Source organism: Thamnophis sirtalis, unplaced genomic scaffold, assembly GCF_051295495.1.
Source record: "Thamnophis sirtalis isolate CommonGarterSnake01/CBP01778 unplaced genomic scaffold, rThaSir2_p1.2 scaffold_3, whole genome shotgun sequence".
Taxonomy (NCBI): Eukaryota; Metazoa; Chordata; class Lepidosauria; order Squamata; family Natricidae; genus Thamnophis; species Thamnophis sirtalis.
The window spans coordinates 161217537-161289625 of NW_028261383.1; the positions used below are offsets into that span (position 1 = coordinate 161217537).

General features: G+C 40.4%; 2 protein-coding genes across 2 annotated transcripts; both read right to left on the reverse strand.

Moving 5' to 3' along the window:
• Positions 1 to 3345: 3345 nt before the first annotated feature.
• On the reverse strand, positions 3346 to 38119 carry EIF4B (eukaryotic translation initiation factor 4B). Its single transcript, XM_014070803.2, has 15 exons — positions 38056 to 38119; positions 27791 to 27949; positions 26026 to 26234; positions 24492 to 24614; positions 23012 to 23066; positions 22162 to 22302; positions 19120 to 19236; positions 17868 to 18053; positions 16772 to 17009; positions 15952 to 16061; positions 11087 to 11303; positions 7416 to 7474; positions 7130 to 7244; positions 6284 to 6356; positions 3346 to 5479 (listed from the first exon to the last, which is right to left on the reverse strand). The coding sequence occupies exons 1-15, from the start codon at positions 38066 to 38068 to the stop codon at positions 5399 to 5401; spliced, it is 1896 nt and encodes a 631-aa protein (XP_013926278.1). The 5' UTR covers positions 38069 to 38119; the 3' UTR covers positions 3346 to 5398.
• A 19608-nt stretch (positions 38120 to 57727) lies between these two features.
• Positions 57728 to 66153, reverse strand: KRT18 (keratin 18). The gene is made up of 7 exons (XM_087710629.1): positions 65653 to 66153; positions 61721 to 61803; positions 60941 to 61097; positions 60583 to 60747; positions 60316 to 60441; positions 59380 to 59603; positions 57728 to 57969 (listed from the first exon to the last, which is right to left on the reverse strand). The coding sequence occupies exons 1-7, from the start codon at positions 66091 to 66093 to the stop codon at positions 57858 to 57860; spliced, it is 1308 nt and encodes a 435-aa protein (XP_087566755.1). The 5' UTR covers positions 66094 to 66153; the 3' UTR covers positions 57728 to 57857.
• Between the last annotated feature and the right edge of the window lie 5936 nt (positions 66154 to 72089).

Genomic DNA, 72089 nt, shown 5'->3' on the forward strand with positions numbered 1-72089 from the left:
CAAGCCAGAAAAGTTGGGGACCGCTGCTAAGAAATTAAGGGGGAAACAATTCATTTCAAGAGAGCCATTTTTTTGCCTCTTGATTTAGGTTCCAGGAATTTTTTTTAGCTGACACGGTTCTGAAAAAAATGGAAAACCGCGACTCAGTCAACAGCCAACAAATATTACTCTGTGATAGTGAAGAAAAGATTAGCAGATCCTGTGTCTCAAGAGAATGTATGCAACAAAGGGGCAGAATTGCCACCAAAATCTCCAAGGTTTGGAAGGTGCTGATAATTCACTCAGGGCAGACAGAGCCTCTTTCTGCAAATCAGACCAATTTGTGAGATGGAAGCTCCTTTCTTACTCTGTATGCAAATAAATACAGGCACAAATGCAAGATTTAGCTGTAGGACTTTAAAACATAAGAAATCAGCACTGACAGGGAACTAGCTCAACCTGATTCTTGCATACTCCTATGCGCTCACCTGAAGCAAACCCTCAGGTGCCACTGAAAAGCAAGGAAGAAACTCTCACGTCTACAATAATGCCCAATTCAGTAGTAAGTGTCACATATTCCTAGCTCATTTGTATTCTGAAATGGAAGATATTATAAAATGTGTGCATGTATGGTTTTAATCAACGGTCACTGAATAACATTGTCATTCCAACATTGAACTTCAGGTCTGCATAGATCTGTATTATTTTCCTTTATAGTGCCAGTCAAGAACAGAACTGTTCCTTCTTCCTTACCATTCTCTCCTTCCTGGCCTGATGTCAGAGGCTGGCTTTGTCAAGAATGCACATAAACCATTTGAGAAATAGGATAGATCAGGCCAATATTCATGGCTTAATCCAGTGACCTATCAGATGCAACTGGGAAGTTCCATTTTTTTAAAGAGTTGTAAGTTTTCATCTAAGTACCCTGTTTCCCCAAAAATAAGACATCCCTGGATAATAAACCCAATTGGGCTTTTGAGCACCTGCGCTAAAATAAATCCTCCCCCCAAAATATTGCAACACAGCAGCAACCATGAGGTGACTATGCTTGCCGCCTCCTGCACCTCAAAAATAATAAGATCTCCCCAAAAATGACAAGTGCTTTTTTTGAAGGGGGGGGGGTGTCAAAAGAAAATAAGACCCTTATTTTCAGGGAAACACGGTATCAATAGAAAAAGGATTATCAATTAATTTTGGAAGGAGAATTTTTATATAATTTTAATTTGCATAGTTTATTCTTGATGGAATGCACCCAACAGTGCAGAATATAAAGAGCTATCAGTTGTACCTCACTTGAGGTCACCACTACTGTTAAAGCAAACAATTCAGACTAGAGCAGAAGCGGACAACCTGTATCAATCCCACATTTTGCTAAACTATTCGAAAAGGCTAAATAGATTTCACCTGATTAAGAAGGGAGAGCCTTAAAGCCCAGGCTGTAGCTGGACTTCAGTTGCCAGAATTTGAGCTTGATTTAAGAAATGTTTTCACATCTATTCATCGTGCAAAGGGCTTGAAACTTTTGAATAATTCAATACCACCTAAAATGCTAATCTCATATTCTTTGGAGCTACAGAAAACGACTTCTCAGGAAAGAATAACATGCCAGATGCCAGCTCTTCAGCTCTCTCTTGTGGAATAAAAATAACTCAGTAGTATAAATTGAATAGGAAAGCAAAATTCCACAGCTGGGTAATTTTTCAAGGATATATACCTTAGTTATTCTGAAGCTTTGCTAAATTAGATTTAGGGCATTTTTTTTTAGTATGGAGTTGTCCATTGCAAATTTTAAATAAGTCAGAGAGTATCCTGGGCTTCCAAAGCAGTAAATTTAGCTCAGAAGATATGATTCTTTATAATTATATAATTTGTAATTCTTTATGAGTAGCACATATATAGTCCTTGATTTACAACAGTTCCATTTAGTGACAGTTCAAAGTTACGGCACTGAAAAAGTGACTTTCACACTTAGGCAATATTCCCATGTTCATGTGATCAAAATCCAGACACTTGGCAACTGATTCATATTTATGACCATTACGGTTTTCCAGGGTCATGTGATCTCCTTTTGCAACCTTCTGGCAAGCAAAGTCAATGTGGAAGCCAGATTCACTTAATAGCGGTTTTACTAGCTTAACAACTGCAGTGATTCAAGAAAAGATTGCAAAATAAGGCGGAACTCACTTAGCAACTGTCTTGCTTAGCAACAGAAATTTTGGGCTCAATTTGTGGTGGTTAAGTCAAGGATTACCTGTACCAAAGTATGTCAAAAACCCGCTTTCCTATAAAGAATCACCCAATTAAAGTAAAGCTTCCAGCAAATCACAAAATAATTCTAAGAGTTTTTAATGTTGGTAAAAATTATATCTTCTTTTCCCCTTGGCTCCACCTTTTGGTATGACCAAAAGAACTTCACACCTAAGACTTATTGCAACCCAGTTCACAAAAAGCCACATGCCATAGTAAAGGTGCATGCGCCAAGTCTGTGGTATCTCCCGTCTCCATATTCCAAGATGATTTATGAATTAACTGTAAATGGCCAAGGAATATTAAAATGGTAGCTTTTCACAGCTTTTCTGCCTCACCCATTATCTGTTTTGGACTTAAATCCAAAACTAAAGGGAGATGAGAGAGAAAATAAATTTTGGAGATGTCCTGATTTTGAGGCAAGTATACAAGCGTTATAAAACTTCACAAAAGCCGAATGAACTCAAGTCTTCGACAATAAACTTGTTAAATGAACAAAAACTGCTTTACCTTTCCTTCCTAAATCTGAGGAAATGCTGATCTTTTATAGTTTAAACAGAATGTCCAGGGAGCACCAGACACTTCAGAAAGCCTTTTTAAAACCCAAAGCTATGAATGTCACCTATATTAATTTCAAGTTAAAGGGAACCAGCATAACTATATTGGCACTGCTCACGCATCAGTATCAATCCAGTAAGACTCCCTTCTGCAAATAATCCTTAGGGAGGAAGGAAAAGATGGTGGGGGTAGGTCCGAGACCAGGAAGCCAGCCTAAGATTTGTTACTAGGAGGAAAACAAACCTTTGCAAACCGAGGGAAGAAAGTTTGCAGAAGGTTTCAAGGAAAAAGTTCCTGGTCAGGTATGCCATGTTCTGAATCAAAAGGTGCAATCTGGAATACCCTTGGTACAATCCTACAACAGGCAGCAAACTATTATTCAAGTAAAGCTTCTCCACTGCTCAGAGAAATCCTAATGTAGTTTAAAAAGACTCTAATTTAGAGATTCCCCTTTGTGGATCTGCAGAGGAATCCTGCTTGTTCACCTATCTGAGAGCAGCTTTCTCTGATCTACTGTGATAGAAGCAGCATCTTCTCAAAAGGACCTTTTTAGCTCTGAAGTCTTATTTTAAAGATTAGTTTTATTTGGAGAAAAACAAAACAAACAAAAAACCAAGAAGGGGTGGGGAGGGGAATTTTACATAATAAAAGACATCTCCCAGGAAGTCCATGCAGATTACAAATCATTTTCATAGAAGATATTTTGTACAAATTTTACATGTTTTTCAGAATGTGTAAAACGCACCTCAATCCACTCATGAACCTGTCCGGATAGTAGAGACAGAATATTCAAGATTGCTGGAAGAAAGAGAATGCTTCTGGGATTTGCAAATTAGCAGTTTCTCTCCAATACAGCTCCTCACTGTTAAAAGACTCAAAGCAATCATGCATTTCAAGCCCATCTACTGCCTTCACCAGGTCTCATCCCACTTGTCAGCTCCCATCATTGAGAAATGACAATACTCTTTTTCCATTTCTAAAAGCTGACTTAACGGTAGCTTAAAAGTTATGAAAATAAGACCCCAACTGTACCAATTTTACAATAGCCTGGATCCTCAATTTAATATAACTTGAGATTGTTTCAAGAGTAAAAATCACATCGTTCTTCTCCCCAAATTATGTAAAATAGCCCCCGCTGAATGCATACGCATCTGATAAAATCCAGCCAAGTTCTAGGCAAATACTTCCTATGTATTTATGCATCTGTAAACTTGCTATAAACAATTGTGCTGCTTCAGTTCCCCGTGCTGCAATTTGTTCTTCCCCTATGCATTTGCTCGGAAAAATGAAAGAATGCTAAAACAACAAGTGGCAGAAATTCCTATTCCCAAGTTTACCTTCTGATAGCCTATTATTCTTTTGAAGAAAATTAAAAGGAAAGTCAAAACTTTGCTATCCAAGTTGCCGAACCACACCTAGAGAAGGGAAAGGAACCATCACGTGATGCAGTGAAGATGGCTCCACAGGTCTTTTGACGGCCCCCGCTCTCTTTAAACAGTGCTCCAAATTTGAAAAAGGTGCTCTTACTTTGTGACAGTATAGTGATTGCCCTTCAATGATTAAAAGCAGACAGAAAACACTTCAATGAAAGTTTATAATCTTCTAAAATTAAATTGCTCCCTAGCATTCTTTCATATAGCACAGTACCTTTAGGAAGGTTACTGGAAGTTTAGAATGATGGAGCTTCAAACATATAAAGTTATTTTATGCATGGTCTATTGGTATACTCTCGGTGCCGACATTGCAGTGACTATTGACATGGAGGCGGATGTCATAGGAATTGAATGAAATGTGGTTTCTGTACTGAAGGAATTTGTCAGTAGTGCCAATTTCTGGAGTGGGTGGGATACAGCCCTGAAAACTTCCAGGAAGAGAATCCTGAGAGAAAAGGCCTTGTGTTCAGCCTCGGTAACACTTTGTGAAGGCAGATGATTGGGGGGGGGGGGGGGGAGAGGGGGGAGGAAGCCAGCCATCATACCAAAAGGGCAAGGCATGCACCTAAACTCCGGAGATACCTGTTGGGCAGATTGTAATCTTCTAATTTGAAAGCTAACTTGTCCCTTCTTTCAACTAATTTAAGGTAATACTGCTTTCCCTCCCCAGTGCATTAAGTGCTTTGAGATTATATTATAGAAGCCACCCAAGCTACCAAAAGAGGGAAAGAGACAGGGTTTGGCTGTCCATATTACTGATGCGCTCAATCACACACTAGCCTACTAAAGCACTAACCTTAGCTCTTAATGGAAAGGAACTGAGGCTCTGAATGTGATTAGAAGCAGCGTGAAGTAACATTCAAACACACACTGGGCCTATTTCTTTCTTTCCTTTTTAAAAAGACACCTGCCATTTTTTCCCCTCTTGCTATACTTTTTTTTTTTTGCAGGGATTTCTCCAGTTATGTTCAATACTTTAAAGGCTGCAGCAGCATGCAAGAGAAATTCTATATCATTTTTTTCTTATTTTTTAAAGAAAGGTTTAAGAAAGGTCTCTCCCAGGAGATGTTGACTTGTAGGCTTTTATTTTTCTGTCTTGTCTGAATAAAGGTTTGGTTTTGCTCTCCAAAAGTTCCTGGATGGCAACCGGTTAGGAGACAACATGGAGGGGGATGGAGAATTTAGTCAGCATATTCTTCTCCTTCAGCTTCGTCATCACCATCCACTGACAAAGCAGCATACTTGCTAGCACAGCTAAATTTCTGCAAGAAAATGGGGAGTGGGGGGGGGGGGGGAGAAGATTAGCAGGTTATCAGAACATCCATGACTCTCAGTATTAAGTTTTTAGTGATTTGTACATTGTATTTCAGACCTTCTATAAAGAATACAATGGTATAAATGGTATTCTGTATTCTAGGCAGATAAAATGCTACATGTAACAAGCAAAATGGTGATCATATGAATTCATTCAAAGTGAATTCATTCTTCGTTTTTCACTTTAAGTCAACTTCCATTGCACTAAAAAACTGATACTTGGCTCCCCAAAGACAGTGGGCTATCTATCATCTATCTATCTATCATCTATCTATCTATCTATCTATCTATCTATCTATCTATCTATCTATCTATCTATCTATCTATCTATCTATCATCTATCTATCTATCTATCTATCTATCTATCTATCTATCTATCATCTATTGACTATCCCTTTTAAAAGCAGTCTTTAATTTTTTTTTAACCTCTATCACTTTATTGTATCAAACTAATTCCTTCTTTCGTCTCAGGAAGCTTGCCTTCTACTTCAAAGGATCTGGGATAAAAAAGGCAGCTATTCTAAACTTTATTAGGACACAAATGTCTCAGTGGAAGAAGGACAACCCTAGCAGTGAAACCACAATGCATACAGTACAACTTCTCATTAATGTCATTTCTATTTAGATACTGGTAACTGCTGAAAGACAAGTGAATCCCAGTATGTACCAACCCATTTAGTCAGTAAAATTGCCTAATCCTCTTTGTATTTGACAGCAATTCCCTAAAAAAATATAGTAGGTTCAGTATTTACGGGGACAGGGTTCTCTTCAAATGTCTTTGGCTCAGATGCAGATCTCGAGTCATGCTCCTCGTTGCTTTCTTTCCTAAAACGAACAATGCTATCATGTTAATTTAGCAAGCAAATTTAGAGAAAAATGTTATTCTTTGATCATTAACTCTACCTCCAAGCCCCAATTCAGGAGAATATAAAGAGTATAGAGCATTGTATAATTCACAAACAAAATTCCAAGTGTGGTAGTAGTACAAACTACTGTATTTTTCCAAGTCTAAGATGCACTCACCCCCCCAAGTGGGTGGAAAAGTCTGTGCACCGAATATTGCAGCTGGAGGGGGGGGGCACGAGTTAGTGCGGCGACTATCAACTGTTCTAGAATGGGCTGCGGTGGCTAAGAATATTGGATGGATCTGGGAGGCAGTGGCAGATTTTTTCTTCTTCTTTTCCTCCCCAAAAGCTAGGTGCATCTTATAGTCCCAAAAATATGGCAGATAGGCAGTTTGAGCTGCTCCATAATTGCCCTGCTAATGGTTCTCCATAAGGGCCATTTTCCAGGTATAAAACAACTGAGTGTATTCATAAAGGTGTGCAAGATAAATAGCGCCATTTGTTATGATCACTGCCTCTCTTCCGTAAGAAATATGAACTGGAATGGTGTGTTCCGTAATTTCTCAACCGTGGCCGCTTGAAGATGTGTGGATTTCAACTCCCAGAATTCCCCAGCCATTAAGGTTAGCTGGGGAATTCTGGGAGTTGAAGTCCACGCATCTTAAAGCTTTCAAAGTTGAGAAACACTGCTGTACTCCATTCAGTTAAACAGTGGCGCATGACAAAATATATATATACATATATATATATTACCGTTCCAGATCTTGCCAATGGTCTCTGCTGCCTCCGTCCCCAGGACCACGGCCAGTGCTCCCTCTTCGGCCCCTTGGAACACTCTCCTTTCCCCCATCAGGTCTGTTTTCATCTCCTGAAACAAAGCAGAAAATGCTTCCATCATCCTATTCCTGATACGTCAAATGGCAAGACTTGTTTGGCTTCCCATTGGTTTCTAAGGAAATACTGGTGAGATAGGAGTTTTGCTCAAAATACTTCACCTCCCTGCAAGCCTCCCATGAGGTTGCACATATTCCAGCCTTACCTTTTCGTGTGGCATTTTTGGAGGATACTCCATCTTCAGATGGCACAGCTTGACTGCCACTGCAACACAGAGGTTAAAACATGAACTAATTTGTGCACACATATGGCATCAGGTCAGTTTTCTCTCTTCAGTACAATTAATATAATCCTTTCAACTTACATCTAGAGGCAAACTACTGAAAAGTGTACCATACAATTTTCTGACTAAATAATGAAAACTTAAAGACAAGTAATTTGATACTTGTCAATAATAGATACCAGTATCTAGAAATGCTTTATCTAAATAATGGCTCATTATATTTCATTCATGCCTCACATACTACTGCAAAATAATAACAGATCTTGTACTTGTTACATAATAGCTTGGCCTTGTAAATAGTTTTAATTAACATAAAACTATGTTATATAATTTTTAACCAGAAAGACAACTATAGAGAGTCTTTGACTTACAATCCAGTCACTTAACAAACACTCAATATTACTTCCGACCCATCTTTGAAGCTACGATTGTTTTACCATCCACACAGTTGTATGATTGCATTTTGGGGCTTAACAACCAGTTTATATGTATAGCTATTGCCAGCATCCTGTGGTCACTTGATTATGTCTTGCAATTTTTGCCATTTTCCCTAAAAAAAACACCAAAAATACCACAGGATAAAATGTATTACACTTTAATGACCGAGTTGAATCATTTAATGATCATCATAAAAATGGTCATAAAATCAAATCTGGTCATGTGGTGCCCACTTACCACCACAGCAATTTATAACCAAAATTCCAACCCCAGTTATAGTTTAAGTTGAGGATTACTTGTAGAGTGTCTTCTAATATTTTTGAAGATAGTTTAAATTAGAAGCAACTCGGCAGATGGTTTCAGTCTATGTCCCAGACTTAATGAGAAGTGGTAGAAATTTTGACTTGGGAGCACTGAGGATCTGATTGGTGAGCATCAAACAGTCTCAAATCAGCCATGAGTGCCTATTGTTTTAGAAACCAACTAATTCTAAGACTAAACTAATCTCAGATACTGATGGGCTTATTCTCTGCCAGAAAGAACTGCTAGTTAAGCTATTGCTGGAGCAGCTGGCTAAAGCTATGCCAAGGAATGTCTTTGCCCATTTGTGCCTGATACACTAATTGTCGCCATTTCTGGCAATGGTCACTCATTCTCTCATCACTTCATGATTATTGTAATAGGATCTATGTAGGTTGTCAGTGAAGATCACCCAAAAACTGCAACTTGTACAAAATGCAGCAGTTCCCATATTAATCCCTGGCTAGATATGATGCAATCAATACTTGGTTCAGTTCAGCAGATAGAAATAACTTAATAGGATTTCTAAGAGAGAGCTGATGTCGCGACGGCATGATGTGCGATCTTGGTGCTCCGAGATCGCAGTCGAATTTCTGCCGCTGGCGGTCCATTTGGACCTAAACCGTCCCACAGAGACGGTGATTGAGAAGGGCACCTCCTGCTGATCTCAGGGACACTGCAAAGTCCCTGAAAGATCCAGGAATATCCTTTTTTCCTGGCAACAGAAACGCAGCTAATGAAGCTGCTGAAGTTGGGACAGCTCTGGAACGGGAAGAAAGTGGAAAGAGAAAGTGTGTCAAATTGGTGAGGAAATTTTATTAGAGGAAGAGACTACCCAAGAAAAAAAATTAAGTTAAATTAAGATTGAAGATAAAAGACTATAGGCGGCGAGATTGATCTGCATTAAACTTAGTGTGTTATCCAGTTTCTAATTTCTTCCCCCCCCCCCTCAAGGATTTCTAGTAGTCTAAGTACAGAACATTCCTCCCAAAGTTTCTTCCTATTCCTCATGACTAACACAAGGCAGGTATGTAAATTAAGTCAAGAGCTTACAGACAGACTAAATGAATTACAGGAAATGGGAGTGTTTTATCAAAACAAACTGAAAAACTGATGACAGCTTAATTTTCAAAGTAAGTGAGCATTTGGCAGGGGAACGGGGAACATCTTAAATCAGATAAAATACTTATGGTAATGAAACTCCTGTCAGAACGGAGACTAGAATAACAAATAAAATCTAGGGAATTTTGATAGAGTTAACATTTAAATTCTTCAAATATTATCAGCCGCATTTCTTGCAATGGCATGTGCAATTATTTCTTTCTATGAACATATTCATTGAAAGAAAAACATTTTTCATAGATGAGGAAGTTTTTGTGTTACTTTTATTTCTCTGAAAATTCACCAACACTATTATGCAGAAAATGTATGTCGAAAAGGCTTTTTACTTTGATAAGGACTTGCATAAAAGTTTGCATTTTTTTAAAAATAAAGTCCAAGTATAAATGTGAACTTCTGGTTGCCCTTGGTCAGACCTTTTTTACACTTTGCTTATTTAAGCTAGTTTATTAAAAACCAGCACTAGTGATCACCATACACCATCTTACAGAGATCTATCATTTCAGTCACTAAGCAGTTATTTTCTGATACAGGTTAATTCATCCACCCACTCATTGCTGGCTTTATATCTAATCTTTTGTTCAGTTCAAGCAATGTATTTATAATTATATTGAGTCACAATTCTAAAACATAAATTTGTTCTCTTCCCATCTTTTCCCAAACAATACCCCCTCCTTTTGAGATAGGTTAGGCAGAGAGTGAGTGACTGATGACTGACCAATCACCTTGTGAGCTTTTATGGCTATGAGTTTTCTTGCTTCATATGTCAACCATCCCACCACAGCAGTCCCCAAATATTTAACACTTCAACTTAATGATGCTTTTCCTATTTGTGAGAAGGTGACAAGTGCATCTGAATAATTAGAACTGTTTAAAGTGGCAAAATATTGCTTTCATACATTGTACTCATTCATCATGCTAGCAACTCTTTTTTTCCTTTAAGTTAAAGAAGGTCAGGGTGTTCTGCTCAAGAGGACAGGCAGGCAACTTGTCTAAATTTGAGAACTATTTCCTGAATGATGAACAATAAGGCAGCAAATCCAGTTTTATTTATTCACATAGAACATGGCTTCACAGCAGGGAATGGAAACCCCACCTGCTCTGCCATTCCCCCCCCCCCCATCTTCTGAAATTGTGCTAGAAATTTTTTATTTCAGAAAAGTCTCAATGAAGCCACAACAGTGGTGGGTTCCTACCGGTTTGGACTGTTCCAGTGAACCGGTAGTAACTTGGTGGCCTGGGTCGCTGGAACCGGAAGCGACCCAGGCTTGCCATGCCCCTGAATCAGTTCTCCTGGCAACGCCCTAGGTGCCACCCTTTTGTTTTTTGCTTCTGCGCATGCGCATAATAAATGTAGTTGTACTGCACATGAACACACAACGCGTATCAAGCACACGCACACACACAGGGAGCATCTCTGAGCAAACCGGCAGTGGTCTCTGCCAGAACCCACCCTTGAGCCACAACATTGGCAAATCACAAAGCCCTTGCCACATTTTCAAATCCATGTTGCTGTAATGTCAGTTCTTGCTTTAAAAGAAGAAAAGGAATATTGACAAAAAACCCCAGCAACCTAGCATACTCCGTTCTCTAAACCAGGTTTCCAACCTTGGCAACTTTGAGACTTGTGGACTTCAACTCCCAGATTTCCTCAGCTTTCTGGCTGAGGAATTCTGGGAGTTGAAGACCACAAGTCTTATAGTTGCCACGGCTGGAGACCCCTGCTCTAAACTCACCTTGTTGGGGAATGCTGATCGGAGTCAGAGCTCTGTGAGCGTGCTGGGTGCGAGTTGCTTCGTTTCACCCAGGCATTTTCTTTAGGAGGAGGAGCTGGCATTACTTTCAAAGGAAGCTTCTCTTCTCTAGGGGTCTTGGAGGTTGGAGAAAGACTTTCATCCTCTTTGCCGATGTTTTCATTTTCCAATGACTTCTCACTCTCCCTCCTTCGTGAAGCTACAACAGTAGAATAGGAGGCAGAAACTGAGTTTCTTTCCACAGCAACATATGACTGGTGTAGCTGAATGTTTCAAGATTAGTCAGCATGTCTCACCAAAAAGTACCATTAAGTTGCCAAAAACTGTTTGTGAGTTCAGTGCGTATTTGCAGAAAAAAGTTCCATTTGCATTTTATATTCAATCCACAAGGCGTAACAATAGATTTATTTATAAAACCAAAAACCCCATGGGTCCCAAATTGTGTGTTTGTAACACCTTGGCATGGCATGGGCCGTTATGGCTTATGTAAAAATTTCAAGGTAAACATAGAAATACTTGACATCTGTCAGTCAGAGTGTGGTGTGAAGAAAAAAATGCTGGAATATTAACATTAGTGTGAATCAGGAAGGTTTAGGAACTGGACTGTAAGTTCTTGAACATATTCAAATCTTCCAAGTTCTAGTGTGACTTACATCCGATCCTCATATTTATGACCATTGTAGCATCCTTATAGTCATGTGATCAAATTTCAGGCGCTTGGCAATCAGCATGTATTTAAAGACAGGTGTAGCATCCCAGGGTCAAGTTATCTCTATCTGCAACTTTCTCAGTTGGCCATCAACAAGCAAAGTCAAGGGGGGGGGGAGCCAGATTCACTTAAAGACCATATGATTCACTTAACAATTGCCTTATTTATCAATGGAAATTCCAATCCCAATTGTGGCTGTTAAATGAAGAATCACCTGTATAGCAGTGGTGGGTTGCAGGTGGTACACCCCAGTACGGGTGTACCGGTGCCTGCTGAGAGCACTGGGTACCGTTCTGCTACGGTGCTCCAGAGGGCCCACCTTCCTTACCTATATTTGAGCTCTTCGGCACTTCCGCACTGAGTGTACAGCGCCTGTGCAATGCTCCGCTGAGCAGCTGGAGAGTTGCAGGAGGTGAGGCGCATGCGCACACTGTGCACATGTGTGCGCATGGTGAATGCTGGGCCCTGTTGCACAGTACCGGCAGCAACGGGATTCGGAACCCACCACTGCTTATAGATACATGTATGAATGTAGTGCAAGACTTAATCTAGTTTAAAAAGTTCCACCAGGCCTTCCTCCTGCAAAAAGCTAGCACTCAATTGGATGCAGAACCCCAAATGGCTCAGGACCAGATTATCTGAGGGACCATCTCTCTCCCATTTGCTTCTGTCCATGCTGTAAGATGAGAATGAATCAACATGCTCTGAATTAAACCATTCCATTTGATGATGCATAGGAAGTATGATCTCTCTATTACAGTGCCTGCCTTCTGAAACATCATTCCCCCCAAACATGAACAGCTTTCACCCTGCTGAACTTTAAATAAGCCTTAAAGAACTGGAAAGAAAGGCTCTTTCCACAAGCTGGAGGAGCATGAGTAATTCATACATCTGTTCCACTGGGATCAACATCTTTCTTTTCTGATGATTACTATTTCCTTAGTTTTCAATCTATATGCCACCCAGAGTCATCGAGAAACGGGGCAGCTTTATAAATGTGATTATAAATAAACAAAACAGAAACTTTAAATCTAACAAAGCTGCATGTAAAAGTATCTGTCACAATCTAAATCGGGAATATCCAACCTGTAGCCCACAACCCACATGTGGCCCTGGACAGCAAGCAATGTGGCACCCACAAGATTGCAATGCACATATTTTTTAAAAAGGAAGATTATTATTTATATACATTAACTAAATCATGTGTTTTATATGCAGCCCAAGACCATTCATCTTGACTCAATATGGCCTAGGCAAGCGAAAAAGGTTGGACAGTCCTGACATAAATAGAATATAGTAATCAGGTTAGGGAAGAATCACCTGCTGTTAATTACCCTTATCACATTAAAATAGTCTGATGTGATAATGATACCTCACAGTAAGAGGTGTCATAACAAATCCCATTGTGAAGGGAGAAAAGAAAATTCAATAAAAACATTATGAGAAAGGAGGAAATGTGCTGTTCTCTTCCCAGAAGTTCGGGCTTTCCAAATTTCCCAAACATTTTCAGGCTACAGATATATCTGGTCTACGAACCTTAAAAAATTGCCTTCATTTATTATTGTGATGGCCCTAGTGATTTCTACCAGTGTTATTATGCCTTAAGGATATACACCTTTGGAAAATGATTTGGAAGAAATGTTTTGGATCCTGTTGAGTACAGCACCAACACCTCTCCAATCTACAGTGAGGTACCATTACTTTTTCAGATGTGTGTGGCAGGTCGGAAAGAAAAAAGATGCCGCAACTTTCAGGAATCAGCTAATTAAACGTAATTAGTGTAATTAATGTAATTCCTACACCTATGTGGTGTCATGTTTAGGAATATAAACCCAAACTGCTTTTTAAAATTTTGAATATGTCTTGATCCAGCCTCCACTCCCTAGATCAAAGCTGTTTCTCCATTGATCAAAATGATAGTGATCATGCTCAAATAACCTGATAACATTGTTTGGCACTCTTTAATAAAGCGAATTACGAATTAGGGAAGAAAAGACCGTAGGTCTTGCTGACTATTTAATGCTCTTATTAGCTTCTGCTAAGGGTCATAGCTGTGTTTGATCTAGATTTCTTGTCCTGGCAACATGCTCTTCACCCACCCACCCACCAAAAGATATATTTTTGGATGAAGTGTGTATGAGGTGGCTTTTTGGATTAAGAAATTCAATTGCCATGCAAAAGAAGGAAAGATGTCTGGATGAAGGGTTTTTCCTGATTAGAATTTCTATTTAAAATCAGAAATGGGTCACAAATAAATTAACTTGATCTCAATCCCAGAAAGAATTTATAATTGCTGCAACTGTCTGGAAATAAAAGTGCTTTGCAGAAGATCTGAGTTCTAGGGCCTTATATTAAGGAATGATTTTGTCTGTTTTATTGGGTCCTGGAAACTGAGGACATCATGAATTTGCCTCTTGAACCTGAAAGTAATTCAACATGGCATTTCCTTAGTTTGCTTCCCTTTAAGCCCATTGGTGTGATGAAGGATTCTCAGACATTCTAGACTTGTGCAGACTTCCTCAAGGAAGGAACAGAGTTGCTAAAATTGCTGATAGTTGACTCTGAGGATCTAGGCGATTTTTTTACTTTAGGAAGAATTGGAAACTAAACTATATCTAGTAAACATTTATTCAACGTTCTGGGGATAAATATCTCAAAGGTACTTTTTCAAGAGACAACTGGACCTTCCGGTTTTTCTTTGAAGATGTTTCACTTCTCATCCAAGAAGCTTCTTCAGCTCTGAGTGGATAGTTTATACTCCTTGCAGACAGCTGGACATTTGCATTTTTAGTGAGTCGTTAAAACAGATCACAGGTCAATATTTACATTTTGATTCTCACCACCCACTGGAGCACAAAATGGGAGTCATCAGAACCCTACACCACTGAGCTACCAGCACATATGGGAAAGAAAAAGAACTAAAGTACATCAAAGAAACTCTCAGAATGTGTGGCTATCCCAAGTCAGTCTGTATAAAATTTCAAAAAAGACCCTTACAGGAGCTCCTCCATAACAGACAATAAAGAACACAATAATGAAGCAACATTGTCATGCCATACATTTCAGGAATATTGGAAAAGCTCAAGAGAATCTTCAGCTAACACAACATAGGTGCACACTTCAAACCCAAGAATACACTAAGGCAGAAGCTTGTCCGCCCCAAGGATAAAACACCCAGACACAAACTGAGCAATGTGGTATATGCAGATACCTTGTGCAGATCTGCACATCGGGGGCACAAAACAACCACTTTATAAACGCATGGCACAACATAGGGAGAACAGACCCATCAAGACCAGATTCAGCAGTCCACTTGCATTTAAAAGACAAATGCCACTCCTTTGAAGACAGTAAAGTCTATATTTTGGAGAGAGAGGACTGCTCTGTCTGGTTTGAAAGAGGGGTCAGAGGCCATCTATGTCAAAATTGAACAGCCCCCACTCAACAGGGGAGGAGAGATACGACATCATCTGTCTCCATTTTACAACACGGTCCTTTTAACAGTTCCAAGAAGGTTCCATGTGCATTTGTACCACTCTGATGAGCCTGATGACACAGATTGTGTTGATGACTCTCTAAAAGAATGCATGCAAATGACCAGCTGTCTGCAAGGAGTATAAATCCTTCCATTCTCCACCATCCAGTCAGAGCTGAAGAAGCTTCTTGGATGAGAAGTGAAATGTCTTCAAAGAAAAACAAGTACAGTTGCCTCTTGAAAAAGCCCCTTTGAGACATTTATAACTCTGAAGAAATGTATAATATGGTAGATATAGCTTAGTTTCCAATTCTGAGCTTTAGGGGAAGAGTGTAAGAAAAAACAAGAAGCTTCTAAGAAGTCCTTCAGGAGATACTTCTATGGCAGAAGCACCCAATACACACAGCGGTATCCTGAACAAAAAATAGTAATAATAGAGCTAAGAGAAAAGATTTACATCACGCAAACCCTTTCAATGGACTTACCCCATTCAAATAATCCATCAGTTTCCAAATCTGGATGTACATATTTATAATATCATTCAACTGAATCTCAACGTCAGATATACCCACGGCAGGACTGGCTAAAGTTGGAACAATTTAATAGGGTTTTCCAGCAAGAAACAGGTTTACTTCAGGACCCGCTAATATCTTGATGACTTACTTCTTCCTGTTGGGCCAGTTCCCACAGAAGGGGTTGTGCTGCCAGTCTGTGAAGATTCACTTCCTGTCCTTGACCGCTCTTGATTTTCTTCACTACGCCAGCTGGGGTGCCTAAAAGTACATACAGAGAAATAGAATCACCAACTAAGTGAAGGTGCACTTTTAGGACAAAGTTACAAAACTGGGGGGGGCCTTAAGCAGCTAAGATAATGATGCCTATGACATGGCAAATAATTTTTCAAGGCAAGTTAAAGACATGGGGCTGTTCAGGATACAGATGTATTTGGCAGTGTTTCACCAAGTGCAGATGAATACAGGTAGTCCTTGACTTACAACAGTTTGTTTAGTGACCATTCGAAGTTACGACATCATTAAAAAAATTACTTATGACTGTTTTCCCCATTTATGGCTGTTACAGAATGCTCACGGTCAAATGATCAAAATTCAGACTCTTGGCAACGGGTTCGTATTTATGACAGTTGCAGTGTCTGGAGATCCCATGATCCCATTTTGTGAACTTCTGAAAAGCAAAGTCAATGGGGAAGCCAGATTCACTTAACAACTGTGTTATACAAACTCAACGACTGCAGTGACTTACTGAACAAATGTGGCAAGAAAGGTCATAAATGGGGCAAAATTCACTTAACAATTGCCTCGCTTAGGAACGAAAGTTTTGGGCTCAACTATATGGTCATAAGTCGAAGACTACCTATATATGTAGTACTATTTGTTAAGATTGTCATCCTAAGTTTGAATTGCGGAGGCTTCCTTTCTGAAAACTACCATTTTGTCTGCAGAGAAGATAGCCTTCCGCTGCTCACCGTTCCCGGGGCCGCCTGTCTAGCCTGGGCTTATCGTCTTCCAGTTGGCGCTGCAACTTCTCTTGCTCCTTCTGGAGCCTTTCTTCCACTTCACGCTCTCTTGCAGCCGTGTCCACAGGCTTGGCTCCTCCAAAGATAGACGCCGCACGGCTAGACTGACTCGCAGGGGCTACAGACGTATCTTCTTCCTTGGGAGCACTCCGGGGCTTCAAATTCAGCTTTGGCCTCTGAGTAGAACCTAAGAGGGAGGGGGAGGAAGTAAAATAAAAGTTGGAGAAATTAATGGTACGCGCACACACACACACACACACACACATGTGCATGCACACAAACAAACAAACAAAAAAGACACAATAAATCCTGAGAGCTAGCTTCAGGTTGAGGAAAATCCAACAGCACAAGATCCATGAAACCTCATATGGCTTGCTTATCTAAACTATTAGTTGAAACTGAGAACTACCAAGAATCGAAAGACAAACTTTCTGCAAAGGAGTATTTCCCCCCACATAACAGCAATCTACTTGACATTTCTCCCACTAAACTTTTGTGTTTTGAGTCAGCGTACTAGAACATAGGGAGGATATGGGTAGGAGAGAAAAAAAGGACTGCTTGGGTGGAAACTTAATTCCAGATACCCCAAAGGTGCTTTTTCAAGAGGCAACTGGACTTTCTTGTTTTTCTTTAAAGACATTTCGCTTCTCATCCAAGAAGCTTCTTGAGCTCTTGGATAAGAAGCGAAATGTCCTCAGAGAGAAACCAGAAAGTTGCCTATTGAAGAGGCACCGCTGGGACAGCCATGATCTGGATGACTGAAAATCTCCACAGACATTAATTCCAGATGGGTTCCTCTGTTGGCTAAGTGAGATCAAAGGTATGGGACAACAAAATCGATTACAGCGGTGTTGTCAAAATCGTGGCCCACAGGCCAACTCTCTCACGCGCTGGCCACGCCCTCGCCCGGTTTAGCAAAGGGGGAAAAAGTTGCGATATGTTACGAGAGGACACCATGATGACACGAGTTTCATACTCCTGGATTACAGCAACAACAAAGGCTCAGCTCTCCTTTCTTGATACTATAAAAAAGTGTCAGGCCTACCTCTCTCTTCCCGCCGGCTGTCATCCCTGCCATAGTCATCCCGCGAGCTGCTGCTCCACCTATCCATTCGATCATCCCGCCTCTCGTAACGGTCCTCATAGCGGTCACCGCCACCCCTGAAATCATCGTCCCGGCGGTACCCACTGCCAAAGGCTCTTCTGCCACTGCCTGACCTCGAGTCGAAACCTGCACAGGAGCAAAGTTATCCCAGCAGTTCTTTCCAGAACAATACGAAATGTGTTATAGCGGACGACAAAAAGCTTAAGAAATAACATTCATTTAAAGTTTTCACGAGATACTTCATGGAATTTGCTGCACCAATATTAGCATAGTGATTCCTTTGTAAAATCCCTTGAGGAAAAGCATAACATGGTCATCTCAGGAAACCTAGATCAAGAAAATAATTCCTGTTAAAAGCACATGCTTCTAAAGATCTGATGAAGCTGCACATAGTCAGACCTGGATAGTAATGCTAGATTAAGGTTTAAAGAGGATTTTACACACAATTTGCAACACACTCAAAGATCCATGTCAGGAAAGCAGTGCAAAGCTAAGAGAAAAACAATGGAAAAAGGCTAGATATTAGCTATCAACATCTGAAGGGTTAGCTAGCTAGAACTTGCATATCAGTTTCCCCACATTTACCAGATTCTTACAATCATGCTAAGCCATAATAGAGGTTATTTGATTTGATGTAAATCCAGTCAGCTGTGCTTCTTCAATCAACAATTAAACAGACCCATAGAGCTGTATTTAATGCCAAATACTGAATCGCTCAACCGTGAGACAAATCAACGGTCCTACCATAACCAGAAGCTAGAAAAGAATCAGGACCTAAAAGTAATAATCTCTTATTTACTTTTAAATCTTATATCTCCCTAACCAACAGAACAACAAATGAGAGTGTACCAAGATGCCATTGTGCAGGAACAAGCAAGACTCATCATGTACAGTAGGTAGTATTTTCAAACTAGGTATGGCTCTATTCAACTCCAGAGCAATTAAGGATTGCTTCTGAGATCATATTTTCTCCTTAACACTTCTCTGCATCTCACATCCAAACTCCAATTATGCTCACTTTCAACGGAGAAATGCCTTTGAAGTCCCATTTGTTAAATTAGGATAAATATGAATGATTTTGTTCCAGAGTAATGAAGGGGGATACAGGAATGCAAAAGCAACAAAGATACAATTGTATGAAAATCAACATCTAAGTGTCAACCCCTAGAATGAAATCAGCTAGCTATAGTACCTCCTCTGTCATATTCTCTACGGTCATCATAACGGTCTCGGCCTCCATAGCGATCCGTATCTCTTCGGGGACCATCACGGTACCGGTCTGAATCATAGCGATCACGGTCCCGAAACCCTAAGACAGAAAAGAAAACATATTTAATTTTTACACAAAAGAAATGCTGAGCAATTACTTTCACAAAAGCATCCAACATAATGAGTAGTAAGGCGGCAGGTTTCAGACTCCATCAAGGATTGCTTCTTTATGCCTTCAATTTTATATCCCAGCTTTGTGTTTATACAATATACTCAAGGCAACTTGTAGCAATTAAAATAAAACTCCCTTGTTACGACCCTGTAGTCCATTAATTTAGGGTAGAGTTCAGGTGACTGGATGGAGCTGAGCAAAATATAAAATATAGAGCATAACAAAAGTACAGTTAAAATGCATAATTAAAATCAGCATGATTAAAAATTAATGCAAAAAGAGGGATTTTGCCATTTCAAAGATTGGAAGCTCAACAGCTGATTTTTATAATCTGAGTGTACAGCACTTTCATGAGAAGCAACACTGTTTTCATTTTGTCTGGTGAGAAAAGCACTTGCATTTGAAAGCATTGCATATACCAAAGGTATATGGTGAAAACAGAATTTGGATTGTTTCCATAAAATGATTAAATTTTATTATATACTCTGGAAAAAAGAATTCAAATTAGGAGTAGTCTCTCACCATGCTTTTAATTGCAGTCGTGATCAGGCCCATTAAATTGTTTTATTTAGCTTTTCTACATTGCTTTCACATGGGTATTTATTTTATCCACATATATTATTTTTGCAAGTAACACTTATTCAACAAACCTTCCTCCTTCTATTTTCTCACAACAATCCTATGAGGTGGGTTGAGCTAACTGGCTGGTTTTCGTGGCTAAGGTAGGACTTGAACTCACAGTCCAATTTTTTAACCTGGTGCCTTAATCACTAGACTAAATTAGACTGATCAAAATCCAGATACGTGGCAGTCTCCCTACATTTTCAAACGCAGGAGTGTTTCAATCCCCCCCCCCCCCACACACACATATCTCTGCCTTGTTGGCCCTCTGAATTCAAAAGCCCTTTTCCTGCTGCCCTCCACCCCCATCCCAGCTGCCCTTCCCCGTCTTCTTGCTGGGCATGCTCTAATCAAGTACACTCAGTCTGGCCTTTCAGGAGACGGCTGCTGGTTGCACGAGGCTTCCCTCCTGAGATCGCATGCAGTGGTTTCCTCAAGAGACCTTGGGAAGAAAGAATCACGTGGCCAGCAGCTGCCTTACTAAACTGCTGGGCTGGGGCAGCTAGGTCTTCCTGGGAGGGCTGTGGCTTTTTGCACTGCTTGGTTGGGCAGCTGCTGGTTTGCACTGTGGGGCTGAGCTGGCTGAATGCTATAGCTCAGGGGCTTCTTACAGCTCAAGTTATGGCATGCCAAGAAGCCCCCAAGCCATGGTTGTGGGGTTGTTTACTGACCCACAAGGCAGGGTGAAGGAGGGTGGGGAGAGATGAAAGATAGGCAATCCTTTACTGTGGAAGAGAAACTTGGGGCTAGGAGGGACCAAGCTAGGAGTGGCCTGGATCCAGGTGGGTCATTGTCTAGCAACTGATGGGACATGATTAATGATGGCAACAAGGGGTGTCAGGATTTACGTTGTTAAGTGATACAATCATACGTTTTATGACCACATTGCTTTATGCTGGACATTTCAGTCCTAACTGCTGTCGTAACTCAAGGGGCGACTTGTATTATGTTGTATATCAGATTTCCTAAAGTTGTTGTGCAACTAGACGTATTTGGAAATCTAAGTATATGTTATGGGTACTCTTGCAAAGTGGCTACATTGAAGGGCATGATAAAACAGTCTCCAGAAAATAAACTGCTGCCCATCATATCCAATATAAGAGCCATGGTGGCGCAGTGGTTAAAATGCAGTATTGCAGGCTAACTGCTCACACTGCCAGGAGTTCGATTCCTTCGATCCTGACCAGCTCAAGATTCACTCAGCCTTCCATCTTTCTGAGGTTGGTAAAATGAGGACTCAGATTGTTGGGGCAATATGCTGACTCTGTAAACCAGTGATCCCCAACCCCCGGTCCGCGGACCGGTGCCGGGCCGTGGAGTACCTGGCACCGGGCCGCGCAGCGGCCGGGGGCCATGATCACTGCAGCGGCCGGGGGCCATAGTTTCTTTCTGTATGCAAATTAGGGCTAACTGGCACAAGGGGTGTTACTGGACCGCTGGTGGCACTCTGACGTCACCAGCGGCCCACCGCCCCCCTGTGTCCAGCGCCGCCCTTCTCATTCCTTTTCAGCGCTTCAGCGCTGGCCGATTCCTGAAAAAAACCTAAGAGCGCCTGCGCAGCTACGTAGGGCTAGCGTAGACAGCGCTAGTAGCGTAGCCTTGCGTAGGCGCAGTTTGTGCTACGCTATCTACGCTAGCTATACTGAACTGCGCCTGTGCAAGGCTACGCTACTAGCGCTGGTCATCGACGCGCTCAGCGGGCCACGGTAAAATTATCAAAGGCTGACTGGTCCGCGGCGATAAAAAGGTTGGGGACCACTGCTGTAAACCACTTAGGGAGGGCTGTAAAGCGGTATATAAGTCTAAGTGCTATTGCTAAAATGTCACAATTCAGAGCCAGAATAACTTGGTTTTAACTAACTTCTAAAAAGCTATTAATTTGGATGCAGTCTCACTTCCCAATTCAATTTTAATTTTAACTTGAACCTTTTGCTGTATGCTATAATTGTAGTGAATTGTCAAAAGTTGCAGTAAGTGGTAGAATATGCATTAAATATTACTAAAGGTGTGATTGCCACTGAAGGCCATCTGATAGGGAATAGTTGGCTTCCTTGTGCAGTTGTTTGGCCACTGTAAAAACAGACTGAACTAGATGGGCCAGGGGACCATTCCAGCAGGGCACTCTTACAAAAAACATGCAATAGTCTGTAGCCTAGTAACGTATCTGCCAACAGCTCAGGGTAACAATATTTCAGAGTCTTGCAGGAAATTAGGAGGAAATCTAGAACTCACTGTCTCCAAAGCTATCCTCGCTTCTGCGAGGAGGATAATCATCAAAACTATCTGTAGTAGGACGTGCCCTCCAGTCAGTCTCGAATCTTTCTGAATCCCGGTTGCGATCACGGTCTCTGCCAAAAGAACGATCATCCCTATCTGCAGGAAGAAGGTGAAATGACCCACAATGTTTAAAGAGGCATATCTAATTCATCCAGTTTCATATTTCATAGAGGAAATTGTAAGTCCTCTTAACCAGAGCAGATGCATAAATGCCATTCGAACTGAAGCATGCCGTACAAATACTGTTGCAACAAAAATTATTTTGGACAAATGTTTGTAGGTCTTCTTCCAGCCATTGTAAAAGGAGGAATAATGGAAGGAGAGTTTAATAATCCCAGTGCTAAAACAATAAACAGTCCGGCATGGCATGGCATGACAAAACAACCTAATGTGAACAATAATAGGCAAAAAACCTGCTGAGTTGTTTATTGGTAGCTCTAAAAAACAGGGCTTCTCTCATCACTGACATGATGGGCATTTCTAATAGATATTCACTGCATTCTTGTACATGGGTATTTCGAAGCAAAACCTGTAACTTGTCGGTTTTATTCTACAATGCCGAGAATCAGTTTGTGTGAGATGGGAAGCCATATAAATTAAGAAAGATGGACAGACAGAGGCAAAGGAGGGGCTGAGCTTTGGAATCAAGGGGGTGAACAGAAAAACTGGCTTACTGTAAGAGATAAGCAAAATCTGTCCAATTTCTATAATACATTTCCATACCAGCTAAATATATCTGAATGTATGCAAGTCTTTCATGTAGTATAAGAATGCCTCAACTTACTGAATGCCAATGCTTACTTACCTTTATCCTGAGCTTGATCAGCAACATCCACTCGTATTCTCCTGTTCCCTAGACACTAGACATGAAACAAAGTAGTAATTGTTATATTCAAAAATGAAATCAGATTTAGCTTGCACAGATGGAATTACTTAGTGACTGGGCTCATACACTAAGCTAAGCCACATTTGGTTTTAGCTATGGTTTAGTCAACCATTTGGTTCAGATATCATGCTAACTTATCTGACATGAATTGCAAATTATAATGCCTTGGATCACATATCATGCTATGTTGTAATTGTATGCATCATGACTACCAATAGTTCTAAATGCTGATGAAATGATGCTAGTAGAGACCCCTGTAAATACCATATCCGTGAATGCTGTTAATGCTCACTTGACTTAAATTATGTAGCACCTTAAGAGCAAATACTTAATTATTTTTAATCCACAATATTCAAGGTGTCCCATGCCATTTTATTATTTTTCTGCAGTAAATAGCATGTCTATCCTCCTGAATACTGAAATATGTCCCATGTTCTCTACTATAATTATAAACTTTCACTTATCTAGCTATATTCAGAATCACCACAGAAATAGGAAATAGTGTACATCAAATTAAAATTAGCACATATTCTCTCTTGGAATCTGGGGTTCCCAAAACGTTAAATTATCAAGTTACTTTAAACTCAAAGTGAATTTGATGGTCTCCTTTTGAAAAAGGTAAATTATATAGAATGTAAACAAACAGATAGAAATGACATGTTACGTCAAAGCTCTATGTGATATCCTGGACAGTGGAAACCTAGTTATTTTATGGCCTTGAGATATTCTCACAAAATGTATCTAACTTTATTTTTTCTTCGATTCCATACAAACACAACTTATATGTATTTGGTGGCTAAACAGACTCACTATCAAGCAATAACTGCATATAACAAAGTAGACAGAATATTGAGTTAGCTGACTATTCTTGGGTTCAATAAAAGATGCTTCGTACTACTAAATAATATAAGCAGATATATATCCTGCCTCAAACAACTAAAAAATAAAGAGCAACCCCAAACTATAAAGCACTAATGTAAACTAATTAGATGATACTGTATAACATTAGTTATAACGAGTCCAGAATAAAAATAAACACACAAACATACCATGCATGGCTAATTATACTATTATACATGGACCCTAGAAATGAAGAGCAAAGAGGATTTAAGTGCCTTCTTATGATAACCTAATTGATTTGGGGTCATCAAAATGTTTTTAATTCCTAGTCGACAGACAGAAGTCTTCATAGTTTCAAATACTTGTGAGGGACACTTAGTTCCTGTATTACTGGGTATCTTTTTGATTGAATTCTTCCCCTGTGAATCTAGACTGAATTATGTCTTCAAAATGAAGTATTTTCTTTAAAACTCTACCCATTACTTAAATGAAGGGATTTAACTCTTGACTGTTCTTAGCAGTAATGGACTTTGCTTGCATTTAACAAGTTTCAACTCACCTCTTCATTGAAGCTCAAGGCACGGAGCAAGGAGTCTAAGTCTTCAAACTCAGCATATCCAAATCCTTTCAACCTCTCTGGGTTACTAGGCTCTCGGGGCAAACGAACAGCACTTATCTGCAGCTAAATGTAAAATGTGAAAAGGGAAAGGCTTTGTATAAAACTAACATAATAGAATTACAGTTCAAGACAATTGAAAAAAAATGCAGTTAAAATTAATTATTGTCCCCACTTTGTTGTTGTTTAGAAGAACCATTAAGATGAGGGAGAATGGGACCGCCTCACTTCAATGCTCTCTCTTTCCATCTTTTATCTTTATTTTTTATGGATTTTACTGTAATTTGTTTGATTACTGTGAGCTGCCTATAGTTGTTGAGAGTGAGCGGCATACAAGTTTGCAAGTTTGATAAATTAATATTACAAAATTGCAACCAATTAAAAAATAAAAATCATTATTAGTCACAGGCAGACTGAATCACTTGACAGAAAGATAGTAATGGATGCAAATGCTAGATTTTGTTCTTTAAATCAAGTCATTTATTAAGACAGAACTGAATATTATCCCAGAATCAATATATTGCCCCTCTTTCTGCAATTATCAGAATTTGTCCAAATTCTGGACCAGACAAATATTTAAGTTTATAGTGATTTGGAAGATTGCCTAGTATTTGCAATGTTATATAGCAAGGAAGAGATTTCATCAGCTTTTTGAATCACGTAATTCTTCCTACAAAATTACTTTAAGATAGTTACAGAAGAGTGTTGAAAAGAAATTTAACACTTTAAAGGCAGCTTCATCAGCCTGTCATGGGCAGCATTTCCAAACAAATGGTATTACTGTTGTGATCTGTGATCAGTGCAGAGTGATTAGAGCAGCAATTCCCAAATGATATGCCACAAGAGAACTGCCAGTTCTATGAAAATAACTGCTACTCTAAGCCCAGTGCAGCTGCTAACAGAAAAAGCTGTCGGATGCCTCTTTTCAGCTCAATGCTCTTCAAACCAAATTTAGATGGGTGGCTAATTCTACCCAGTTTGATTAGATCACTCATCTCATTCTTAATAAACTCCAATAAATTTCCTAATCTCAGACTCCAGCACAGTCAGAATAGTGATGAGTACAATCTCAAAACATCAAAACGTCTCAAAACAAAACATTGTTTAGGATATCTTAGTCTTAAAAAGAACAAACTCATTAAAAAAAGTTCAGGTCTTCCCTCCCTCCCCCCAGGTTCTTGGAAATTTCACCTATACACTGAGACATTGTTGAGAAAAATTGAAGAGATTCACTAGTTTTGTGATAGCACAAATAATCATGGTAGCCATTTTAGTGTTTCTACTAAAAGCAAACTCCCCAGAGTAGAGATACTTAGACAACACTTGAGTACACAGGGCTGTTATGCAAGGTGCAATCTCCACTCAGATTGTCTAGTATCTCAATTTCATTGAACATTTTTCCACCTTATTCCACGTAGCACTAAGAAGAAATAAACATGTTGCCTGCAAGGAAACTCAAGTTACCTCATATACTCACATTAAGTCCTCTGAAGAAATCCTTAATGGATTCTTCTGTTACATCATAGGGCAAATTTCCTAGAAAGGCAGTGTAGGGGGGTGATTTTGGGAGACGGCTTCTGTCAATATTGGGCTCCCGAGCTGCCCGAGGTGCAGTAGGCAGGATGGAACGGTCAATCGGAGGGGCTCGGTACACATCATCATCATTGCTATGCCAGGTGGTGGAAACTAGGAGAACATTTTTGCACATTAACAATCCAAATGATATTACAAGTAAACACTACAGTAGTTTGGAGTAGCACAGCCATTATGTTTCTAGGGATGGAGAGAATATCTGTTAAAGGGCGATTATTTCTGTTTAACAGTGTTATGTGCAAAACACAGCACATTTACAAATACATTTCCTCCAAATTTCTCTTATTAAAAAACACTATGAAACAATATATGAAACCAGCAGGAATCTAAGACAATTGCTGTTACAGAGATAATGAGTATAAAGTAGGGGAAAAAACTATTCTTGAAACCAAGAGAAGAGAACATATGTCGCTCAGGGTTGAACTTTGGAGTCCTTGGTGCTCTCTGAGCTTGGCTGTTTCCTTGCAGATACAGTAACTTGCCCTGCCAGGTTTGGTCAGGGTGTGGTTTTCTTCCTGGTTTTCTATGTGTCTATAGAGATAAACCGTTTTTACACACCATTCAAGTGACAATGAAAAACTAACTAGGCAACAAACAGGCAAAAATATATCCACTCCAGCAACTAACACCCAGATAAGAAGGGGTTAACAACAGACAAAACAACCAAGAAGAAAATAATACCCTAATCAAGGAACTATCAAGGGGGAAAAGCCGCATCCTTACAGAGAATGGCAGGCAAGCTACTGTATATAAACAGGGAATAAACCCCACACTTACTAGTACTAAAGATATCAATGCAAGCAAACAACCAAGCTCAGAGAGCACCAAAAATTCCATTATTTTTGAAATTCAAATGTATGGTTATTTAAAAAAAAAAACACATCAATTTTTACTAGCCAGCAAAAATGTATTAAAATGCCCCTTACACACTGGCAAATTCCTTCTCTTTCTACTCAGCAAATTACAGTGTGAGTTATTTCTCAGGGAGCATCCTTACTTCTCAGTTAATGTTCCTATTTCATATATGTTTAAGTAAATCAAAGCTAGCAAAAAGGGGACAGAGGAATGACAAATTTATCAGGCTAGTTTGAAATATTAGGACGGTGCAAAGTTGCCTCCACAGTAGTGCTGGTTTCAGAAATGTTTCAGTCATCTTTAAAGCTCAGCCTGTTGTAGCATCTGACAGCTGATCTTGAATATAGGTTTGGGTTACTAAGATTAACAATTTCTGTAAATGTAGAAACTCCTGGTATCTATTCCACTTTATTTACTTACTAGAGGGGTACAAGTTGTTTCCAATCTGAAACTCCAAATTTCAAGTTCAAAGCAGTTGTTTCACTTTGAAACATTCTATTTTGAGTCAAAAACAAAATGTGTCGGGAGTATTTCAAGCTCAAAATATTACCAGAAGAGTCAAAACAATTCAAAACAGCTGTTTTGAACTCAACAGAACACCCCCCCCAATTTGAAATGTTTTCCATTCTATTAATAGCTGTTTATTCACACAGCTAATAAAAATCATGCAAGAAAGTTAAGAGGAATAAACCAACCACTTTGCCAAAAATATCACCTGGATATTTCTTAGTGAATCTTGCCTATCAAAGTAAAACATTACTATTCCAGGTTGGGAGAGTTAATTTCCTCCTTACCATCTCCTTCCAGGTCGTCTGTTTCATCTGCCCAGCTGACTGGTTTTGGAATATAGGTGGGAGCACCGCCGCCGCCACCACCACCGCCGCCGCCACCACCACCCTCTGCCAGAAAATCCGTCAGAGGCACGGTCTTCCCCTTCTTGTTCTTCTTCTTAGCTGTAAGAAAAAAAGGCAAGTTCAGTTTAAATATGCTTTCCTCAAAACACCTGAAACTGAACTGCTTTTCCATAAGACATATTCAGGAGGATACCCAAAGCTGATCACTTCTATCGCAATAAAAAATATTCTGTTAAGTATTTTAAGATGCTATTTTGAAACAGTAAAAGGATAGTCAATATATCACTATAGCAGGGGTGTCAAACTTGATTTCATTGAGGGCTGCATCAGGGTTGTGTTTGACCTCAGGGGGCTGGAGTGGGTGTGGCCACCTCGATGTCACTCTTGTCGGGGGGCAGCAGTGGCGGTCTGAGTGCTCTGCCAGTGAAAACAGGCTCCCAAGATCCGTTTTCGGCTGCCACAGTCTCCTGCAACCCTCTGCAAGTGAAAACAGAGCTTGGGAGGGCTGGTCCTTCGCTGTTTCCAGGGCAGCACTGCAGGCCGGATCTAAGTACCCGATGGGCCAGATCCAGCACCCGGGCCTTGAGTTTGACAACCGTGCACTATAGAGTTAGGTAAAGATAGTTTCATTTTTAAAGCAACAAGGATAAATCCTAAATGCAGTTTTGGAAAATGGGTTTAAATTTTTTTTAAATAGTTTATAGCTACTATGCTTTATCTATGCTTCCAATAAGCTTTGCCTAGAATATCAGCCTTCAAGCACAACTAAAAAGAATTACAGCAGAAGGAACATACTTTCCATTTCCCTTATCTGCCTTTTCAACTCTATGTAAGTGGTAGTTGTGAGGAGCCTATCCAAAGTTATGTTCTTATCTGCCCAACAATGGAAGGTTTTTGTTTTTTTTGCATGTTAAAAAAATGTATGCACTTCCAGGGGAGATTTGGTGAAATGAGGATGCAGAGCCAACAATCGTGGCAAAGACCAAAGAACTGGTCAGTTCCAGATTGAGCAGTTCCTTGGAATCTCTCCAAAAAAGGAGAGGGTGAGAGATCACGCACATGTGCTCAAAGCAACTGCTCCTTGCAAGGAGACCTCAGGGCAGAGGTTTTGCCCACGTTTGAATGCCGGAAGATGACAGAATCAGCCATCTTTCTTGCAAACACAGGGAACCCATGAAAAATGCCTTCTTATTGGATCTATAAAAGAGGTTTGTTCAAGATTTGAAGCAATCTGTGCAATTGGATAAAAAAAGAATGAAAGAGAAATCAAATCCAATGACCATATTTGATTGTATTAAAGATTAAGACTGTTAGAATTAAAAGGAAAGAATACAAAGATAATTTATCTAATCAAGGTAAAATAATCATTTTTTGCTCACATCTTTTTTTCTTTTCTTTCTTCCTATTGTCTTTTTTCTCTTTTATTTTGTATTTGTTTTTACTACTGTAATTGAAATTCTTAACAAAAGTTTTATTTAAAAAAAGAAACTTGCTTGTCGATAAATGTATTTGCAAGAGACACTACTTATAATTTACAAATTAGTCTTTAAACAACAGAACTTTCTACACTTATCACACAATTCACCATGTATTCTTAGGGGTGTGCAATTTCTGTACTGCAGTCTTTGCTCAGCTCATCGTTCATAAATGCAAAACGTTTAATCTGACTGTTGATTTCCAAGGAATAAGACAAAAAAATTAAATCTGAATCTGGCCTGTACTACTTAAAAGACAGTAAAAACAAACAGATGTACAGCACTAATTTTCCATTTTTGCAAAGTTGATCAGTACTCATGTATACTCACAACACAAAAAATAGGCAACTATTATTGAAATGCCAAATAAACATAGCTATATCACTGATCGTATTAACCCCAAATAACCTTAGTTAGTCAAGTCTTCAAGTCACAGTAAGGCAAACCCCAACCATAGTATAGCTTACCATAATATGTGCAGAAAACCAGGAAATTCTAACCAAATTTGCCCCCAAGATTGAACATTCTCTATTTGTAAAATTCACATAAAATATACTTTGTAAAAAATGACAGATGTCTCAAAATTCAGATAAGGGAAGGATCTGGGTCTATAACAACTGCCTACAGGTTAACTAATAGAATTCAGCTGTCAACCATAAAGTCCTCTTAATTTAAGAACTAATTTAATTTAAAGGTTAAAATGTCACTATTTGTTCAAATGGCAATTAATCATACTCCAAAATATTTAATTCATTGAAAACATGTACATGCTGCTGATTTAAAAATCCTGAAGCAGTGATTATAACAGCATACATCAAAACAGAATTAAATAAAAGTTATACAGATCAGGGTGGCCTAAAAAATAAATTCCCTAATGAAGAGATATATTTTGAGAAAAATTAAGGTGATGTAATGATGAGAAAAGCAAATATAAAAAGACAGTGGTATAAAGCAGGGGTGTTAACACGCGACACGTGGCCCACAGTCCAGATACAGCCTGCACAGGCCACACCCACCCCAGCTCTGCAAGGACAAAAACAATCCCAATACAGCCCGCAATGCGATCAAGTTGACATCCCTGGTATAAAGGATTGGGGGGAAATCTCTATTCCCATTTCAATACATGCTAAATAATGCTATATTATAAAAGCACTCATGCTTTTCAGTTTCTAGGAGTAACTAGTTGTTGCTTCAAACTTGTTCCAGAGCAAACAAATAATATGAGCTCAAGACATGGATGAATGCCCTCCTCTAAAAGCTCATATCACAAACACGTTCTACAGTGTGCTAAGATTTCCTTTATATTTGAGTTATTCTTAAAGGGCAATGTACACAGGCTACTGCTGTTGCAGATAAAACAATGCAGATATTGTCTCTGCAATTACCAAGAAAAATTAATAAGGAAGCAACATTAAAAGAATAACAATCCAATGCTAGTAAGAGTTCATTATACAACACCTTTACTAATATTTCAGGATGCCTGCAGGGTCTGCTAGGGTTTTATCGTCTCTACAACTGTTGCACCCTTAAAATTTCTGCATGAAGGGTAAGGCATTAAGCCAATATATAAAATGGATTGGCAATGCTTTACAATATTTAATGATTCAGCTGCTGCTCTTGGTTCACATTACTTACTTTCTTCTGCAACCTGCATAGTAATTGGTCAGTCCCTGACCAAAGATAAACGGCATGGTTTTAAACTATTTGCTCCCTCCCCTCTCTTATTAAGAGTGTAAACCCTACAGACAACTTACAGAGACATTTTTATTTGCCTCCATCATGCCTCCACATTGTGATAATTTCAATTACGTCATCACATTATGACTTCACGGCAAGTCTGGCAAAAGATGTGCCTTTAAGCACATGAAAAGTTTCCTTATTTGTATCATTATCTATACTTTCTAGAAATAAGCAGCTCTACAAACAAGCACTGGAATCCTTGAGGAAAATTAGATTCTATATTTTATAGAATAAAATGAACAGAATCACGGGACTATAGGCTAGACTCAACAATAAACCATTTCTGAGAAGAAAGCAATGATAAATTGCTTCCATAATTTTCCTGTTACCAGGAAAATTACATGGATGTATCTATGAAGTCATGATAAACAAAGATTGCCCTAAAAGATTTTACTATCAGAGACACTGGTGCATAATACATGCTGTAAATGCAAGGATCCAGATTTAATCACTGGCATCAACAGCCAGATTAGGGAAGATATAGCTAAGACTCTGGAAATACCAAAACAAGTCATAGTAAATACACTCTTTCAGATTCCAATTCAAAATGTAAAATGTTCATATAGATGCGTTCGTGGGATCGAAACAATTTTTTGAATAACACTGAATAGTACTGGATTTTTTTTTTCATTTCACCCTAGTGTATATATAAACGCTATAGTTTATAAACCAGGATTTTAACTTTAATAAAATATATAAAAGGCTGCTTTACCTTTGTTACTAAACAATGTTTCTTTGGTTTGGGCTTAGAATGTTACATGAGCCAAACTAAAAATGTCTTCTTTAAGAAACAATAGCTCAACACTATGTGAGTTGGTTTTTTTAAATCTCAATATATTCTTTTAACCTCATTAAATGGAATTATAAAATTCTTCCACTAATGGAACTAGAAGGGAAGCCAATTGTATCTTCCATTTTCAGCCTCTCACATAACCTCAAAATCTGCTTTGGCAAGTTTGGGAACTATAGTGAGCTGTAGGAAGAAGGACAGAGGTAAAACATTGTGAAAATCATTTTCAAGCTATTAGAAAGCAGGCTGCCTTTATTCTGCATTATTCAGGGAGTAGAAGGCTGGACACTATAGTTTAACAACCTTAAATTACTCCGTTAAAAAAATCTGGCCCTGTTTTACAGGCCCATCTTAGCTACAGTTATATATAACCATTACGAATGTGTGGCCAAAATGTATGTTCGTAGTATCAAATGAAAACACAGTTCTGAAATTCCACTGTTGTTCATTTCATATCACTCTGGGATAAAATTAAAATAAAAACAAGGTTTAATCACACTATCCTTGGATTGTGTGCATTCAGCAGTTTGCTTTTAATGCTTTTAAAAATGGAAAACAAAACAAAGATATCAACGTAATTGCCACCTACCATGTCAACATGATACACCTAATTGCACAAATCTCCATTCTTTCAAAACCATGAGTTAATTTCAGCCATACATTTTGTTTTGCCATCTAAACTATTCTCAAATCCCTATAAGTACTCCCTGTTGTGAATACAGCAGCTTAAACGTAAGATAAAATTCTGTAATAATGCATGTCTAAGAGTACTAAGGTCATCTCCATACCATTTCCTTATCTGATACTTCAGACTAAGGTAGGAAAAGGTTGCTATGCCTTTTTAGCATCATAGTACACTTGTCAATTTTTTTCTTGACTTTCACTTTTATATCCCACAATGAACAAAATCCATGGTTCCTGAAAAGCTTCTACTCCATTCAAGTTTTCTACATAAACAATATGAAGTATTTGCCATAAGCCAATTTTAGTCCATAATCAATAGAAGTACTTATATGAAACCTGAACATGGGAAACATATATTCTCCCATCCCATTACAAATTGACCTTTTACAAATTACCCTCATCCTAATTTTTTCCTCACTTTTCCTATTCTTAAAAACTAATCCTAAAAGCTTTAGTGACATCACGATATATTATACTTGCAACTTACTGTAAGTTAGCTATTTCAACACATAACTGCTGCTGAAATACCACACACTTGTTTTATAAAGGAACAGCTCTGTGCAACTATTACCTGAAGCCAAAAATACATGCTTATTTTTGGATCCAAACCATAATTTCACTCAGAAAAAATAAACATTCATCATAAAAATCCAGGTTTTAAAGAGCTATAAAACTCATCAGAATGCTTTGAAGAATTTCTTGATTAGTAACTTTGGCTAAGACAAATCTAAAGTTATAATGCACTTACTCAGAGACCTTTATGCAATATAAAAAAGTGCATCAAAACTTGGAAAGCAGCAAAAGGCTCTTTTTCCATTTTAAAATGCTAATAAAATGCTTGCTGAAATCATTAGATTGAAATATATATTTTATGTGATATAGTCCGATTTTACAACAATATACACACATTTACAACTTTTAAGCTGTTTTCCTACTTCCTTACAGCCAAGGTAGAGGGGCCCCACTATTTCTGCACCATAAAGGAGAGATTCACTGTTGTGCAAACCAGTGTTTCAAAACCTTGAAAACAAAAGAAAAAGAAACCCTAAAGGCCTTGGATAAATCTAACCTTTATTCAACCTTTTTTCTGATGTATTTTAAAAACTATGTCAAACTCTTCAAATTTTATTTGATATATCAGCAAAATTTGGAAAATAACTGAGTGCCGTTTCAATTTTCCTGGCAAAGATAATAATCATTTGGGCAGAAATGTTTCAGTAATGGAATAAAATAGAACCATATTTTGTTAACTGAAATGTTGGGGACATGTTAAGAAGGAACTCTTATTGTTCTAGCACAATGAGAAAAAGTCATGCCACAAAGACTGTCTCTTTGCTTGGGAATCTTTCATATTTTGTTTGAAATATGAATATTTCAGATATATAATTCCCTCCCTATATCTAAAGATTATTACGTATTTTTGTACATCTTCCTACAAATATATTATCTAGGCTGCCCTGGAAAATATTAAATGAAAAATATAAAATAACAAAATCTATCTCACCTCAGGCAATCAATCCCCCAAGCTCTCAGCAGTGAAATTGTGCCAGAGTCAATCAAATAAGAAAATGCCAATGAAATAAGAAAATTTCAGCAAATTGTTTCAAAATCCTCTTGCTGCTTTTCAGAAAGAAAAGTCTGGTGCAACTGCTAACAAACAGCAGAAATCAAAAACATTGCTATTAATTGCATAGATTTATCTTTGCTTAGTAATTCTTTGGCTACATAAGTAATCTTTAACAAAAACAGAATCAAGAACAAAATTCTAAATATTTTAAGTTGAGTAAATTGTCAAGATGCAAGCTGATATAAATCAAACCTAACTTTATGTCACACATATTCAGATCAACAGTTTGTTACCAGACCAAGTTTACATTTATATTATTAATATACATTTACATTAACATAATTTGCATTATGCTATTATTAATTTTTATCTGTCTGAAAAAGCAAAAATGTAGCTCAAAACAATACTGGAAAATGAGGGGGCAACATCTGGGTTTTTTGCCCTTGTCACCTATATTCCCATTCTACCCAGAAAAGAATCTAGACTGGAAATGATGCAGTGTGGGGAAATAAACTGAACATGCCATCCACTTTTATACACAATTTCTCCAGGTAGCCACCAAAAGTTAAAACTGATCAACAGTAATTCAAAGACACATATTTTGAATCAACACTGACTTGTAAGCACATACAGGCATTGGGCCTGGGGCATATATGCCTGAGTTATGGGTAAGTCCAAAGTTTCAAATGTGTTGATCAGTTTCATGTGCTAACAACTGGGTGTTGGTCACAGTGTGGGTAACCTTGCAACAGGACTTCTGTTTAAGACAAAGAAAAGGATCAGTCACATTCAGGGAATTTCATAACAGAGTTTAAATGAATCTAAGCCTTTTGCATGGTGCTATTCCTAAAAGGTTTAGATTATTATAGAGCTAGTTTGGTTTCAGTGGTTAAGGCATCAGCTAGAAACTGAAAGACTGGTCTCGCCTTAAGCACAAAAACAGCTGGGTGACCCAACTTGGACTAGTCATTTTCTCTTCAGTCCTAGGAAGGAAAAATGGCAAGCCACTTGCCAAGAAAACTGCCAGTAAATCATGACAGTAAATAAATTTGTCCAGGCAGCCTCTAAGAACTGGACACTGAATGGAAAGAACCCAACCTTACCCAATACTTAAGCAGTGTTTTTTATCTGCTGTATTTCTAGCATAGTGAGTGGTGCAGTCAAGGTACAGTATATTTTAGAATACTTCTATAAAAAATTCTACAGTATACTGGCTGGCAACCAATTTCTATTGCAATTATGTTTGTTTGTAATTATATGTACATTTAAAAAAATATGTGCACTCTATGCACCCAATTGGGAATGGGGATTAAGATCCCTAAGTAAATGTTTTTAATTATGCTTCAATTTGTTACCCTTCTTCTGGGGAATCACATATAAATCTTTTTGCCACATTCCTTATGAACTGAAAATGCACCCTAAAACATACAGAACCTCCTAGATAAAATGCAGATGAAGGTAATTTTTTTGGAACTCAAAAAGCTACTTTTTAATGAAACTTTCTGCAGGTACTAATCTTCTGAGGAATAATGTGATAAAATTCTTGACGTCTAAATATTCTAATATGTTTCATCAATCAAGCGATCCTGCTATCTGATAAACCTATTAAATCTATCCCAGATCTATCACTCTGTTTCCAAAAATACTTTTTGGGCAAATAGTGTATTTGAGAGAGTAATGGCAGATACGGGAAAATAATTAGAATTAGGAAGTATACATTCAATTAGAAATTAACTAAGGTTTCAACAGTAAAGAGAGGCCACTCTATGATCTATAGCAGTTTCTGTGCAAATGATAACATTCTACCACATGAGGAAACCCTGAACATATTAAAAGCCTCAAAATCAAATCACAAAATTCTATTCAAGGATCATGATTAGTACATTACAAGCCTAGGTATTCCTTCTAAGGACAAAGCTACATAAGTAGTATTATCTGACGTATGCATAAAACAGCACAGTCAAATCAACTGGAAAAAAATGATTGCAGGATAGGCTTCATCTATCCATATAAGATAACAAAATGGTAAAGTCATCCAAACCATTTGATATTTTAATGAGGGACGTCATTCATGAATGTTTCCCAATAGTAAACACTCACCCACAAAGAATTATGAAGGCAGAACACAAACGCAGAAGCCTTACCCTAATGTGCTTCATGATCTACTGGCTTTCTAACTAATAAAAAGAAAACTACTGTTTTAAATTAGGACAGTAGCAGGGAGACTATGCCACATCCCCCCCCCAAAAAAAAACAAAATTGTAGTGGTAATATGTGTATAAGGCTCTCTATAATGGACACAAATGTATTATGGCAAATGTTACAAAGGTAGCAGTCAGCACATAGAACTATTCTAAAGAGAGCATAAATATAAACATCATTTTTAGAAATACAGGTAGTCCTCGACTTACAACAGTTTGCTTAGTAACGGTTTGAAGTTACAACGGCACTGAAAAAAGTGACTTAAGACCCCTTTTCACACTTATGACCACTGCAGCATCCTCACGGTCATGTGATTTACATTTGGATGCTTGGCAACTGTTTCATATTTAAGACAGTTGCAGTGTCCCAGGATCATGTGATCAAAATTCAGATGCTTGGGCAACTGGTTCATACTGATGACCGTTGTTGTATCCCAAGGTCACTTGATCACCTTTTTGTGACCTTCCGGCAAGCAAAGACAACGGGAAACCAGATTCACTTAACAATCGTGCTACAGAATCCATCCACAGACTAGGCAGTCCCCCCCTCCTCCTCCTCCCATTTCCGATAAAAAAAGGGAAGGCCTTGCCTCTTCACATTTCTTAACAGGGGATGACAACGATAATCACACAATCTACATCAGTGGCTCCCACCCTTTTTTTGGCCATGCCCCACTTAAGCATCTCTAAAATCCTGACCCCCCTCCCCCCACGGATATATTATTCTTACTTTACTCAAAAAGTGAACTCAACTGATGCGGAGGAAGCCTAAAAGGCCATTAACTTGGTTTAAACAAGGTTCAAATTGCCCCCGTTCAAATTCAAACTCCCCCCCCCTTGTGGAACCACTGATCTACATTGAACCCCTTTCGGACCCTTTGCAGTGTTGTTGTTTTTCTTCCACCTTCGTTCAGCAACCCCCCTCCCTTCAGAGCAGCCTCCAAGGTAGGCCGGATCGCCTTACGTCATTGCCAGTCATGCACGAGATTCAGGGGTATAATAAGCAAATGGCCGAAGGGGCCCCCATTGCCACCTCATGTGCTCGTGACCCCTAGAGAAGAACACGTTCCCCACGGGAGGGTTTCCTGATCGGCACCTTCGGAGTTTTTAACTATTCAGTCCTTTCTCCAGAAGGAAGATAAAAGATTGGGTGGGGGGGGAGGGCTGTGGTAGAAAGCGGGGTTCAAAAAAAATTTTTAAAGGGGGGGGACGGGTGGCTCGCGTGTCTCTCTGCACGCGGGGGAGCGCGAAGGACCCCACCCCCCAAGCCTTCCTCAGTGGGGAGCCATCAGGAGCTGCACCCACGTGGGTGCCGCCCAGGTCCTCCTTCCCCTTCCCACTTCAACCCGGGCCCGCCGCGACTGCGCACTGGAAGGCGGCCGAAGGTTCCATCTGCTCTTTCAACCCCCCCTCCCTCCCTTCCCCCACCCCCACCCCACGTGTAGATTGCTGGTCACTTAATTCGGGCGCGCGGTGCCGCTTCCGCCGCCCGCGTGCCCGAAGCCGGAACGACCCGAGGCCGCTCGTCGCGTTCGGAAAGCACGGCGCGCGCCGATTCGGGTTTAAGCCTTCCACCACCCCCACCCCCACCCCCGTCGGCGGCCAGCGGGGCCTAAAAGGGACGCCGAGGGCCCGCGGACGCTTCACGGCAGGCCTCTCCCCTGCAACTCGGCGTTGGAATGAGATCGAGCCGGACGCTACCGGCCTGTCTTAAAGCGAAGGCCCGCGTCCCGCGGAGCACCGCTCACCTGAGGCCGCCATGTTGGGATGAGCGAGAGAAGGCAAAAGGCCCGGATGCGCCCGTCACGTGATTATAGCGAAGGCGGCACCACCTCCTCTTTTCTCAGAAGGGCGGAGGCAAAAAAAAAAAATATTGGGGAGGGAATAGGCGAGAAACCAAAGGGCGAATTGGCTTTGCGGTTGACAACCCAAGAGCGGTGATGGAGAACTTGCGCGCGGGAACAAACGTCGGTGGGCCTGGATAGGAAAATTTCCTTTCCAAAAAAAAATAATAAAAATCTCTGCTCTCTAGCGGTGACGTTGTTACTGAATTTACTGCAGCCTGGCTGGGTCATTGGATAAATTAATATTGCGGCTTCCATAATCTGAAAATCAGAGATTTTGGAAACTTTAGAATTAGGAAATGAAAATGTGCACAGGCATTGTATTTGCTCCTAAACCCATACCTTCCTCCCATCAATATTGGCCTGGACAGAGTTTTACCTGCAAGGAATATTTATTTGCATTCCTTTCTCATTTTTGTCCAGCACACTGACTTCCTTGGGACAACAACTAAGACAATATGCATCAAAATACAGTGGTTTATATTAAAGGTACTCCTCGACTTACAGTTACAATGGCATCAAAAATAGCTTACGGCTATTTTTCACACAACCACTGCAGTGTCCCCAGGGTCATGTGATCAAAATTCAGGCGCTTGGCAACTGGCATATATTTGTGACAGTTGCACTGTCCCTGGGTCATGTAACCTTCCCAGATAGCTTCCAACAAGCAAAGTCTCTGTGGGGAGCTGGGTTCACTTAACAATCAAATGACTGTTGTAACGAGCACAACTGTCATAAATACATAACAGTTGCCAAGCGGTCACATTTTGATCATGTGACCATGGGGATGCTGCAATGGTCATAAGTGTGAGAAATGGCCATGTCATTTTTTTTTTCTGTGCCATTGTAATATCGAACAAATGGTTGTGTGGGAAGAAATATTCACCTGGTTCAATTCCAAACTGAACTTGTCCAAGAAAGTGTCCAAGAAAGACACTGGAAACACAGAGGCTGATTGGAAAGATGGTTTATTGATGAAGCAGAAGCACATGGGTTCTGGGCAGCTTTGGGCTTTGCACTTGAGCTTCCTGTTCCAAGAACATTGGCTCTTTTCAGATTCCTCTGGGGTCATGTAGGGGTTATGTAGGGGTCACAGCTGGCTCTATAGGCAAAAAAGGAAACGCAAATCCTAGCTGTTCGTCTGCTCTATGTTTGGTTGAAGTTTCGACAGCTCTGGGGGTGGTGCAGTGACGTGGAGTCACTGGAGGCAGGGGAGGCGGGGCCTCACCAGTCTCCTGAGAAAAAGGAAACAATTTTTAAAATAATTAAAAAGGCCAAGGTAGTTGCTGCCAGACTCCAAGTCACAGGGACTCTGAGTCTGCTTAGTGCTAACTGTAGGAGGAGGCGAGAGAACTAAGGGCCTCCTTTGCATAAGGAATTTTTCGCTTTTTAAGAGTTAACCAAGGGTTAAAAAGCGAAAAATTCCTTATGCAAATGAGGCACGTGATTCTCCCGCCTCCTCCTGCAGAGGGCACTTTGTTTAGAGGCTATTTTAAAACATTTAAGCAGAGTCATCCACGTGGTGACTCTAGCAGCAACTATCCTAGCCTGCCTGGCCCTAGCTAGACCAAATCTTGCATTTTTGACGCAGCTGGAAGGTATGTGGTTCAGAGGGGGGGGGGGTAGGGGGGAGGAGTTCAATTTATTTGTAATGTAAGTAATTGTAATTTGTTTTTATTGTGTGTGTCTGTGTGTGTGTTTTTTAACCCGCCTCTGCTGGCGCGCGGGCTGGCACATCTATTTTTCATTTTTCATTTTTTTATTTTGTGTGTGTGTGTGTGTGTGTGTGAGAGAGAGAGAGAGACATCAGTGCCTCACCAGCCATAAACCTCACCGCATGTCACTGGTTTAGTGGTTTAGTGGTTTATTAGCATTTGTAGGCCGCCCTTTTCCCTAAGGGGACTCAGGGCGGCTCACAGAAAACCAGGGAAGGGGGAATACAACAATAAGATAACAACATATAATAAAATAATAAGCAACATACATTCATCATTCGGGCGGGGTGGCGATCCTTATCCCCAGGCCTGACGGGCGAGCCAGTTCTTCAAGGCTATGCGGAAGGCCCGGACGGTGGAGAGGGTACGAATCTCCACGGGGAGCTCGTTCCAAAGGGTCGGGGCTACTGCTGAGAAGGCCCTCCTCCTTGTAGTTGCCAGCCGACACTGGCTGGCCGATGGAATGCGGAGGAGGCCTAGTCTATGAGATCTTATAGGTCGTAGGGAGGAAATTGGCAGAAGGCGGTCTCTCAAGTATCCAGATCCACTGCCATGTAGGGCTTTATGGGTGATTAATAGCACCTTGAAGCGCATCCGGAGATCGACAGGCAGCCAGCGCAGCTCGCGGAGGATAGGTGTTATGCGGGTGAATCGAGGTGCACCCGCAATCACTCGCGCGGCTGCGTTCTGCACTAGCTGAAGTCGCCGGATGCTCCTCAAGGGCAGCCCCATGTAGAGCACATTGCAGTATTCCAGCCTAGAGGTCACAAGGGCCCGAGTGACTGGGGTGGTGCAATGTCTGAAATACCCTTAGGAAATTGTGCAATGTAGTGAACTCTGGGTCCTTCTGCTAAATGGTAGTGGGTTTAGTCCTATTATGTCCTGAAGGGTCATGTCCTGTTCTTAATCCCATCACCCTGAAACTGAAGGTCATCTGTTTTGTAGATAGACTGGCCTTTCTTAATAGGCACAACATATCTGCTGGGAGGGGGGGGGGAGACTATTAAGAAAGAGTGACTCTGCTTCCTGCCTCTAAAAAACATGTTTCTCCATTTCTCATTTAGGGAAATATAATATTCTGCCTTTTTAAAATATTCCTCAAAATATTTCATTCTTCTGGGGGGGAGGGGGGCTTCCCCATAGTTGTAATTTGAGAATTACCTGTATTTGCTGACTGTACCACCTCATTAAGATTCTAAATGGTTATATTAATGTACTTACCTGATACTGTTTGTTAATCATAGTTCAGTAAAAATATTCTAAATGATTTTCAACAAGGAGCAAACCCTTTCTCCAACAACCATAAAGGTGTATGATCTCACCTATGTCCCCTAAGCCTTATGAGATGGCAGACTTATTAATGCTTCCCGAATGTATCTAGTGGACAGAATCAATTTTGTGAAGATGGTAACTGATATGTCTTGGTATTACATCAAATGCCCATATAAATTAGTTTTCATTATTTAATATTTTTACACAATAAGTTTCCTTTATTTAATAATATTTTACAATGCCCTGGCCTAGCCTTAAGTTGCTTCAGAGAGCCTTTGCTATTGTGGGAAGTTATCATCCAGCCCTCTCCCAGAAAAATGAAATATCCTAGGAAATATTGAAAAGGCAGAATATTTCTCTGGATATAAAAATAAAACATGTTTTAAAAGACAAAGTAGTTGCCCATAGCTTCCTGCCCATCCCCACTGTTAATGGGCCATTAAGAAGGCCAAGCTAGTCCCTTTTACATAATAAAGACTTCTCCACTGCAGCCCCAGGGGGGATGGGAGCATGATAATATTGGCCCTTTACTCAACTGACCACATGGCATCTGAGAACTCAACTAAACTTGGATTCAAAATGCAGCCCTGCATGGCCCTATGGGAGTCTGACAACCAATCAGAATACATTTCTTACACAGGAACAGGAAACAGAGAGGTGGGACTGAACAGGTTATAAAAAGCCTAGCAAGCCCCTCCCTCAGCCCTTCTCTTCTTCTCTATCAACATTGAAGCATGTGATCACCTTTTCTGTTCAGGGCTCAAGCCATGTGGCCCTGTCCAACAATAAACCATCTTTCCAAGCAGCCTCCATGTCTCCAGTGTCTTTTTCCCCACTTGGAGCTGAACCCGGAAGGACATTTCTTTTATCACTGTAATATGTGGATATTGTAAGAGTCACTGTTACAAAATGGGCCATATCAACTGACTAAAATAAATAAGTAAACAGACAAATATATCTGGATTAAGAAACTAGGCTCCAATCATCTGCTTGAAAGATAAAAAGATATCTGGTTACTGAGTTATGATGAACTAAGCTGATTTGTATTTCCATTTAAAAATTTTATTTGTATTGTTAACAAAAACTGATTTAATTTCAGCTTGGGGAAAAGACTCTTTAAAACTAGAAGAAAATTGTACTTTGAAAGAATGAGCCTGCATATAAAGTATATTGTTTACAATTCAGAGTCTGTCTCATTGGAACAGCAGATAACCCCTGAAAAAAATGTTCTGTATCTTAACAAATATTAGAAATGTGTCATTATTTAAAAACAGTGTTTCTTAAAGTATGGCCATAGGACCCCCAAACCCTTCTCAGAGGTCTGCAAAATCAAAATTAGTTATCAGCCTATCTTGAAAAATAGTATTAAAATCCCATCAAACAATTGTGAGAAGTAGTAACAGCAGTGAATGCTGATTTTATCAATTATTTCAATTGCCAGCTGTTGTATATTTTAAACAGCATCCTCCCAATTCTCATATCTTATTTTTGAGGAATACATTTATTGTCTAGACTGATTATCCTATAGACTCCACCCTATCCCAAGTATTACTCTGAAATTAAAAAGAATCTTGTGGAACTTAATATGTACATTAGGGCAGCCCCCCCCCCCCCTCCAAGCCTTTTGGGCACCAGGGACTATGGGGTGAGGTTTTTCCGTGGACCGGAGGGGGCATAGTTTTACATGTGACCTGCATCCTGTGGATGGGGCTTTGCTTGATTGTGCAACCTGGTTTCTGGCATGCTGCAGCCCATTGCCGATCCACAGTCCGGGGGTTGGAGACCCCGACAGTATGGCATAAACTATTGTCGCTTTATAGCCAGCTATATGGAGTTCATCACAATTATCGAATGTTGTCTCGGTGTGGTGGATACTTACATGCATTTAATGATTAGCATTTTTAAAAAGTGAGTAAATTACCAGCATTAATAATCAGATTATAATTTTCATTGCCTGTATATTCTTTCATTTCATCCATGATTTTCTCAGTGCTAAGAACAACATAAAAGTTGCTCTTTAAAATGGCAGCAAGCTTTCTCTGGGTACGGCTATTTGCCTTCAAACTAGCTATAAAATGAGAGTCAATTTAGGACCAAATAATTCCTAATGTTACATACTGTATGTGCCTATAGAGATCTGAATGTTCATTAACTAACCAGGAAAGAGACATTAGAACATATTGTATCCATTGTGATAGACATATCAATCATTGTTTGTTTGTTTGTTTTGAACACTGCCATCTCAACATCCAGAGTTATATTTACAGTTGTAAATATGGAAACAGTTGAAATGATCAGAATTAAATAGAGGAAAAGAGTAAAAATCCAAGGGTTCACATGGAACAGGGCTGGTGCCGTCAGTCACTGCCCGGGCCACTTCCAGCCTGAAGGGTCCCATGCCAACTGGTAGAGATAGGTCTTAAGGTACCTTCCAAAGGGCAAAAAGGAAGAGGCTAGACTCAGCTTGGACAGTAGGATATTTCAAAGGATGGGGGCATAGACATCTTAGAACAGATCATTCAAGGATGGGTTCCTGCCGCTTCTAACCTCTTCTATAGATTCCACAAATCTACAGTGCCGTTTAGAACTGGTTCCAGCTCCCTCCCCCCGCCTGTCCATATATCATCAAGATGAAGAGCGAGAGGAGGAATTCTGGGAGTTGAAGTCCACAAGTCTTAAAGCTGTCAAGTTTGAACTCCCCTGGGGTTTTTTTTCCTAAAGAGTTAGGGATGCAAGGGTCTTGTAACTTGACAGCTTTAAGACTTGCACACTTCAATGCCAGAGTTCCTGAGCCAACATGACTGGAAGAGGAATTCTGGGAGTTGAAATCCACAAGTCTTAAAGTTGACAAGTTTGAACAACCTGGGAGTTTTTTTCTAAAGGGTTAGGGGTGCAAGGGTCTTGTAACTTGACAGTTTTAAGACTTGCGTGCTTCAAATGCCAGAGTTTCTGAGCCAATATTTTGGTTGCTAAGCAAGAACGTTGTTAAGTGAGTTTCACCACATTCTAGAAGTTGGCCACGCCCACCCGGTTACATGGCCATCAAGCCACTCCCACAAAGCAGGCCACATCTAGAGAAGAGGTTCTAAAATTTTTTGAAACCCACCACTGAGATCATTATAGAGAACTTAGAACATTTCATATCCATCATGGTTAGATATGCAGCAGCTATGAATGTAGGCATCTGCATCCAGCCATGATGATGCCAAAGTGATAAAACATGGGTTGTGACCTCATGACACACCTTTTCTTTCATATTTGTACTGTGACTTTGCACAGCAGTGTCTTAAGGAGTGGAGCTGCATTCCAAAGATGTGACACACATTTTGTTACTTCCACCTGCCATTCACAAAACTGGCACTCGTCCTGATTTTATTACGCAAATTGTAATATTATTACAATGCTTTCTATCACACGAATTACCGAACAGAATTTCAGAAAGGATACTGTAGAATTGGAAAAGGCAGCTAGAATAAAGAGAGAAAACTGGGTTTTTAAATTTAGAAAGGCAAACAAAAGCCAGCTAAGCGTAAAGCCTTGTTCTACCCGAGTTTGATTTCTGATGATTTTAAAGTATCTTGACAGTTTTCTTGGTAATCAGATGGAGATGCTTTTTCTTTTTTCTTTTTGGAACTTTCTGGTGTAGCCTAATGATTCCCTGGTGGTCTCCTAGTTAAGTGATAACCAGGTGGAACCTTCCTTCATTTAGCTGAGCATTGGAGATTCAAAGGAGGTATTATTCTGTATGAAGTTATCACCCAGCCCTCTCCCAGAAAAATGAAATATCCTAGGAAATATTGAAAAGGCAGAATATTTCCCTGGATGTGAAAAGGAAGAAACATGTTTTAAAGGACAGAATAGCTCCCTGCAGCTTCCTGCCCCCACCCACTTTGTCAATGGGCCATTAAGGCGGCCAAACTAGACCACTTTACATAATAAAGAGTTCTCCCCTTCAGCTCCAGAGTGATAGAATTAAGGCATGATAATATTGGCCCTTTACCCAACTGACCACATGGCATCTGAGAACTCAACCAAACCTGGATTCAAAACGCAGCCTAGAGAGTTGCCCCTGCATGGCCCCATGAGAGTCTGACAACCAATCAGAATACAAGCTCAAGATCAAAGGCCAGAGAGAGGATAAAACCATGGACTCAGCATCTCAGTCCTTCCTTCTCTTTCGTCCACCAACATTGAAGCATATGATCACCTTTTCTGTTCAGGGCTCAAGCCATGTGGTCCTGTCCACCAATAAACCATCTTTCCAAGCAGCCTCCATGTCTCCAGTGTCTTTTTCCACACTTGGAGCCGAACCCAGAAGGACATTTCTTCCAACAATTCTTTATGCAGTGCAGAATTTAATTGTGGAAATTATGACAACATGTGATGGTGTTCACCAGTGTAGATTATACTGAAGGGTGACTATTCAGACTGATGCATGATAAGGCTATTAAAGCTACTAATTTAGATGACCACATAAGTAGCTTGAAATTCAGAGCATTGGACAGGCATTGGGCATATCCAGGAGCCCAAGCTATAGGGGGAGCAGCAGAAGGAAACTTTCCTCACCCACTCTGGTCTAGAACAGTACAGATAGTCCTCAACTTACAACAGTTCATTTAATGACCATTCGAAGTTACAATGGCAGTGAAAAAAGTGACTTGTGGCCGTTTTTCACACCACCATTGCAGCATCATGTGACCGGGGTCATGTGACCAAAATTTAGATGCTTGGCAACTGGTTCATATTTATGACCGTTGCTGTGACCCAAGGTCATGCAATCCCCTTTTGTGACAAGCAAAGTCAATGGGGAAGCCAGGTTCATTTAACAACTGTGGGAAGTTATCATCCAGCCCTCTCCCAGAAAAATGAAATATCCTAGGAAATATTGAAAAGGCAGAATATTTCTCTGGATGTGAAAAGAAAGAAACATGTTTTAAGAGACAGAATAGTTGCCTGTAGCTTCCTGCCCATCCCCACTTTGTCAATGGGCCATTGAGAAGGCCAGGCTAGTCCCTTTTACATAATAAAGACTTCTCCACTGCAGCTGCAAGGGGGAGGAATGTTGGAACTTTACTCAACTGACCACATGGCATCTGAGAACTCATCCATACCTGGATTCAAAACACAGCCTAGAGAGTAGCCCCGGCATGGCCCCATGGGAGTCTGACAACCAATCAGAATACATTTCTTACACAGGAACAAGAAACAGAGAGGTGGGACTGAACAGGTTATGAAAAGGCTAGCAAGCCCCTCCCTCAGCCCTTCTCTTCTTCTCCACCAACACTGAAGCATGTGATCACCTTTTCATCTGTTCTGTTCAGGGCTCAAGCCATGTGGCCCTGTTTAACAATAAACCATCTTTCCAAGCAGCCTCCATGTCTCCAGTGTCTTTTTCCCCACTTGGAGCTGAACCCAGAAGGACATTTCTTTCATCACAACCAAGTAACTAACTTATCAACTGCGGTGATTCACTTAATAACACTGGCAAGAAAAGTCATAAAATGGGGCAAACCTCACTTAACAAATGTCTTAGTGAACAACAGAGATTTTGAGCTCAATTGTGGTCATAAGTCGAGAACTACCTGTAGTTCAATATAAAATAGGGGAATTAAATTGTTAGGAAAGTGCTTTCCCACAACTGTGCTTCGACTACTATAGTGTGCTTGAGACCTAAACTACTAAGGCACTAATATTTCCATAGGCACTAGAGGGCAGCCCCGAGCTGCATATCATGCCTTGGGTTACTTTGGCAGGCAGCCACATGGAATTAAGTTAGCCTTTCACCTTCACTGGCTTCCTTCAACTTCCATAGTCCTTGCTAGATGTTGATTAAATAACTATAATATAATAAACCTACTTCATATTAGAGCTGCATAGAGACCTGGATTTGAAGAGCAAGAGATAATCAGCCCATACACCTACTGCAAGCCTCTTTAAATCAAACATTTATTGCGATTCCATGAGACCAACCATGCAAATCAACTAAATTCAGAATAGAGCTGGAAGGGACCTTGGGGGTCTTCTAGTCGAACTCCCTGCAAATGTTGGAAAAGATTCAGTTTCTTTAAGGACTTTTAACAAGGACTGTGTGGCTGTCCACACATGTTCTGAATCATCTGTTTCTTCTTTGAATCTAGGCAGCTCTCTAACCCTACTTTAGGGGTGGGTTCTGGCAGTCCCTATTGCCGGTTTGCTCGTGGATGTGCTGCACGCACATGCGCAAAGCAATAAAAATTGTTCTGCGCATGCAAAGCAAAAAACAAGATGGGGGTGCCTATGGTGCCACCCGGAGAACCGGTTTGGGGGCATGGCAGGCCTGGGTCACTGCCGGTTCCAGCAACCCAGGCCGCCAAACCACTACCGGTTCGGCTGAACCGGTCCGAACCAGTAGGTACCCACCACTGCCCTACTTCATAAGCATATACTGGTGGTTGCCCTTATTCATTCACAGTTTACATTTGAACACTGGAACTGAAGATTGGCACCATCACTTTGATTCATGCTGTTTGGTCTGGCTAAAAGAGTGGGTGAACCTCCAAAATAGGAAGCTACTTGATTTAAAAGGTCATGAATTAAGATTTGAATGGCATACTTACCTATGGTATGACACAGTTGCCATCTTGATTTCCCACTGCACCTTTGATGCTGTAAGTGATAAACCTCATAACAGGAACTTAAAAAGAGAAGTCGGTTTAGTCTCCAGGTGCTGCTATTGCCTGGCAGTGCCATTTGGCCCAGATGGAGCCATCACTAAGAGGGCACAGTTCAGTTTCAAGTGCTGTAGCTCTCTCATTCCTGGTTCCAGCCCAGCTATCATCATAATTATTCCATTGCTTTTGTTATTCATTCTCTATAAAATGCCGTTTCTGAGTGAGATTTTTGCTCTCCACATAAATAGAGTTATCAGAGGTCGACAAAATGAGGACATGTCTCTTTTTTGTCCTCGTGTCTTCCATCCAGCAGGCATAGCCTTAAAATTAAATATTACCTGGATTTTTGAGGCTGTTTTCACAACAATAGTCATTCAAACGTTTGTGTATTGTCACCTTGTTAATTGCTTGCTTCTTTCTTTCCCTTGACAGCCCAGACTTGTGCTATTTAATTTATTTCCTGATTCTAGCATCCGATTCCACCCAGCCCTTTCAAATCCATGATGCCTATAATTCATAGATCACACAGGACTCCTTATACATTCTATGATGAAATTTAGAAAGCATGTTGTCATTGATCCCATATTATTCCTAGCACATGTTCCTGAAAATAAAGGCTGATCGGAAAAATATTGTGATAGAAAAATTAGTTTTTCTGATGGCTTACACCTCACCCATCACAAGACCCACCAAAGACCCTCACTTGACACACCCACATTGAAGCCCTTATAAACAGAAGAACCCTGACACTGACATCTCCTAAACTCTGCTGAAGATGTTACCTAGTTTGATAACGAAATGTTTGGAAATCAACCCACAAGCTCGGAGAATGAACCTTCACCTTCAGTCTTTCTGAAGACTGAATTAGTATGATTTGATTGCTTATTTGTACACTATGACTATCATTAAGTGTTGTACCTTATGATTCGTGACGAATGTATCTTTTCTTTTATATATACTGAGAGCATATGCACCAAGGACAAATTCCTGGTGTGTGACCAATCACACTTGGCCAATAAAGAATTCTATTCTATTCTATTCTATTCTATTTTATTTTTGATGCTGGAAAAAATAGTGTCATATGCATGTAGGCTTAAGTACATTTCCCCCCTCCCCAATTTTTGCTGTTTTATTTTTTCGTAGATGCCAAGAAAATTAATTTAGCGTGTGTCCTCCTTTCCAATTGTCTTCCTGTCTTTCTTTGGCTGTTCAGAGCTCCTCATGGGACCCAGACCCCAGCCTGGTAATAGTAAAGTATCATCATAATAAAAGGTCTCAGCTGAGCTTCTGCTTCTTCTCTGCTGCATTCCTGTTGCAGAAGGGCCTATTCCCCAAATGCAGAAAAATCATTTGTAAAAGGTTGAAGTGCAACAGCAAGCATAATCTGGATAAGGTTTTCTTAAAACCCTTAAAATATTAAAATATATTTTAAACTTTGAAAGCCATGTCACTCTTCTCATTATTTATATTTGTCAAAAATGGTTTTTTTCACTGAAAAGTGTTTATGTAAATAGGCAATAGGTTTGTTATTTTTACATGCTTCAATAAATAAATATTCTATGAAATGCATCAATTATCCTTTTAATACGGTAATTGTCCATAAATACAGGCCATACAAAGTTACTGTCCTCTGTAATTTTTAAAAGAGAGAAGGGGTCCTGAGAGTAAAAGGTTTAAGGAGCATGAAAGGACATTTTGCTCTCCAAATCAGGAAGGCCCTGCTACTCTTTCCATGTGCAAAAATTGGCAGCAAAGGCCGTTGAAGCCTCCTGTATTGTTTCTAAGGCAGCAGACTAATCTCAGTGCTGCTTCTTAGCAACTGCCCCTTGAGGCAACCATTTTGCTCCGCTGGTAGACCTGACCTTACCAGAGATGGTGTTGGAAGGCCAGGAAGTTCAAGGGGAAACAGGTGTACAAATGATCCTCTGTTCATTGCTTTGTTTGTTCCTGGTTTTGTGAAAACAATTGAGGAAGGGATTCAAAGTATGCTGCACTGTATGTGGCAAAACAAGATACAGGAACCAGCTAGAAATGGCTTGGTTTTATTTATGGGATTTGCTTCTCCTTCAGAGAAAAGTGCTTCGTAAGTTATTGCCTCTTGCATAGTGCCAAGCCATGATCCACTTTAACTCTAGTAAGTTGGTTAACAGGACATAGTGGCTCAGTGGCTAAGACATGGTGCTTGTCGGCAGTTCAGCGGTTCAAATCCCTAGCACCGCGTAATGGAGTGAGCTCCCATTACTTGTCCCAGCTTCTGCCAACCTAGCAGTTCGAAAGCATGTAAAAAATGCAAGTAGAAAAATAGGGACCACTTTGGCGGGAAGGTAACAGCGCTCCATGTGCCTTTGGTGTTTAATCATGCTGACCAAAGAGACATCTTCGGACAGTGCTGGCTCTTTGGCTTAGAAACGGAGATGAGCACTGCCCCCTAGAGTCCCCCTAGCACATATGTACAGGGGAACCTTTACTTTTAAGTTGGTTAACAGGCAATGAACCGTCATAGGTGGGATTAAGAGAGCATGATGAGCCCAAATCTAGGAAACACCATTAAATCTTAGGCTAAGATACGAACCTTGCCATTTATGCATTTATCAGAATTTTAGGCTGGCTGCTTTTCGAATCAAGCAACACATGTCATATAAAGGCTTAGTGTACCAATTTAATTTTCAATGCAAAAGTTGTTATATTTTAAAGAATGTAGAAACTCGGTTGCTGAGGTGGCAACCTGGAGGGCACATTCAGCTGATTAAAATTAGCTAAGTTACAAATAGAATTTATCTAGCTATCAAGCTCAGGCAAGCTCCTTTCCAGTTGTCTAGAACAACCTAGTTCTTATGAAATGGATGGGCAAGCAGCAGTCACTCAACAATTGAAACGCAAATTCCTGTAGGTTAAAGCTGTTCCCTGGTTTTCCAGATCTTCATAAAAATAAGAATGCTCCCCCCCACCCCAATGGATGTTAATAACTGGGTTTCCATTTGACACTTCCTCAGTCAGTTTGGTGCAGTGATGAAACATCAGGCTACAAACTGGGAGACTGTGATTAAGTAAAAAGTCAGCTGGGTGACCTTGGACTAACTACTTTCTCTCAGCCCTGGGAAATAGGCAGAGGCAAACCACTACTGAAAAACCCTGCCAAGTAAATTTCAGGGACTTGTCTAGGTAGTCTCTGAGAATTGCATATGATCGAATGGAAGGTGGTGGTGGGGAGAGTCACTATACAAATTGGACGGTAATAATTGACATTGAAATAATGACATACAATTTTTGAAGCTGGTAGATCTTCAATAATTAGCACAATAAAGAGTATTTTAAAAGCTCCTTTGTCACTTCAAGAAATGCTGAACATGATTTATTTGTTGGAAAATGGAAAAGATGTAGGGTACGGGTGTCAGACTCATAGACTGTTGCTGGCCTCCCGGTCGTAAGTGGAGGATTTTATTAATCCTCAACACTTATCAGTATAAGGAAGCTGTGCTAATGAGTTCTGTCATTAAGTATTATGTATACATCAAAGATATCTGAATAAAAGCCTAGTTTATTGTATATAATGTACAAACCAGTGTAATAAATGCTTTTTTTTTTTTGCAGCTAATGGGATTTCCCTAAAGAGCCTGTCCTGGTTTTCTTTTCCTCCTAAAATTGTTGATCCATTTAATTGGGATTAAAACCTCTTGGTTGTGTTGGGCACAATCTGGTGTGTCAGGCATGTGGAAGATATCTGATCACGTATCATTTGGTGGTTGAAGAGCTGCAGCTTTCTTAGACATTAACTTCAGGAGTCATTCCAATCCAGGGGTAAAATGCTCTGAAGTCTGCTACCGGTACTTTTGCACCCATGCGTGCCAAACATGCGCTTTGCACGCATGCATGCCAAATGTGTGCTTTGCATGCATGCACACTGCTGATTGTAGCACAGCTGATTGTCAGAACAACCAATTGGCCTGAACTGGCAGCACTTTTGTACATTATGACGATCAGCTGTACCACGCGGCACAGCTGATTGTTGCACAGCTGATCGTTGAAACGTAAAAAAAAATGCTACCAGTTCGGGTGAACCGGTAGCATTTTTTAATACTGGTTCAGGAGAACCAGTCCGAACCGGTAGCATTTCACCCTTGTTCCAATCTCCATACGGCATACAGAGTACTGTATGCACTGTGCAGCCTGGCCGATAGTTCCCTAAAGTTGAGGAGGAAATCTGGGAGGAAAAAAATTCAGAATGGTTACCTTCATTTGTATATTCATAGAGAGTTTTGTTTCTCCTATCTTTGGTCCTCTGCATGTCTGGAAGCCATTTTCTTCCTATACAAATTAGTCTCTTTGCATGTGCACATTAGCAATAGCAATAGCAGTTAGACTTATATACCGCTTCATAGGGCTTTCAGCCCTCTCTAAGCGGTTTACAGAGTCAGCATATCGCCCCCAACAATCCGGGTCCTCATTTTACCCACCTCGGAAGGATGGAAGGCTGAGTCAACCTTGAGCCGGTGAGATTTGAACCGCCGAACTGCAGATAGCAGTCAGCTGAAGTGGCCTGCAGTACTGCACCCTAACCACTGCGCCACCTTGGCTCCTTGGCACATTCTCTAAACAGAGTTTAACGCAAGCATCAGGGCAGCTCTTCCTAACCTGGTACCAGTTTACTCTGCTGGTCTTCAGTCCATATGAAGAAATAAGTTTCACAATGGTGATTTCCTATGCTAGTTTCAGATCCACCATTCAAGGAAAAGGATTCTCTAAGTGGATACCGAAGCAGATGTGAGATCTGCATTTGAGTAATCTGAATGAAAACTGGACCTGGAGGTTATGAGGTTATTATGCTTCAGTTAGATACCAAAGACCTCTTAGAGGAATTAATCAGGAATCCCTTGTCCTTGTCAATGATGAGAGCTGGACTGTTGCATTTCTGAGAGGTGATTGAGCAGATAAAGTTGCAAAATGGGTTCACTTGCCAGAGGCATAAGTATAGTAGGTGGCTGGCTCTGTTTTGGTGTGCTTTTAAATTCCCATGCCTGCAGTTTGGAGAACTAAACAGAAACTACAGATTAAAAAAACCCTGTCTGATGTCACTCCATTTCTCAATTTACACATACCTTTTCTCTCTCTTTGGGTTCAGTGACTCTTTGATGAATAACTCAGGCTTCTATTTGATGATAAGGCAGAAATGAGGGGCTCTTGTTTATGTATTTTCCATGGTAACTGAGTTACTGATTTATCTGAACTCAAGGTTATCATCCTGATGTCTCTACTCTTTGTTGTCTGCCAGGATCCATAGTAATTAATCTTTGGTCCAGCTGGCTTCAGACTTTTGTCTCTGCCTTGGACTTTGGAGATATTGAAATCTATTTAGCAGTGCCTGAGATTTTCAGATTTTGTTACATCCAGGATCTCTGCACATACAGAATTCCCTTAAATAATCAGCCTCCACTGCAAAGATTTTTGTGATCTTTTATGCTGATATGTTTCTTCCCCCCCCCCCAACTTTTCAGATTGCAACTTTCATGATGCTGCACTTTGGGCGCATCAGCTAAGTAGGTTATTTCAATTGCAAAAATCCAGACACCCACTAGAGGCAGCAAAGAGAGTTCATTTTTGCATCCAAGCAATGGATTTTTAACACTCTTAGATTAAGGGTTCCACCACAAAACCGCGGTAGACTAAAGCGCACTCGACGAAACCGCGTACCTGACGTCATCACAGTGCGACGAAAAAAGCACGCTGTGAGCGGTAAAGCTAAAATTAACGCGTAAACCTAAACCTAACCCCCTGAAACTTAACCCTAAACCTAACCCTAAACCTAACCCTTAACCTAACCCTAAACCTAACCCTTAACCTAACGCTAAACCTAACGCTAACCCTTAACCTAACCCTAAACCTAACCCTAACGCTTAACCTAACCCTAACCCTAACCCTAACCCTAACCCTTAACCTAACCTTAACCCTAAACCTAACCCTTACCTTAACGTGAATCGGCTTGCTTTAAAAGCGCTTTTTAAAGCACCCTTTTTTCTCCGCGGTCGTATTTGTCGCGCTGCTGATGACGTCAGATACGCGCTTTAATCGGGCGTGCTTTAGTGGACCGCGGTTTTGTCGTGCCATGAGATTAAGATAGGTGGGAATTGGAGTCCAGTAGAATCTAGAGAATCTAGCATTTCCTTGTCTGTCTCTTTGTGGATATTTGCAGTCAGCATCCTAGGCCTGTGATGGCAAACCTATAGCATGCGTGCCAGAGGTGGCACACAGGGCCCTCTCTGTGAGCATGTGCGCTATTGCCAGCTGCTCTTCTGGTTTCTGGCACCCATATGCGTGCTGGCCAACTGGTCTTCACATGTGCTGGAATGCTGGAAATCTAAAGACCAGCTGGCCAGTGCGCATGTGTGTGCCGGAAACCCAAAAACCAAGTGGCCGGTGTGTGCATGCACATCAGGCAGCTGGTTTTTGGGTTTCTGGCACTTGCATGCGCATGCACACACACACACGCTCTGGTTCAGGCACTCTATGCCAAAAGGGTTCACCATCACTGTCTTGGGCCATGGGTAAACCACAGTGGTGGGTTCCGGATCCCATTCCAACAAGTACGGTTGGAACGGGCCCGCCGGCGTCCACATGGATGTGCGCAGTGCACACATGCATCAGCGCCTCTGTGAGCCTCCCTGATGCTCCAGCTGCTCAGCGGAGCATCACACAGGCCCTGTATGCACCATGGGTGTGCGCGGAAGCGCCAAAGACTTAAAAGATTGGTAAGGAGTTTGGGCGGGCAGGTGGGCCCTCAAGAGCAGCTTACCAGAATGGTATCCGGTGCTCCGACCAGGCTCCAGTACGCCCATACCGGGGCGTACCGCCTGCAACCCACCACTGGTAAACCAATTCTATTGTTGTGAAATGAAAACTTTACCTTCTGTTGAGTTTTATTGGCCATATATGTCCTTGGCTTTCTTGTTTTTGCAGGGGAAAAAAATACTTTAGTCAAGCAACAGGAATGTTCACGTAGGTGGTATGACCAGAGGCAGCCCTAAAGGGAATTCATGATAGAGTTAGTAGGCAGTTGACATCTCTTGCTCTCTTTCCTGAGAACAGCAGACGCCCTTCAAAGTCTCCCCAGAAACAGATACTTTTACTGGAATAGTTTGTTTCCCAGCAACTGGATGGCATGCTCTTTTATAGTTTTATGGGAGTAGTTTATTCCCAGCAACTGAATGGCATGCAGTTTTTCAGGGGGAGGTGAGACGTGTCTTTCTAAGAGACCAAAGGTTATCAGTAACTGATAAGTTAATTTGGAGATACCCATTTTGAGTCAAAAAATTCCTGAGAAAGATTATATTGGGTTTTTTTCCTCTGAGCTTAAACTCTTTACTGCGTTGGGCTGATAAATGATCTAGGAAAAAAAATGATGTGTACTTCTGGCTGCAGGGCTGCCTTCTGTTGATAATTTTTATGGAGTGGTTGTATTTTAGTAGCTCTGGCCATAAGGATTAATATGGCATGGCAAGAACTTACTCATGCCTCAGCTCTGCCATCTCCACTCTCTGAAATTATTTGGTTCCTCTGGGGATTCAAATTTTCTCCCTTTCAGACTAATACGCCTCTCAAAAATATGTAGCATTCCATATTTTCCTTTTTTCTAAACTAACCAACCAACCAACCCCCTAAATTCTGTACAAAAATGGGTTTTGGGGGGCACTGAACTTCTGAAGCGTAATCTTGAGTGTCCAAAGGTGTCACAAAGTTGCTGGGAGCGCACCAGTGAGCAGTGAGCTGTGAGCCCCAGGTCACTCATTCATGCCGTACACCTAATTCAAATCAAATTCAGGGCAAACAATGGCAATTTGCTTCCCACTTAATTTAGCCTTTTTTCTCTTGCTATTGTTATTCCTAAACCAGATTTTATATAGAAAGGTACAATAGCTGGTATTCAAGTGTATTCTACAGGGTTACCATATGTCAATTGTAAAAAATCGAGACAATGGATTTGATAGGAAACATACTGCCATCTGCTGTCTGTTCAGAGTTTTGCAGCCCAGGCTTTAGCCTTATAATTCCATTAAGTGTATTGACAATAAAATAAAACAAGCTATACTTCTAGGTAGAAAGTGTAATTATAAGACCAGAGCTAGTTATTCATCATTAAACAAAGATACCTCATGGAATGTATTCCTATTTATTTATTACATTTGTTATCCACTCCTGTTTTGGAGGTCCTTCCATGAGTTTAACCTTTCCAAATCCATGGTCTTGCCACTTTGTCCAAAACAAAGGAAAAGTCGGAAAAGAAAATAATTCAATAAGAGCAAGTGTCAATACTTCTGCTTTAAAAAAAATTAAACAAAATAATTGTGTTATTAATTAGGCCTGACTCTTGGGTTGTAGCTCCGGAAGACATCACATAAGCTTTGGGAAGACTGTAGTCCTTTTAGTTTGCGCCCAAATCTATAGAAACAGATGGCTTTGTAAAGGGTAACTATCCCATTTTTTATTTAGATTGGATCTGAATATATAACTGGGCCCTAGGAATCTTTTTTTACTTAGAGCAGTTTCATCTATGTGCAGCTTTTATGCATAGGCAGAAATATTCCTAAAATCTCCCGTGAAGTGTGAAAAAAATATGAGTTGTCAAAATACAGACATTCATGACGATGTGGTGTCAAAATCTGAAAATAGTGAGGGTATTGTCCTGATCTTAAGCGCATCCCATTTGAGTGGGTGCCTGATATCAACCTACTTGCAGAAAGAGAGGATGGAGCTAGGTTTATGCCTGTTATCTAGCAGATTTGGAGACACAACCATCCACACACACAACGTTCATTAATGAAGCCTTTCATATTTCTGAAATATTACAAGAGGAATATCACTTATCTATTTATTGGGATTCATTATTTGGTGCAGGGGCTTGAGCAGTTTCTGCAATTTTGGTACCGGTAGTTTTTAAAACACTTGGGAAAATGTTTGTATAAGTTAAACCAACAGTCAAAAATGAGTAATATTTTTTGTATGCTTTAAGAAATTAAAAGTTTGCATAGTTGTAGACACTCTCCTGGAGATGAATGGGTAAACATGGAACAGGAAGTAAGACAAGGATATCTCTGGTTGTTTAACGTATTAATTGTTAAACAAATACACCAACCCAATAGAATGTAGGTTGGGGTCATAAATGTGTACTTTTAGATGCAGAGAATGCCATGTAAAAAAACGGATAGTTAGGTGTGCAGAAAAAAATGGAGCGAATAATTCCAAATTATATGTCACTGGTGAATAACTAGAACAAATAGATGAATCTCTATAACTTAATGGAATGTTTTACCAATCATGGAAAAATGGAGAAATGACACCAAATGCTGGTAGAAAGATAAAGGGCAGTAATGACATCTTTTGTGTGAGGAACCAAAGTTCTTGTCTATCACTATGGACTTCAAGATTTCTCCAATATGCAACTATAGAAGAATGTTGGATGATTTTAGGCACATCTCCCTTCTCACATGACTGCAGAAGTGAGATTAACTTGGTTTGCACTGTACAAGTTTACGTTGTATTATTACATAAGGCAGATGGTTCCATGGCAGAGAGTTGAAATGTTCGGTTTCATAGGACACACACCACCATAAAGTACCTCTGGGGTTTGGCTTAAAGGCACAAGCGCCAAACCAGATCGCGTCATGAACTGGATCATGACATATTGCAATGTTTTTTTGCCTTTGTGAAGCCAGGGTGGGTGTGGCCCGCACATGATTTATCCAGCCTGCAGGCCGCCAGTTGTAAGGTGTGAACCCAACTAGAGTAGCCTATCCAAACCATGGATTGGCATTGTGCACAAATCTAGCCATTATGAAATGTGCTTCCTAAACACAGAAACCCTTGAACACTGAACCTCACTAGCGAACAACTCTCAGTGCTGGGACTCTGAGGAATTTCTCACAAGAATGGCACAGGTACAGCACAGCATTGTTTTCAGGCATACTGCTTTATTGAATTTTATAATGAATCAGCCCAATTCCTTCCTCGCAGCCTCTCACTTCAAAATAAAATGATGCCACTGAAGCTGCATCAGGAGGTTGGCCACACCAGGAGGAGATCAACGCTTCAATATTTTGGTTTCTTTGGTCTCCGACACCACTTTGCCATCCACTATTTTGGTGGAGTGAATCTTCTGAGACATGGTGCTTTCCAGTAAAGCGTCTTTCAAGCTGAAGGAAGAAAGATTTGGGTAATGAACAAAAATCCCTTTCCACATTTGATGTTGGAATGTATCTCACGTGTGTCACTAGTCTAGCTTGATAAGTTCCAAGCTGCATATTAAGGGCAGGAAATGATTGGATTTCTTGGATAAATCGCTGTATACATTCTAGAATGTTAAAACACATTATCCTGAGGTAACATTCCCTGCTAGGCATGTTAGAATAAGTGATAATTATAACTTCAAGATACTTGGAAGGCATCAAGTCGAGGTAAGCTGCAAAAAAGCAACATTACAAAATTACCCACATAGTTGGTGTCAGGTTACTAAGGTTGCAGCTTCCACTTGCATGTCATGCTGAAAACACTGTAAATATCAATTTGTTCTTTTCAGGCCCAGGTGTGACTTGTTTTGGCATTTAAAGGATCCAAATCTACTGTTTGGCCATAGCAGTGTTTTTCAGCCATGGCAACTTTAAGATATCTGTCTGGCCCGGGAGTTCTGGGAGTTGAACTCCACATATCTTAAAAGTTGCTAAGCTTGAGAAACACTGGACTATAATATTAAAAAAATGACCTAGACATCAGAAACAGCTTCTCTATTGCTACTTTCAAATATTCCTAACATTTCTGCCTAATTGCCGTAGTTTCTCAAAGGTATTAACTAGAATTTAATAGAATTAGGGCTACCGTACTTAAAAATTTAAATTCAATCCAGCTATATGTGTCATATTTCCTTTCACAAATTTGGTAAAAACTGTTTCAGAGCTTATTAAAGAGATGGATACACACGTGTGAGGGTAATCTAGAGCCGAGGTGGCGCAGTGGTTAAATGCAGCACTGCAGGCTACTGCTAGATCAGCAGTTCAGCGGTTCAAATCTCACCGGCTCAGGGTTGACTCAGCCTTCCATCCTTCCGAGGTGGGTAAAATGAGGACCCAGATTGTTGGGGGCAATATGCTGACTCTCTGTAAACCGCTTAGAGAGGGCTGAAAGCCCTATGAAGCGGTATATAAGTCTACTGCTATTGCTATTGCTATCTAGGCCAGCAATTCTACACATTACTTAAACTCAAAATTAATCTTTAATCTAAGTAGGCACCGAATATGTTAATGTTTTCTTTTAGTTTTAAAAACTGATTGAATACCTGCAAGCATAACCATCCTTCACAGAAAAAAGAAATAGCTTTGTTTCTATCACAGCATATTTCACATTGTTTGCTAAAACTGATTGGTGGGTCTTAGAATATGAAAGCTGAAGGATCACTCTGAATGATTTTGTTTAGCTCCCTAAGCCAGTATGACCCATGATAAGGAATGCACAATCAAAACCACCAGAGGGAAATTGTAAGATCAAAGCAAATAGCTCAGTCTCTTTGTCTATCCTAGTCCTGAAGAGATTACGAAAGGGGACAGGCTTACCTCAATTCCTCTCCGCCCTCCAGGAGATTCCTATAGGTAGCAATCTCTGCTTCCAGCTTGTCTTTGATGTTTAACAGAGCCTGGTATTCATCTGCCTGGCGCTGGACGTCATTCCTTAGCTGTACCAGTTCAGCTTCTGTCCGCAGCAGGAGTCCGTTCAGGTGTTCCATTTGCATTGCATAGCGAGACTCTACTTCGTGCAGGTTGCCCTCCAGACTGGCTCTCTGTAGGGGGAGGGGATGACAGAGTAAGAAGGATCGGATTTGCTAAGCCAAAACTCTTTCTGGTCTGAGGTAGCATTTCCATATTGCAATATTCCTCATTATGTCCCCTATGTGATCGTTTCGCTTCATTCATGAATTCAGGATCACCCATCACTGATCTCTTATGGAATACTATATCTGCTTGCTGTCTTCTTTCCCAGTCCAAATCTAACTCACATGGTGTTGCGCATCGGTACTGCTCCAGCACTTGATTCATTGAACAAAACAAACTTTCTGACCAAGAGAGTTTTCAATATTATTTAAAAATTAGTTACAGTGTTGGAGATATCAGAAGCCCAAATTAAAACAAAATTAAGCCACGAGGCAAATGTATTTCTTTCATTCTTCAGTCCTATAAAATAGCCACCTCCATCTTAGTACTATCAAAGGGAGCTAGAAGGCAACAGCCATTATCTTAGACCAGTGTTTCTCAACCTTGGCAACTTGAAGATGTCTGGACTTCAACTCCCAGAATTCCCCAGCCAGCGAATGCTGGCTGGGGAATTCTGGGAGTTGAAGTCCAGACATCTTCAAGTTGCCAAGGTTGAGAAACACTGTCTTAGACAACACGCCTTATGTCCATACCAGCTGGTGATAAAGGAAGTTGTATACCCCAAACCCCTGCAAAAGACAACACCAAGACTGATTTCCATGGAAACTCCTGTCAACATACCACATTGCGCACAGATTCTAGTTCAATTTCCAATGCTTGGGCTGTGCGTCGCAAATCCGCAATGGTGCTACGAGCCGTTTCAATTTCTTTGGTATTTTGAGTGATGACGACGGTGCTCTCTGTGATCTAAGGAGAAAATGTGAAAGCAGATTAGGTTACCCTCTGAAGCTCTCTCTTGACAATACATTTTGTGGGGCACATACTGATTTAAAGAGTTCAGCATGGACCTTTTAGGAGAAAGCCAAGAGAATTAGCTCTTCTGCCTACCTGCTGGCTCCAGTACTTGTCCAAATCCTCAAGATTCTTCTGAGCCAAGGTATCATACTGCGCACGGATCTCTGCCATTATCTTGCCCAGATCCTGTGTTTTGGGAGCGTCTACTTCCACAGTCAGACCAGAGTTGGCAATCTGGGTCTGCAAGTTGCTGACTTCCTAAAAGAAACAAAAATAGGAGTATTTGGGTTACCTTTAAGAGTTGAAAAGACAGCCCGGAATGATGGCTATCTATGATTTGTTGTCAAGCTCTCTTCCTTGTTAGGCAGTACATAGGCAGTAACTAACTTTCCCTTAAACTACTGGCACTGTATTTTCTAGATTTCAGTGCCCAGTGCCAATAAAGACTTACATCTTGATGATTCTTCTTCAAAAAGATCAGCTCTTCCTTGAGGGCCTCAATGTCACCCTCCAACTGCAGACGGCTCATGTTGGTGTCATCAATGAGTTTGCGGAGGCCAACGATGTCACTCTCCACTGACAGGCGAATAGCCAGTTCAGCCTCAAACCTGGGCAGTGGGAAAAGGCAGGATTAGGTTCCCATAGTAATTGGGTTTGTGAAGCAAAAGAGCTGCTGGTATTATGCGGATGACAATGAGTTACCGAGAAAGAACCAATGCTTTATAGAAGCTGTATCCCAGCCAGGGAAATAGAAGAGTGGCGCAACGAGATGCAAATTTCTGTTTTCTGATATTTATAAACAGCTTCCTGTCCTTTCAGCCACAAGCTTGAAATTATATGAATGAGGCCTAACATTTCAGAAAGGTAAGATTAAGAGCACAAATAATTGTGCTCTTTTACCATATTAATAATATCAAAATAAATTAGCAACATCAAAGTAAGTATAAGCTAAGGATAAGAGAAAAAATATGTAGAACTCAGAGAGGTTGCACAAAGTCCTTGACTTTTATCATTTATAAACCCTTTCATGAGATAAAAATATATTTTTATTTGGATTAGCTTTTCTTTTTCTAAAAGTTGCTTATTCCTTTAAATTTGAGTTGTAATCCAAAGTAGCTGGAAGAACATTAGATTGCCTTAACCCTGCTTTGCCTATTAAGGCTTGGGTGGCTCCAAGGGCTGCTGGACAGGATTCCAGAGCCAGTTAGTGAACTGGGATGAAAACACTCACTTGACACGGAAGTCATCGGCAGCCAGGCGAGCATTATCAATCTGCAGGATAATACGAGCATTTTCCACAGACTGATCGTAGATCTGAGGAGAGGAAAGGAAAGGAAGCACACATGGCAGATTCATAAATGTGAAATAAATATTTGAGTTGCCTATCAGGAAAAAAAAATTTATGCTGTTTAAAAATGGCATTTTTAAACAGCATAAATCAATTGGCAGAAAGCTACAGAAGAAGCCTCTCCCACCACAGACCCATTGGACTCAGATCTATGCCTGTGCAGATGCTACAAAAAGCAAAACCTTCTACAGCAGTAGCTAAACCCCTCTTCTCCATACACTCTTGGACTGAGATTTCCAGATGGGATGGGATAATCAAAATATCCAGACTTTTCAGGCTTTATAGTAACCAGACCTGAAACTTCCTGTTTTTTTTTAAATTTCAGGAAGGCTAGTGCAATCTGAACCTACAGGTTTTCAGCCAGCCTACAGAGTTTCCATTGTTTGCCTAAGCCATCCCAGGTGCAACTCACCTTCCCAGTTCCCAAGGCAACAGGGAGACCAAGATTCTTAAAGGAGAAACTATCTGCTTTGGTCAAGCAGCTTCTCACGTGCCTTTACTTTTCCTAATTTGTGGTCTCCAAGAGTCCTGGGCACTGAAGCACCTAGAAACCAGGCAATATCACATCAAATCTGTAAAGTAAACTACTTTGAGCAGGCCAGGGAAATACTGCATTCATTATGTAAAGTTTTCAAACTCACTAATTTTGCTGGGCTCTACAACTGCTTTTCTAGGAGTAGGGAAAAGAAGATATTATCCAGCTACTCAGGTGCCTTTAGAAAGGCGTTTTCACCCCTTTGTTCTTCTCATAGATGTGGAGCATTAATAATTTTTCCGGGATTGGAAGCTGCCATTGTTGAGATACTTTATCCGAGCCTCCTTCCCTTTTTTGCTGTTGCTGTGTCCAATTTAGCAGTTATTCCTTAGCAACAATAAGGCAAATCCTTAAGGCCCCAAAGTGGTGCCCATGGGCACTCTGTCCTAAGTAATTTGTTGATTTCTGATTCATTTTACAATGGCAGCCATTTTGTGAAAAGGCGAGCCTTTCACAATGAAACCCAGAACATCCAAGATACAATGCATGTCCCTTCCTCTGTTAAGAATTTGGAAAACCTTAATTCAAGTTTGTTTACAGTATTTGCCAATGTCCCTTAAGGGAGCTTGCACCTACACCTAATTTTATGGCCCCGGACTTCCTTGAATAAAGTGACCACGTGCAAAAGCGAGCATGGCTATTGTGCCTTAAAACAGCTGAATGGAAACACTAATTTCAGGAGCTATTAAAGAAACTGAGGGAGTTCTCACATTTATAGCAGCTGGCCTCTAAATATGTAGAAATGCGGCCATGAGCTTCCTGAGATTGGAAGGGCTCCCAGGGAAACTACCTTTAAAATTACAATCTCAATAAAGTATCATAATAGTGGGGTGTTCCCAACCTGAATTTCCAATGAACCAGATAACCAAGTGGTTTTCTTATTTGTACCTGCCAGTAAAAACCAATTTTCTATTGCCAATTGATTAGGGGGAGAGACGGGAGGTGGAAAAAAAGATAAACAGGCCTAGCCTGTTTTGCTTTAAATAGCAACTTGCCCTCAAGTATTATTATTATTATTATACAGGAAAAGTCAGATTGCTCAAAGCAACCTAGTGGAAACAGTGCTATTGTCTTCATGTTTCTTTAAGGGATTCCTACGGTATCTGGCTGGCTGGCCAGAATGGGAAGAGAAAACTAGTTACAAAGGTCATGGCCAGGCTTTGATCTGATTTAGTAGGCCTAGCAGAGTCATGATCCTTCCATAACTTATAATGAATTGATGGGCCATATTTCATGCAATCCTTGAAGGTACAAGAGGTGGAATCGAAGGCTTTTTTTTTTAAAAAAAAAAGGTTGCGGCAATAGTCCTCTTTCCCATATATTCATGGCAAAAGCCACCAGCCATGATTTTTAAGAAACCTATTGTTTCTAGCAGACAAAGTAAGGGTTCTCTGGAGAATTGGGTATATTCCAGGCAACCGTACCTTGAGGTATATAACCTAGCAAGAGCTTAACTCTGCTCTCTCCTGGTAACAGATCTGCCAGGTGTTATAGAATGGACTTAACTCATAAAAAGGCCCCCATGCACAAAATGTCTATGCCTGGCTTTGATATGGTGTCAGGTGCTTTTTAAAAAAATAGGGTAGGTAGGAATTGGAAGCGTTTCTGAAACCGCTTCCCAGAAGGAGAAAAAAAAAAGAAACATCTTTCCCCCCCCAAGACATTTTTATTCTACTTTCTGCAGCTGCACCACACCCTCTAACCAGCTCTCTTGCATTCCATGCCATATATTTGACCTGAACAGGTGCTGAAGCTTTTGCCGTTATCTTTATTACCTTTGTTTGCTAAATGATTTTACATATACTTAAAAATGATTCAGAAGAAAAAAAAATCCCTTAATCTACTCAGTCTTAACAAAGGTCTTTTGAATTCTGTTAGGAAACCACCATTTGGAACATTCCTGTAAACCGAAGTTCCTCTTTTTCAAAACCACTGTAACCCAGCCCTTCCCAACCTGGTGCTCTTCAGAGGTATTTTACACTGCAAATCTCAAAACCACAAAATTGGAGTTAGCTGTTCTCTCCCATTGTTATGGCTGGATGAGAAATTTTGTCTATTTCTCCCCAAGTTGGCCTATTCTTTCCTGCTGGGCATTAAGCTGCAGGAATTTTAACTCTACTCTTTACCTGGAGGCAGGGAACTCACTTTACCTGTTCAAGATCTATTCCCAGGGTTTAAATGGCCTGGTGCTTGTTCTTTGACTTTCTGAAAATAAGAGCCACACTTTTTCATTCCTCTATAATGCTCTAGAGAAGTTCTATATTAGAGGCATTGTGGAACTGTAAATAGGTGGGTACATCAAGGCAACTGGTTCTATTCCTTAGACCTTCAACCCAAAGAGGTGTATCACAAAAGTTACCCTGTAGTAAGATGAGTGGCCAATAAATTTAATATAAAATTTAAAAACATGGCAGAAGAATATAAAATCCAAGATAAGAGATGGAAAAGTGAAAGCTTTTTTCACAAGAGCAGCAAAATAGATACCTCTGAAATGTTCTAGAGATGTTAATTGTATAGTAGGCTCCTTGTTGCAAAATGCTGCTGTTATATTCCACATTTCCCAATATAAAGTACATTGAATATTTCTTTGCAACAGCAAAACACAATGAAATAAACCAAATTTGTTGGAACTTCACACTTATTGCCACCTTTTATGGTATGGAAGAAAACCAATATCTGGTATATAGTTTCCCTCTCACCCACCCCACAATCTATACACGGGCTGCATTTCTTCAAGAAAAGCTCCACCACTCCTCAGGTATGCAGGTAAATTCTACACAGGTCTGAACTTTTGGCTCCATTCAAACTTCAGAAGGCAAGCATGGGAGGTTCCTTTTACAATGGGTTGTTAGCACACAGATAGTGCAGCTGCATTCGTTTCTTCTAGTAAACCATTAACCTGTGAAGACAAGCTGTTGAACTCCAGTAACTGCTTATCAGTGAAGGCAATTAGGAAGGAAAAAGGTTTTATTGGCAGAATCATTTTTCAGGGAGCCAGAACCACTTTCATGTTGGATATCTTATCCACACCCCCTTTACCTTTGCTTCCCTTATTGTGTCACTCTTGATAAAAATAATACGAGCAAAATGTGCATACTTAAAAGGGGCAGAAGGACAAAAGGTGTCCCAAGTCAGAACTACGGCTTGAAAGTGGGCAAAGACAACATTCCCAATTTCAGAAACAGTTCCACTTTCTATTTGGAGGGGGGCTCTGACATCATCATACTTACTAAGAGTTAAGGTGCCCATTACTCGGTGTCTCCCCAAGAGGTTTTCTCACCTGGTTCTTCAAATCCTCGATGATATCAAAATTACGGCCCCAGTCTCGGGTGCTGGGCCCTTTCTTCTCCATGTACTCGCGGATCTGGATCTCCAGCTGCCGGTTATCGGCTTCCAGGCTGCGCACCTTCTCCAAGTAACTGGCCAGACGGTCATTCAGGTCTTGCATGGTTTCCTTCTCGTTCTGGACCACCCCAGAACCGGAGAGGTGGATGCTGCCGCTCATCCCCCCGTAGCCCCCTCCGTAACTTGAGCTTCCTCCGTAGCCTGAGCTTCCTCCATAGCCACCACCGTAGCCTGAACCCAGGCTAGAGACTCTGGAAACAGAAATTCTCGAGCCGGAGCCACCGGCTCCAGCGTAGACGCTGGCCGCGGTGCTCCCGGTGCCAAACTTGAATGGCCTCTGGGAGGTGGAGTAGAAGGTGGACTTGGAGAAACTCATGGTACCTGCGAAGACGAGGAGCAGCAAAGACAAAAGTGGGGGCAAAGAAGTTGAAACGCACAGCCTACCTCTGGCTTTTATAGCCAAGAGGAGCAGGGGCGGGCCCAGCTGGACCCACCTCTCCCACTTGGCGCCTTGTGCGCTGAGCTTGGAAGGCGCGGCCAATCCAAACTCTTGAGCTCTGCAAACTTTTTCTTTCTCGGATTTGCTCGGCGCTTGGCCCACTTCCAGAAAAAGCCGCCAAAGGAACTGGAGGAGACTGGGCGGCCAAGGGGCGTGGGTGCCAGCTCCTGCCTTCTATGACTGCGAGGTAGATCGGCTTCGTGGAAGGTGAAGGCGACGCCCTGTCCGCGCCCAACTGCACCGTTATTGAACAGTCCCGCAGACATTTCATAGATGATCGGAATGGGTTATTAGAGCCTGAGGACGCATGCCACATACCAGGGGGGTCTCTAGCCTTTGCAATTTTAAGACTTTGGGAACAAGTCCACATGGCTGGTTGGGGAATTATGGTAGTCGAAGTCCCCAAGCATTAAAGTTGCCGAGGTTGCTCCCCTGTGCTATATACTATTTGACGTTTCTCGACCTTTTGGGCACATTGAGATCTGAGTAGAATTGAACCTCTTCTGTGGCAAATCTTCCCCAGTAAACCAAGATTGTAGAGTGAGCAAGTCACTGCCTGTACTGTAGACTTTTTTTATTATTATTATGGTTTTTGTTTTTTTTGTGTGTGTGTAAATGTGTTTTATTTTTCCATTTTTCATTTTCGTACAGTCACACATATACTGTACAGAACCGGGGCCATATAACATTAAACAATAAACACAGCCATTCCTCTTGTCAATAATACCCCCCAAAATAGAAACCCAATGTATCTCTTCGATCCTCCATACACCCTTTCTTTCACCCCCCTCCAACTTTCCATCTTCCCACCACCATTCTCCTCTACCCTACTTCCCCTCCCCCTCTACCACACCTCTCTCCCAATACACTCCCTCCCTTCCTTCTCACCCTCCCTCCAATCCTCTCTCCCACCCTCTCTACCCCTCTTTCTTCCATCCCTCTACTCCTCCCTTCGGTGTATTTCTACTATCTATTAATATATTCAGCTTGTCCTATTTACTGTAGACTTTTGGAAGTACAGTGGATTCGCGGTGGCAAGGATAACATGGCCATTTCACTGCCAGTATGTTTGATCCAGGGTTGCTGTAAACATTATGGGGGATTGGGAAAAGGAAGGCCTTGTGATCCAGGTTTATCGGCACTGCTGTGATGATGTTTTTATTTCATAACTGCTAGGGTGCTGGATTTTGTGAGGCGCTATTCTAATCGCTTGTGAAGGAGTAGGATCTTGGTATGAATGAATTTCTGTCCAATTTCCCTTCAAAAATTATCACCTTCATCTAAAGAATTGTAGTTTTGAAGTATGTGCATGCACAGATTCGTTTCTCTTTTGAGTTCGGTTCTCACGTCTTCCATGGGTTCAGTTTCAAGCTAGTTAATTCCATGACTTATCTTCCCATACTGTATTCAATTTGAGTTACACAGTCTGTATACAAGAATTGTAAGGTAAATAAAGAAATTAGGAATGATATAAATTGTTTAGAGTTAGCCTAGCAAGGAGGAGTTAAAGCTCAAGTGAAAGATGTTATTAACTTTTTTTCTTTTTAACCTTATTTAGGCATGTTTTTGTTAAAGATTTATACCTTGTATTGTTTCTGGGAAGTCTGGGGGGCGGGAAGGGGGGATGTTTGGGGGGGAGGGTGGGGGGAGGGAAGCAAATATTTGTAAAACCTTGTTTTTTAAAAATTTTCAATAAAAAAAGAATTGTAAGGTAAAGGACAGTTTTACCATTGCAAGTAAAGAATACTTTTCCTAAGGAATTACATAGGAGTATGAAAACAATCAGTAGATTGGAATTATATGGCAAATAAACACGAGCCCAACTAATTCAGTCACCTTCCTTGGTAATTATTGTCACCAAAATGATTATTAGATTTTTATCCCACCTTTATTACTTTAACTCAAGGTAGCAAACATACATAATACTTCCTCCTCCTCTTTTTCCCACAACAACCCTGGAAATCGGTGGGGCTGAGAGAGAGAAAGAGTGACTGGCTTAAAGTCACCCAGCTGGCATTCATGGCTAAGGCAAGAAATGAATTCATGGTCTCCTACTTTCTAGCCTGTCACCTTACCTGCTAGAGCAGGCTGGCTCTCATATCTAAGACTGGACTAGAATTCACAGTCTCCTAGTTTCAAGGCTAGTACCTTAGCCACTACAGGACATCTTTTGTCTCTTCTTAAAAGAGGGGAGGGAACAACTGAATATAATCTTGGTGTAAGGAAAATGTGTCTCCAGAGTGAGGCAATAATGATGCACTAGGAATGCCATCTCATCCACATTTCTTGTGATAAGAAAAGATTAGAAGTAAGAAAACTGTCTTTAGAATTGTTGGGAAATAATCCCAGACGTAAAATTTACCTAGGATGATCAATTAAAAGAGAATTATATGATAAATCCAGGGTTATGCCTGAGGCACAAAGCAATTCCTTTTACCGTAATATTTTGTATACACTGAAGTATATAAGTAGCCAGATACCAAGGATTGAAATGTAAGGTTACCAACTTTACTAAGAAAAGATATATGATGTGCTATTGTGTGTGTTATTGCAGGTGTTATTTACAGTAAATTATAAGTAAAAATAAACACTGGTAAATGGCTACACATTCTTAAGGTATAGCTCCAGCAACCTGTTGCAAAATTTACTTAAGCTGGTTAGTATGAAGAATCCATTTATGAGATCCATGGATTAATAACAGTCTTTCATGGAAGTGAGCATTTAAAAGGCTGAAAATCCTGAGCTTTAAGCTTCTCTCATTATCTTTGCAGTGTAAGCTTTATGAAGTGCAATGTTATAAATAGAATGGGAGTTTAATGCAGGTGTTCACTTGCTCATGGATATTATATTTTGAGTTGGGGGATGTGTGATTGGATGGTTAATCCCTTCCTCCCATGTCCTTATAAGTTGGTGTGCCTTTCAAATGTCAATACAAGGGATCCTTTTGGTTAAGGCAAAGAGGCTTTCACAATGTAGTAGCATCCTGGTTATTCCACCCCTCTCAGATCTTACTTTGCAAAGGTCTTCCTTTTCGATTTAGGCAGCCATGGAAAACCAGAGACAAAACTTACATGTATCTTCCCCATACAGGAAACCTGGTTTGCTGTTTCTGTATGCAGGAAAGCAACTACTTATAGTTTGGGCCATTCAAAGAGTTAGTTTATTGGGATAGAATCAGGCCAGTTCTGTTATTAAGTATTTTGAGATAACTATCCTAAGATAAGGGATGATCATTGTTCTGAAAAGGCTGGAATGTGATAGTTGTTTGTTTCATTGTTACTCCCTGTATTTTTATTCCTTGGGGAATTTTGTTTTTCATGTCCATATAATGTGGTTGGGTTTTTATACTTGAAGATTAATGGAAGTGAGCCTGAACTACACATAGCAAAGTATTTTGGACTGACCCTGGTTGTTATTTGAAGTTCTTGGCTGGTTCTTTAATAATAACTACTACTGCTATCACTGTTACTACTGCTTTTCCTCCTGTGTTTTATTATTATCATTCCTGCCCCTATTTACATCTTTAACTCAGACTCCAGAATAGAAGACTTACTCCTTGAATATATGCAGGGTTATTCCCAGTTTAAAAACTTTCTTTAAGTTCCTTATCCAAGCAAGTGAATTTTCAAGAGATGTAGTCCATTTTTTTTAACATTACAGCACAAGTAGTCTTTGATAGTATGACCACAATTGGAACCAAAATTTGGGTGTGGTGGTGTGGTATTTAACCAAGTCATCTATGACTGCACCCAATCTTATAATCATTTTACATTGGTCATTAACAAATCACTGTAGTCATTAAGTGAATGAAATGGTCTTTAAATGAATCAGGTGGTTGATAAGCGAATCCTGCTTTTTGAATTGGCTTTGCTTGCCAGAAGCTGGCTGGGAAGATTGCAAATCAGTCACATGACCACAAGACCCTGCAATTCTCATAAATGTGAGCCAGTTGCCAAGTGCCCAAATAGCAGTTGTGACTTTGGGGACTGGTGCAACGATCATAACTTTGAGGATGGGTCATAGGTCACTTTTTCTGAAGCCATCGTAACTTTGAAGTTTGAACCATCCTTAAACGAAGTCAAGGACAACCTGTAAATCACATTAACACAAGTCTATGCATTTAGGTTACTATGATTTTCAGTTACTTAGATTGATGTGACACACACACATTTGTTTACTTATGGTTAGTTAAAGTATGGTTACCAAATTAATAGAGTTTCTCAGTTCATATTGCATCATTAACTGAAATCACAACATGCTAGGCTAAAATTCTAAATGGTTAGCTAAATGACTTGTTTCTGGTTCAGCGTATTCTGTGAATAGAACTTTAGCTTAACTAACTTTGGAACCATTTTGCCTCCTATTTGATGAGTTTTATCCTTGTATCTCCTCCTATATGAATAGATAAGGAGTTTTCTTGTTAAGCCTCTTAATTGGAACATGTTTCCTCATTAATAACTCTCCAGAAATTAACTGAAAATCTTCCATTTTTTACTGGGCCTTTGATGTAGATATTTCTGAATTGTTTTTCGGTGTTTTATTTCTGTAAGGCTGTTGTATTTCTCTGCTCCTATTTACTTTTTTAAAAATCTGCTTTTCCCCCTAGGTACACAAACAAACGAGTCACATTGTTGAGCAAAATACTTTAAATAAGTATTACATTGATTTGGACATCAGTAGTTGTAGACTGGCTGTATATGGCCTATGCTCATTTATATTTTTGCTAACTCAGTAACAATGCATTGAAAACGTACTTAAGTACCGGTATATTGCTGGTTAAATACTTTTTAATAAGAACTGTTTTCAACACAGCCTATGGGAAATATATAATTCAAATACAATTAAGTGTTGATTATGACTCTTTCATTTTTCCTTCAGTGGACCCTGTTGTATGGGAAAAATGGAAGGAAAAGAATTACAGGTGGAATTCTGTCTCTGAGGCAGAAAAGTGGCATAATTAAAGCTTAATCTGGAAAGATACTTCAAAGATTGCATCCCCTTTCCTGTGCTTTTCTTTTCTCCCCTCTAGTGAAGGAAGCAACCAAACCTAACTTTTCCTTTCAGTAATTACCATTGTAGATAATCAAGCAAACTATATACATTGTGCTGTCTTCCGCTGTTACCATTTACTGAAAATAATCTCCTTTCTTTCTGGAATAAGCACCTTAGCTCTTTCATAATGACACGTCAGCTACCCACTGGAATGGGTGGTTTCTGTGATGTGACGCACAGCCAATATTTTAGTTGCAGATTCCAATAGAGATTAAGCCAGTGACTAGAGAGACTTCGCTAATTTCCTCCGGAACTCTTGACCAGTTTGTGAGTCTCAAGACTGCGCCCTGATCTGAGCAGTTTACCTGCCTGACTTTGTAAACCCAGGAAAATTATCTGGAAACCAAAATAACCCTATTTTTAATATCTATGGCAGTGATTCTCAACCTTGGCAACTTGAAGATGTCTGGACTTCAACTCCCAGAATTCCCCAGCCAGCGAATGCTGGCTTGGGAATTCTGGGAGTTGAAGTCCAGACATCTTCAAGTTGCCAAGGTTGAGAAACACTGATCTATGGAGATTCTCAGTCATCCAGGTCATGGTTGTCCTAAAAGTGCTTTTTTCAAGAGGCAACTGGACTTTCTTTTCTTTGAGGACATTTCGCTTCTCATCTAAGAGTCTTCTTCAGCTCCGTTTTTCTTTAAAGACATTTCACTTCTCATCCAAGAAGCTTCTTCAGAACTGAAGAAGCTTCTTGGATAAGAAGCGAAGACCAGTTGCCTCTTCAAAAAGCACTTTTGAGACCTCTTTTTAATGCTTTGAGTAGGCCTCCCTCACCAAAACACGATTGGGTCTGCTTGATGTTTATTCACTCTGCAAGT

What these genes read in the sequence shown, in the direction of transcription:
- KRT18 (XM_087710629.1), bottom strand. Translation starts at nt 66,093, where the DNA reads ATGAGTTTCTCCAAGTCCACCTTCTACTCCACCTCCCAGAGGCCATTC. An exon ending in TCGAGGATTTGAAGAACCAG is followed by an intron (nt 61,804 to 65,652) that starts GTGAGAAAACCT and finishes TCCTCTCCTCAG; the next exon opens with ATCTACGATCAGTCTGTGGA. An exon ending in TAGAATCTGTGCGCAATGTG is followed by an intron (nt 59,604 to 60,315) that starts GTATGTTGACAG and finishes CTCCCCCTACAG; the next exon opens with AGAGCCAGTCTGGAGGGCAA.
- EIF4B (XM_014070803.2), bottom strand. An exon ending in CAGCCGGCGGGAAGAGAGAG is followed by an intron (nt 17,010 to 17,867) that starts GTAGGCCTGACA and finishes CCTCCCTCTTAG; the next exon opens with GTTCTACTCAGAGGCCAAAG. An exon ending in CAAAAATGCCACACGAAAAG is followed by an intron (nt 7,245 to 7,415) that starts GTAAGGCTGGAA and finishes GCTTTGTTTCAG; the next exon opens with GAGATGAAAACAGACCTGAT.